General features: G+C 36.0%; 1 protein-coding gene across 1 annotated transcript; it reads left to right on the top strand.

Moving 5' to 3' along the window:
* The first annotated feature begins 18,205 nt into the window (after nt 1-18,205).
* On the top strand, nt 18,206-59,928 carry DNAJC10 (DnaJ heat shock protein family (Hsp40) member C10). The gene is made up of 22 exons (XM_049773548.1): nt 18,206-18,544; nt 22,901-23,066; nt 24,405-24,455; nt 27,945-28,027; nt 28,251-28,382; nt 28,888-28,981; nt 31,298-31,375; nt 32,926-32,969; nt 33,761-33,898; nt 35,170-35,256; nt 36,063-36,176; nt 43,966-44,080; nt 46,259-46,386; nt 46,697-46,813; nt 47,783-47,884; nt 49,776-49,931; nt 51,689-51,822; nt 53,149-53,202; nt 53,424-53,571; nt 56,110-56,229; nt 58,011-58,115; nt 59,498-59,928. Exons 1-22 carry the CDS (start codon nt 18,341-18,343, stop codon nt 59,507-59,509), a joined length of 2,382 nt encoding a protein of 793 aa, XP_049629505.1. The 5' UTR covers nt 18,206-18,340; the 3' UTR covers nt 59,510-59,928.
* Nucleotides 59,929-72,089: the final 12,161 nt, after the last annotated feature.

Here is a 72,089-nt window from a genome sequence, read left to right as displayed (position 1 = left end):
ATCTCCTTCTTTGATTTTGATTTGCTACTGAAGTTTTTTCTTCTTTCTTGAAACTTCAGTGCTAAAATTTGAACAGTTTTGCAGTGATCTTTGTGTTTTTCCTACAGCTTTCTTCTTACTTTTGCTTTCCAAGTACAACAGTAACCAATTGAGAGCTGAAAATGCTGTGTTCTTCATGATTCTTATTCTTTTCTGATTTTTATGTGCTTTGTGCTTCCATTATAATCCTTTCTTAATATTTCGGTATTCTTTGTTTTTCTTCATCTCTTGCTTTGAAATCTGCTGTGTACTGAAGTTGCTACTTTGCTGATGCTTGAATTTTGCAGTGATCTTTCTTTTCTTCCTAATGTTTTTGTTTTTCTTTTGCTTTCCATGTGCAATGTTACTCATTTGAGAGCTGAAAATGCTGTGTTCTTCATGGCTCTTCTCATACGTTTTGATTTTGCTGTGCCTGTGTTTCTATTCTAATCCTTTGCGAATATTGCTCTATTATTTGTATTTCTCCTTCTTCTTTGATTTTGCTTTGTTCTTCATGTTTTTGCTTCTTGTTGATGCTTTAGCAATTTTGTATTGAACTTTGTGTTTTTTCTACTGCTTTCTTTTTCATTTTGCTTTCTGCATGCAACATTACTCAATTGAGAACTAAAAATGCTGTGTTCTTCATGGTTCTTATTCATTTCTGATTTTGCTGTGCCTGTGTTTCTATTCTAATCCTACTTGAATATTGCTTTTATTTGTATTTCTTCATCTCATTATTTGATTCACCTGTGTTCTTTAAGTTTCTTCTTCTTTCTTGAAAGTTCTGTGCTGAAGCTTGAACAATTTTGCAGTGATCTTTGTGTTTTTCCTATGGTTTTCTTTTACTTTTCCTTTCCAAGTGCAACATTACACAATAGAAAGCTGAAAATGTGGTGTTCTTCATGAAACGTCCTATTCTTTTCTGATTTTGCTGTGTTTTGTGTTTCCATTCTAATCCTTTGTTAATATGTCTGGATTCCTAGTTTATCTTCATTTCCTTCTTTGATTTTGATGTGTTACTAAAGTTGCTTCTTCTTTACTGAAGTTGAACAGTTTTCCAGTGATTGTTGTGTTTTTCCACCTGCTTTCTTTTTGCTTTTCCTTTCCGCGTGCAAAATTACCCAATTGAGAGCTGAAAATGCTTTGTTCTTCATAGTTCTTCTTATTCTTTTCTGAGTTTTCTGTGCCTGTGTTTCTATTCTAATCCTTTGTGAATATTGCTTTGTTTTTTTGTATTCCTTCATCTCATTATTTGATTTACCTGTGTTCTTTAAATTTCTTCATTCCTAAAACTTCTTTGCTGAAGTTTGAACAATTTTGGCGTAATCTCTGTGTTTTTCCTATGGCTTTCTTCATACTTTTGCTTTCCAACTGCAACATTACCCAATTGAGAGCTGAAAATGTTATGTTCTTCATCATTTTCTAATTTTTTTTCGGATTGTGCTGTGCTTTGTGTTTCCATTCTAATCCTTTGTAAATGTTTTTGTATTCTTTATTTTTCTTCATCTCCTTCTTTGATTTTGTGTGTAACTGATGTTGCTTCTTCTTTGCTGATACTTGAATAGTTTTGCAGTGATCTTTGTGTTTTTCCTACTGCTTTCTTTTTACTTTTGCATTCTGCATGAAAATGTCTCATTTGAGAGTTGAAATGTTTTGTTCTTCACGATTCTTCTTATTCATTTTTTATTTTGCTGTGCCTGTGTGTCTATTCTAATCCTTTAAGAATATTGCTTTGCCTTTTTTTGTATTCCTTCATATCATTATTTGATTCACCTGTGTTCTTTAAGTTTCTTCTTTCTTGAAACTTCTTTGCTGAAGCTTGAACAATTTTGCAGTGATCTCTGTGTTTTTCCTACGGTTTTCTTTTACATTTTCTTTCCTGTGCCTGTGTTTCTCTTCTAATCCTTTGTGAATATTGCTTTGTTTTTTGTTTTTTGTTTTTTTTTTGTATTTCTTCATCTCATTATTCGATTCATCTGTGTTTTTTAACTTTCTTCTTTCTATAAACTTCTTTGCTGAAGCTTGAACAATTTTGCTGTAATCTTTCTTTTTTACGGCTTTCTTCTTACTTTTGCTTTCCAAGTGCAACATTACCCAATTGAGAGCTGAAAATGCTGTGTTCTTCATGATTCTTCTAATTCTTTTCTGATGTTGCTGTGCTTTGTGATTCTATTTTAATCCTTTGTGAATCTTTCTGTATTCTTTGTTTTTCTTCATCTTCTTTGATTTTGATGTTACTGAAGTTGCTTCCTCTTTGCTGATTCTTGATCACCTTTGCAGTGATCTTTGTTTTTCCTACTGCTTTCTTTTTAGTTTTGCTATCTGTGTGCAAAATTATTCATTTGAGAGCTGAAAATGTTGTGTTCTTCATTATTCTTCTTATTCATTTCGGATTTTGCTGTGCATGTGTTTCTATTCTAATCTATTGCGAATATTGCTTTGTGTTTTATATTTCTTCATTTCATTATTTGATTCAGCTGTATTCTTTACATTTTTCTTCTTTCTTGAAACATCTTTGCTGGAGCTAGAAGAATTTTTAAGTTATCTTTGTGTTTTTTCTTTGGATTTCTTCTTACTTTTGCTTTTCAAGTGCAACATTACACAATTTAAAGCTGAAAATGCTGTGTGCTTCAGGATTCTTCAAATTCTTTTCTGATGTTGCTGTGCTTTGCGTTTCCATTCTAATCCTTTGTGAATATTTCTGTATTTTCTTCATCTCCTTCTTGATTTTGTTGAGTTGCTGAAGTTGCTTCTATGCTGAAACTTGAACAGTTTTGCAGTGACCTTTGTGTTTTTCCTACTGCTTTCTCTTTACTTTTGCTTTCCACTTGGAAAATTACTCATTTGAGAGCTGAAAATGTTGTGTTCTTCGTGATTCTTCTTATTAATTTCTGATTTTTCTGTGCCTGTGTTTCTATTCTAATCCTTTGTGAATATTGCATTGTTTTCCATATTACTTCATCTCATTATTTGATTTACCTGTGTTCTTTACGTTTCTTATTCTCTCTTGAAAGTTCTTTGCTGAAGCTTGAACAGTTTTGTAGTGACCTTTGTGTTTTTCCTACTGCTTTCTCTTTACTTTTGCTTTCCGTGTGCAAAATTACTCATTTCAGAGCTGAAAATGTTGTGTTCTTCATGATTCTTCTTATTCATTTTTTATTTTGCTGTGCCTATGTTTCATTCTAATCCTTTGTGAATACTGTAGGGCTTCTACCTTGCACTAGACCAATCCAGGTGATGATGATTTCACATCCTGGCATCCCACATGAGCCTCCCAGGAGCAACTTCTGAACACAGAGCCAGGAGTAACCAGAGTGCTACCGAGTGTGACCGGCCAAAAAAAACAAAAATAAATAAATAAAAATAAACAACAAAAAAGGCAGAATACTTATTTTTTTTATCACTCTCTAGAATAAATCATGTTTTGGTGTCAAGAGATTCCTAATATATTTTTTTAAATATTGAATTTCTGGACCAGAGCAGTGGCACAGGGGGTAGTGTGTTTGCCTTGCACGCCTTAAACTAGGATGGACCTCAGTTCAATTCCCTGTCACCCAATTGGTCCCCCAAGCCAGGGACAATTTCTGAGTGCATAGCCAGGAGTAACCCCTGAGCATCACTGGGTGTAGCCCCAAAACTAAAAAAATAAATACATAAATAAAAATTGAAGTCCTAGAAACCATTTTTCCCAACTTCACTCATACTAAACTAGAAAATAAGATTTCAAAGAAAATCATACAATACACAAATATGTAGATTCAGATATCATGCTTGTTACATGTACCAAAAAAGAAATAAAAAAAAAGTCAAAAAAGTATCTTAAGACACCTCATGAATTGCGGAGGAAATAAAAATGAATAGTACCAGAACCAAACAACCATATGAACATTGAGTGGAATTAAAAAAACAATCCGACTTAAATATCAAATGTAAAGTCAACAACAGAATCAATACCCTATCTACAACAAGCTATACACAGAGGGGAACAGTTTCACTAGCACTCCAGCGGACAAAGGAGAGATATGGGACACATGCTGGGAAAAGAGGTGGAGGGAGGACAAGTCTGATGGTGGGAATGGCCCTGATTTATTGTCACTAAGTACCTTAAATACTACTATAAAAGATTTGTTATTCACTCTTTGGTCAGAATAAAAGTTATTATAATCTTAAAAAGTATCTTAAGACAAATGACAGCATAAATACAATATGTCAAAATTGTAATGCACTGGGGGCCGGACGATGGCGCTAGAGATAAGGTGCCTGCCTTGCCTGCACTAGCCTTGGACGGACCGTGGTTCCATCCACACACACACACACACACACCCGCGTCCCATATGGTTCCCCAAGTCAGGAGCAACTTCTGAGCGCATAGCCAGGAGTAACCCCTGAGCATTACAGGGTGTGGCCTAAAAACCAAAAAAAAGAAAAGAAAAGAAAAGAAAATTGTAACGCACTGAATGCTAGTCTATGAGTAAAATTTATAGCAAAAAATGCCTTCAGTAAAAAGAAAAAAAAAATCTGTCAAACAAACTAATTCCAAACCTTAAGGAACAGTAACAGGAACAGCTAAGTGCAAATTTAATGAAAAGAATGCACAAACACCTAAATGAGAAAAAGAAAAGAAAAGAACCATAAAATTAACAAGTAAGGGCTAGAAAAGAAGTATATTAGGCAGGGTAATTGCCTTGCACATGGCCTATAGAGTTCATTCTCAGAAACACATATGTTCCTACAGCTCCACCAGGAGGATCTCTGAGTACAGAGCAAGAGATAAGCCCTGAGTACAGCTAGCTGTGGCACCTGCTACTCTCAAAAAAGTTCTTGCTGGTTCTTCTGCGGGACTGTGGAAGATATCCAAAACTTCCCCAAGACAATAAATAGCATTCTCAAATAAATAAATGTTCAAAGAAGGCATATTGTAACTGATGGGAAAAGCATCATATTATGATGAATATGCCAACAAATTAAACTAATAAGTATATAATCTGATTATTATAGAAAGGAAACAATACATTGAAATTTTTGTCAGACTTCACATCTTCAGGGTTATTTTATTTTGCTGTTTTATTTAATAATGCACAATCCTTGAGGAGACCATTTTATTATAGAGACCATTCTGTCCATTCATCAATCTGAATCACTTTCCTGAGAGGAGAAAGAGAGGACATGCCATAAGAAGTGCACTTTCATTTGTCATTTTCATCCTGTGCCCTCACAATATTCTATTTCATTCATACAAATGCTGTCAGAATAACATAAACCAAGTTATGTTTCAAACTGTGTTGCTCTGATTATAGGAAATAAATTAGGAAGTTTTACCCTTTTGAAATCTTTTCCTAAAATTTTTGTACATTGCACATTCTACCCACTGAAACATATTTCTAATAATTTTATCTTCAGCACCAATACATACTCTCTTCTGCTTTACTTCCATGTAACTTTTTCTAGTGCTTGAAATCATATGTGGAATATTGATAATAAGTAAGACCAGCAAATGTATCACTAAAGAAATCTGAGCTTCAAAGAATAAATTCCTGTAGCCAGTTCTTAGGTATTATCTCTAACCTTAGAACCAGTTGTACTTCCTTATTCGTCCTCTTTCTACACCCACAGTGGTCCTTTGATCCATGTTACTGTGACATGCTGGGCTACAGGCCTGCTTATTGTACCATTGTTGAGTAAGAAATGTTAAGTGTGCAGTCATTAATCATACCAGGTCTTAATAAACCGTGCAAAAGAGAGTGTGTGTGCAGATCTCTATCGCCTGTCACATCTTGGGCTAAAACTCAAGCATGTAAAAAGGTACTGAAAAACATTGTAATTTTTTTTTGCTGTGGAAAATTAGACTGAGAATATATTAGCTACTCTCTTATTATCAGGGCTCTAGATCTAAGTCCTATGATTGCAAATGCTTCATTTATCCTTTCAGAATTTAACCATCAATGAGACACATTTAAGCTTTCAGTTAGGAATGATTTCTATGGAACACAGGGCAAGGCCAAATCCCTCTGAATGAATGACCTACAAGGACTCTGCCTCAGAGAACTTTAATTTAAATATTTAATTTTATTATTCCATTTCTTTTTTTTTGTTTGTTGTACAGCCACACAGTGGTGACTGAGGATCACTACTGGAGGTACTTGGGAGACCAGATACTGTATGGGGGAGTGAGCCAAGGTTAACCGCATTCAAAGCAAACTTCACATGCCTGTATTATCTCTCTATTCCCACCTCACTGCGTTTTTATTGTTGTGTTCTTTGGCTTTTTCCCACTGCATATTTTTAACAAACACATTTAATTTTTTATTGTTGGTGGTGGTTCTTGGGCTGGCTATGCGCTCAGAATTTGCTCCTGGCAGGCTCAGGGGACCGTATGGAATGCAAGGGATCGAAAATGGGTCTGTACTGGGTCAGCCATACGCAAGGCAAAAGCCCTGCTGCTGTGCTACCACTTTGACCCCTTAAAGTCCTTTTAATATGTATTTTTAAAAGTATCATTTCATTTGGGGGCACACCCAGAGTTTTTTAGGAATTACTCCTGGCTCTGTGCTCAGGAATGAATGATTTTTGGCAGTACTCAGGGGAACATCTGGGATGCCAGGGATCAAATCTGGGATGAAAGAGTGCAAGATAAATGCCTTACTCAGTGCACTATCTCCCCAGCTCCAACAATTAATTGTATACTTTAACGAATAAAATTTGATGAGGTTTGGAATATGAACAAGGGAACCATCATCCAAGATAATGAGTAATTTCATCACATACAATAGTTTCTTCATGACAAACTTTCTTCTGTAGGCAACCACTGATTTACTTCCATTATTATAGATTGGCTTGCATCTGCTAAACTTTATAAAGGGAGACAGTATGTAAAAACTGCTCTTCCTTTTGGGAGGAAACCTAGTTTCTTCACTCAACATAAATATTTTGAGATCAATTCAAGTGTTGGATATATCATTAGTCCATCTCTAGTCTCTAGTTTAATTTTACCAAAATGTGTTTAGTTTATTGCCTGTTGACAATTGAAATTTTCAGCTACTGTAATTTGTTAGATTATATCTTGTTTTATCCAGAACAAAGATCATCCCTGGTTTCTTTGTATCTGTTTACAACTTGGTTTCACCCAAAACAAATATTATCTCTGCTTCATTTGTGTTTGTTTGTTTGTTTACAACTTGGTTTTATCCCAATACAAAGATTGTCTTATATGTAAACCAGGGTGGGACAGACTCAGGATAGCCTGAGCTATCACCTCTTACTTTGTCCTTACCCACCCCCACCCCCACACCTGGGGTAGTCTCTACTTAATAAAAACAGTTCTGGCAGGCAGCTAGTCTTGAGACTAGATAGAAGAATGCAGGCTACAGACTACACATGTTTCATCCTCAGTCTAGTTTGGATTATTTCATGTGAAACTCTACTTCAAACTCCTTCACCTGGGGTTGGAGAAACAACACCTGGGTGATTTTACAGTCATTTGCAATGCAAGGGTCAGCCATTTGCAATACATGTGCCCTGCCCATTGTGCTATCTCTCTGGATCCTGTTTACAGTTTTGACTATAAAACAAAACCTTCTTGCTCATAATTTTTTTAACTATTGAGTATATTTTGTGTCTTACATTGTATACATAAAAGTGTCTTTTTTCTGCAATGAAATAATAGAAAATTCTGTTAGATAAAAGAATTAGTAGTAGAATAATCACCTTTCTAAAGAACTGAGAAAAATCCCTATCACAAGAATCATATATTCAAATAATTACCTTCTGAAACCTTAAGTCTGTGATATCCTACTTGAGCCTTAGGAATAGAGTCTAAAATCTTCCAATGCTTTTGGCTTAGAAGACACAGAATATCACTGATCACAACTCTTGTCACTGACTTTTCTAATCAGAAAGGCATCCTGGAGAGATTTGTTTTGCTCCACTTGTGCTTTCTGACTTTTTTTTTTAAATAAATTCTCTAATTAAATCACCATGAGCTACAATTACAAAGTTGCTCATGACTGAGCTTCAGCCAGACTGTGGAACATCCTTCATCAGTGCACATGTCCCACCACAATGTCTCCAGTTTCCCTCTTGCACTCCTCTCTGCCTTCCTCCGACGCAGATATGTTTTTGTCTCTCATTCTTCCTTTTTTCTTTTAAATACTGCTTAAAATACTGTTACAATATTATTATTAAATGTCTATCATGCATATCAATTTATCTCCTTTATCTCACTTTATCACAGTTCTTACCCAGAATGAATGAAATTTCCAACTGTCATTGTCACAGTGGTTCCTTCTCTGCCATAACTGAACTCCCCTGTTCTTTGTGGCAAGCTTCCTGTTATGGATTAGTTCTCTGGCCCTCAACTCTATGGTCTGTGAATATTATTACCATTTTGTCTTTTTTTATATATATAACACAAATGAGTGCAATTTTTCTATGTCTACTTCTCTTCCTCTCATTCCTTTCTCTCAGCATAATACTCTCCATATGCATCCATATAAAAACAAATTTCATAATTTCATTTTTTTTCTGGTTTTTGGGTCACATCTGGCAGCACTCAGGGGTTACTCCTGGCTCTACACTCAGAAATCGCTCCTGGCAACTCAGGGGACCATATGGAATGCTATATCTCTGGCACCATAATTTTATTTTCTTAACAACTGCATAGTATTTCTTTGTGTAGATGTACCACAGTCTTTATCCACTCAACTGTTCTTGGGCACTTGGGTTGTTTTTAAAACCAGAAAAATTGTATAGGGATTAAAGACATTTGCCTTCCACAAGTTTGATCTCAGGTATGTTCAACTATGTGCAAGGCAAGTAATAACTTCCTCAATCACCAGCTGGAGTGATCCCTGGGCACAGAACCAGCAGTAAACCCTGAACACCGCCAGGCATGGCCCAAAACAGAAAAAATAATAACAGTAGTAAAAAGCAAAGAAAAAACAATCATGAGAGATATTTTCTGATATATACTTATTTACTAAAAATAAAGACACCTATGCAAAAACACAGGCCTAAACAGTCAGTACAGCAAGTCAGGCATTTGAAAAAAATACAAATATATGATTTCAACTTGTGTGGACTGTATACAAAAATATAAACAAAGAATGAAAAACTAACTTCCAGTTCAAAGAACGCAATAGTGATTACAAGTATAGAGAAGTGGAAGCATGAAACTGTAGAGTTAGGTTAAATGTATGGTGGTAGGTATTAACTAAACTTTTGGTATTAGCCATAATGCCACGTATATAAATATTAATATATAATGTAGTATGCCTATTACTTATATTGTGAAATCAATACGATGCCACACAAAATTTTAACTGTAGTGTCAAAATAACTGGAATGTAGGAAAATTAAAATAAAATGTCACTTATAACTAAAGATAGACTATTTATTTGGAGACAAAAATCTGAAATTATAACTATCTTAGAAATGTAAACAACTGGGGCCAGAGAGATAATACAGCAGTGTTTGCCTTGCAAGCAGCCGATCCAGGACCTAAGGTGGTTGGTTGGAATCCCGGCATCCCATATGGTCCCCTGTGCCTGCCAGGAGCTATTTTTGAGCAGATAGCCAGGAGTAACCCCTGAGCACAAGCAGGTGTGGTCCAAAAACCAATATATATATATATATATATATATATATATATATATATATATGTATATATATGTATGTATATATATGTATGTATATATATGTAAACAACTCTGCAAATTCAACTGAATTTAACATATTGAATACCTGGGGCCAGAGATAGCATAGCTATAGGGCATTTGCCTTGCATGTGGCTGACCCATTTGAATTCCTTGCATCCTATATGGTCCCCCAAGCTTGTCAGGAGCAATTTCTGAGCACAGAACCAGGAATAACCCCTGAACATTGCTGGGTGTGGCCCCAAAACCAATCAATCAATAAATCAATTGCTTCAAAACTAAGTTTAAAAAATAAACACACTGAATGCCAGCTCCATTACTACTTACTGTGGGTAAAATTAAACATTAGCTAATATTTTTAAACTAAGTTTGATCTAATAAAATTCATCATTAACTACCCCCAAAATACTTATGGTAAACTATTGTCATTTTTTAACTATTGTTATTTTGAAAATAATTGTTATTATGAAAAATGTTATGAAAATAATTATTTAACCAAATGCTTCAAAAATATTTTCGTTAACTTATTGTATGCTTCTATGAAGTCCATATCTAGAATATTCAAGTTGAAATTCAAATTATACAACTTATAACTGCAATGTTGGGCAAGTAGTTTTACCTCCTTTTGCATCAGCTTTCTCAACTGTAAAATTGCCACAAAATAATCACCCTTATCGCAAAGAGCTGTTGTGAAAATATTTTAGTGTATGAAAAATGAAATAGTGCCCAGAACATGTAAAATATATTTAAATTTTAGTTATTGTTATTACCATTACACATAGGATAAAAAAGGAATGTAAGTTATGTTAACATTACATCCATTAACATTTGTCTTTTAGCAACTTGCTCATCAGCTTTCTTGAGCCTGCTACCTGTTTCATGAGTTAAATTATGGTGTGTTTTGTTGTTGTTGTTTTGGGGTGGTTGGCTTTGGGGTCACACCCAGTGATGCTCATGGGTTACTCCTGGCTATGTGCCCAGAAATCGCTCCTGGCTCCTGACCATACGGGACGCCCAGGGATCGAATCCAGGCAAACGCCCTATCGATGAGCTATCTCTCTGGCCCCAAGTACTTGCTTTTGACATTATTTTAAATGGGATAGACTCATAGATCTCTTTCTCCACTGAGTCATTATTTGTGTAAAGGAATGCAACTATCTTTTGTGTATTAATGTTGTAGCTGGCCATTTGCTGTATGGGTTTATTGTTTCTAGGATCTTTTTATCTGTACTCTTTAGTGTCTTCATTGTATATTATCATGTCTTCTGCAAATAGTGATAGTTTGACTTGCTCTTTTTCAATTTTGGTTCCTTTTATTCCTTCTCTGGCCTGACTGCTTTGTTCAGACTTAAAATACTATATTTTTAACAGTGGAGACAATAAGTTATCTTTTAAATTTATTTATTTATTTATTTGTGGGGGGGGCCATACCCAGTGATGCTCAGGGATTACTACTGGCTATTTGCTTAGAAATTGTTCCTAGTGTGGGGACCATATGGGACACTGGGGGATCAAACCATGGTCTGTCCTAGGCTAGCACGGGCAAGGCAGATGCCTTACCTCTCCACACCACTGTAATTTATCACAATGGCTTACAATATTTAATGTTTCAATAATATAGTTTTGAGACTGAAAATCCACACAGCAGATAGGATGCTTACTTGCCTTGCATAACCTCAACATGACAAACATGACAGGAGTGATTCCTGAGCATAGAGCCAAGGGTAAGCCCTGAGTACAGTTTAGTACGACCCCAAAACTAAAATAAAAAAAATTGTGGGTTGCTACAGGACACCTGCCACAAGAGTACCCGTATCCCTCTGCTTTCTCTAGGTCCCCACCTCAGCCACCCTGCACCCAACACCCAAAACTTGCCACCACTTAGCAAAGTATAGGCAGATTCTCAGAGTACATTATTATTGGTCATTGTTTAGAAATGACATAGTTAATACTCAAGCTCTATTAAAAAATTCTTTATTTAAAATCATGCATTCAGACTGGCTTAGATGGAGGTTGTCAAGAACAACCTAGGTCCCGGAATATAGTGAGGAGAAAGAAAGAAATTGAGTTGGGTGATGAAAAAGACACATATGAAATGACAGGAGACAGGGGCTAAGGAGCCTCGGGTGCTTTGGTGGTGTTAAGAAGGGACAGAACTGGGCCCGGAGAGATAGCACAGCTGTGTTTGCCTTGCAAGCAGCAGATCCAGGACCAAAGGTGGTTGGTTCGAATCCCGGTGTCCCATATGGTCCCCCGTGCCTGCCAGGAGCTATTTCTGAGCAGACAGCCAGGAGTAACCCCTGAGCACCGCCGGGTGTGGCCCCAAAACCAAAAATAAACAAACAAATAAATAAATAAAAATAAATAAAAAAGAAGGGACAGAACTAAATACCCAAGCCAGAGTCAACAACAATGAAATCATGACCCAAACTTTAGCAACCAAACTTAAAAAGGTGCCTGTTATGATGGGCTGGCAGGAGTGGTGGCATGATATGGATTCTGGGAACATTAGTGGAGGTAAATTGACACTGGTGGTGGAACTGGCCTGAAACATTGTATGTCTAAACCCAATTATGAATAACATTGTAACTCACAATGGCTTAAATTAAAAAATTAAAATAAATATATGGTCACCTGAGCCTATTAGAAATGATCACTGAACACAGAGTCAATAGTATGCCTTGAGTACCACTAGATGTGGCCAAGAAAAAACCCAAAACTATATATACACATATATATACATAAATACATACATACAACCCCCATCATTCTTTCTTCTAATTCTACTAAAAGTTGATACATTCAACAAAGTTACTATCTTCTGACATATTGCTTATATCAGTTATTTTATTTCTACATGCAACTTTGCATACTTTTCTCCCATGTCAGACTCGAATGGTGAAAATAAAAAGCCATTCTTTCTTCCTCTTTTCACACAAGAGTTTTCATTCCACCACAATGTATGTATTGATAAGGCACCAACCTCTACTCCAGAGAGGCACTGAGGAAAGATAATAAAATCTGACGGACTTGCTCTTCAAGCCTGTGCTCTCCTTGAACACATATCTTGCCTGCTGTGTCTATGTTTCTTTGCTTGTGTGTCTTTCACTCTGAAGAACCCCATGTTCTCTTAAACTTCCTCTTTCTCTTCTCTTGCATCTTTCTAAGTGTCATTCAATAAAAACTATCTTGTACACCACAAAAAAATAACAAAACCCACTTAATTGCTCAGCTTGAAGAATTCATAATTTCAGAACCAATAAAATGGGATTATAATATGGCATAATAAATGCAGTGATGAAGGGAATGATTCAGTATATTTGAATGGCTCACAGACAACTCTTTCTGAAGAAACACAAACTAGGTCCCTTCAATATAGCAGCAATTTCTCAGCTGGAACTAAAAATGGAATGAAACAATTCCCTTGTAACACTTCATACACAAGAGCTATTCATAAAAGTTTGATTTATTATATTGAGGCTGTCAAGTCTTTTATTTCCTTGAAGTTCGTGAACATTCTTCATATCAGCTACTAATTTAGAGATGTTTTCAAACACCTTTCCCACTGTGACCAATTCAGCATCAATCTTATCTCCTACTTTTTCTTCATCTGTTCATATCTCAACAACTGCACTAATTCCATTGAGACCAAGCCATCGACTCTATGATGTATTTATTCTTGTCATTCTCAATGCAGTTTTCAAGCTATAGTTATTGAAAACTATACTTATACTCATGAAATTTTATTATACCAAATCATTTAGACCAAACGCACTTAGGTGAGGCTGACAGTGTCAGAGCCTACCTGAAGAATTCACATTGGGCAGAACTATAAGGGACTAAATTTTGAAGAGGTGAATTTCTCCAGAAGGCAGTCTGGTCTAAGTTGGATCTTGAGTGAAGTGAGAAGAGCATATGCTCAGGTGATTAAACTGGAGCGAGTTATGCGAACCCAAGTGGTATGAGGAGTTAGTATGACTCTAAAAGTGAGAAGTTAGTATCAGCAATGAGACTGACTACATATGAGGGAGTTGAACATTAGATATCTAATAGGTTAGTACTATTATAGCACTGTCACAGAAAGCTATATATATGGAAATAAAGGCAAAACCTACTATAAATAGAATAATTCCTCTGGTACAAAATGGAACTAAAAATATTAGTGTGTTAATCAATTCCCTACTTCTGTCCCTCAGGATAGAGGCCTGGGAAGGTTTCTGGGTCCCACAATAGATCACGTCTAATGTTTGGATCCTATAACTTTTTCTAAGAATTAACTAGGGATTCTTTTGGAAATAGGGATGGCAATAGACCTGAAGCAGGAAAGTAATGGATGAATCTGAATCCTGCTATCTGACAACTCAAATAAGTATACCCATAGAAAGGATTTTCAAAAGACATAGAAATCAGGTTGAAGGAATCCTATATTTAAATTTAGAATAACTTAACCATCCAAATGACAGCAGAGAATTTTATCCATCGGAATAAAATAGAAATTTATAGTAATATAAAGAAATTACAAGTTGGAGTCATATATTCAAATTTTGAAGTAGAACCGCCCCACATCCACTTAATAACAAAAAAGACTGTTATAGTGGAAGGCCTCACAGAGGCATCTTACATCAAAAGCACATAAAACTAATGCCACTAATAATGGAATTAATCAAAATTCAGGACCACAGAATGAAGGCAGCAGCATTTCTGTAATATCTTGCCAAAATAAACCTGAATATGATCTTGAGGGGAAAAAAGCACAAATAATGTCATCAGAAAAAGAAAATGCTTCACAAGTCTCAAAATTGTGAGTCAGAAAAAAATCCTTTTGAACCATTTCTGAATTGGTCTTTAAATAGCTAAGACAACCAAAGGAAGCAGATAGTGAATCCTGGGGCCGGTGAGGTGGCACTAGAGATAAGGTATCTGCCTTGCAAGCGCCAGCCAAGGAAGGACTGCGGTTCCATTTCCCAGCGTCCCATATGGTCTCCCCAAGCCAGGGGCAATTTCTGAGTTCTTAGCCAGGAGTAACCCCTGAGCATCAAACGGGTGTGGCCCCAAAAATAACAGTGAATCCTACAAATACACTCCTGGTGTTTACAAATCTGAATGGTATCTGAGACACAGGTAGTATTAGAGTTAATTGGCAGGTTTGGATTATTATTTCTTAGTTATATAAAGTTTGTATTGTAAAAAACAAATACACTTCCCAATTTGGGGGTAATATAGGAAAAGATGTAAGAACTAATCTCTAATTTAGGAAAAGTTCACTTATAGTAGTCATCTACATCTTTTTTTATTTAAGTAAAACATTTTAGTTAAGAAATTCTGAGGAAAAAAAGGGAGAGTATGGTGCTCAAGAGAAAGCAGCCAGAGCTTCTCCCAAAGCCAAAAACCCCAGTGCACTTTCCAACACAAAATTTGGAGCATGGATATAAATCTTAGGTAAAATAGTAATATTTCATTGCTTAAAACTCTTTTGATTTTGTTATATTTAAAAAAATAAAAATTCTTCAAATGGACTATGAAGCTGCAACATCACGTCCTTGTCTACCTTTCCAGTCCCAAATTATTGTCTTCTCCAGGCTCAGCACATTCGGATATTCCTTTGGCTCCTCAAACACATCTTCTTCTGAAATACAAAGCCAATGTGCTTATTTCATCCCTCAATTTCATGTGGCATAAATGCTTAAGTTGCCTAGGGTTAGGTTACCTAGGCTGTTTCCTCTTTGATGTGACTCCTTGGGGAATGAATCTATTCTATGGAGAATGTCAACAGTGAAAAGGGCATAACCAGTCAATGCCTACAGGGAACATTAAACTAATATGTGTGTGCTCACATCAGTTCCTGCTTGGCACAATGGGTTGCTTTTCAGAGCTCTACCTTTTTTCGATACTACTTCCTCTTTCCAGCACATCATTAACTGAGCTTCAGTTTCCTACAGTTGTGATTTTAATAAATTGATATTTACTACTGATGACATTGCAACCTTTTAAAACCTTTGGGGGTGGTGTGTGAAGAGAACCCACTCTCCAGACAGTGTTCAGGGGGTCCTGGAGCCACTCCCTGACTATACCCAATCCCCTGCTGTGCCCATAATTGAGCAGGGGCCCACCCCATTCCCTGCAGCAGCACTAGGTGCAGAAAAGGCAGTGCCAGGAAAACATGCACCCCCTGATATTTCCAGATCCAACTCTATTTCATCATAGGATTGATGTCAACAGCAGGCAGCTTCTCTTTCAGTTTTCTCCTTTGATTCTTGAAGTGTCGCACTTTGATTGTTCTCACAAAAGCATTTCCTACAGGCCCTAATTTAGATGCAAAAAAGGCTGAAAGAGGGAGGTGGCTCAGGCCCTAGTTTCTAACCTGACAAAGTTAGCCCTTCTAGCCTGATGGCTATTCCATGTCATTGCAATCAAGCATTAATTTCCGCATCTCCGGTCCCCCCCAAGAACCCAGCAACCAAGGCTCCTTCACCGCACCAGCACTGGGGTCAAGAACAGCCGAGACAGGAAACCTGCAGGCCCAGGCCCGCCCCCGCCGGGGTCCACGGTCACCGTGGCAACGGGGAGGGACGGGCTTCCAGATCATCATCCGATTCCCGGCCTGGGTAGCACCGTTAGTGTCTAGGGTTCCTGCTTGTCTCCGTTCTGACTCGGAGCCGGAGCCGGAGCCGGAGCCGGATTCGGCGCTAATCGCCACGTCAACCTAAACCTCCACCGCCCACTTCATCCGCCGGCGTCTCAGCATCGAACTACCTCGAGCTCGGCCGGCGCGCGGTCCTCCACGCCGTTCCCACAATGCCCCGCGCCAGGCCACGCCCCCTAAGCGCCGCCTAGACGACCGGCAGCCTCGGAGGAGTCGAGTGCGCAGCGAGCCGCGCGCTGTGGACGCCGCCGCCGCCGACCGGTCGTCCCCCCGCCCTCCCCCCAATTCGGAGCGCGGCGTCCCGGCAGTGGGAAGAACGCGAGCTTCCGTCCCGCGCGCACCGCTGACACTCGGCCAGCCGGCCGGGGTTCGCGGATGGGGCCGGCGCCGCCGCTGAACTGAGGTGGGCACCGGGCGGGAGGCCGGGATCGCGGCCCTCAGCGGGTCGGGGGCGATGACCCGAGGAGGACGGGGGTCGCCGTCCCCGCCGGCCGAGCGCGGGCTGCGGGATGGTGTGGGCGGGGCCTCTCCCTGAGGCCACGCCCTCCGGCACCGGTGGCCACGCCCACAGGACCGGCCCGCTGCCCCTGGCCGAAAGCGTGTTGCGATTTAAAGGGTCGTGAACCCTACCCGCAGAAGGACGGTGGTTCGAATCCCGGCATCCCATAGGTTCCCCCCCCCCCCCCCCCGAGCCTGCCAGGAGCGATTTCTGAGCGTATTGCCAGGAGGGATCCCTGAGCGCAATCGGGTGTGACCAAAAAAAAAAAAAATTTGTGCCTGTGCGCTAATCTCGATTGACCTACTTTAATCTGGACATGTTACAAAAGGCACAGCACAGTTGGTGGCAGTGACTAGGTGGGTTAAGAAAGGCACCATTTTTAGGCCTGGGGAAACACTTGAGAATGAGCCCAAGTCAGAAAGCCAAGAGGCCCGCCCTTGATAGGAGTAGTCTCCCCCTCCAGCCCCCCAAGTAATTTCAGAGCTTTGAAGTACCCAAGATTCGATATAAACTGATAATCTGATGGGGAGTATTTGTACTCAACACAAGTGAGCATGTCCGACCTGATATAGCCCCCTTGCTTTTTGCTTAAAAGCATAGCAAATGTAAACTGCAAACAAAGGGGGGCCGAAGCTATTTTGCACAGCCCTTTGGGTGTTTGCTGACCCGGGTTTGATCACCGACATCCCATATTGTCCCCATGAGCCTGACAGGAGTGACTTCTGAGCACAGAGCCTGGAGTAACCCCGGAGCGCTGCCTAATGTGGGCCCCAAACAAGCCCCCCAAATCACACCTGATAATTATATTCTTATACACTGATTTACTTGTATGTAAGTTCCTCTTGTAAAAACTTGGAGGGAGAAAATGGCTTACTGTGTAAGTTGTCCCTTGGAAGGGTCATCTTTAGAAGGGACACTGAGCTTTCTTCTGATTTTCTCAAAGGATATTTCCTTCAATTACATATGCAGTTTAATATGATACATCTGTATATCTAATTATAAAGAGTATGAGAGTGCTAAAGAGGCGAGAAATAGCTCAATTTTTTAAAAAATATTTTAAGTGAAGATTTAATTAAGCTAGGTAGAAAAAAGGAAGGAAGCATCATATTCCCCATCCACTTTTACTGATGTCGACCAGAGTAAATAACTCAGTACTTTTTAGTGGTATAGTCAGCTGCATAACACATAATACACTACGCTTTTGCCTTTTGTCTGCCCTTTTGAATGAAGTCACAAACCCAGGCTTAGAAATGCAGCAGAGATTCCCCCAAAGAATAGAGCCCAGGATATAGCTCTTATTTACTGCTTAAAAAGACAATGGAACTGCATGAATGTACTGTTGAGAATTTTGTTTTGTTTTTGTAGTTAAACACTTTGTTTCCTCTCTTTAGATTAACACTTGGGGAGACAGTTTCATGAGATTCACCCTTGAAGTATACAGAAAGAAATCTTCATACTGGTATATTAGATCAACTGGAACCAGCTGCAAATTTTAATGTTCACTTAAGTGAGAACTTGTCTAAGACAAGAATGAGAGTCTGGCTAAATAAAGATGACTGTGTCAGAGACTTAAAAAGGCTCATCCTCTGTTTTTTAATTTTGTATATGACTGTTTTAGTGGGCACAGAGCAAGATTTTTACAGTTTACTTGAAGTATCCAAAACTGCAAGCAGTAGAGAAATAAGACAAGCTTTCAAGAAATTGGCATTGAAACTACATCCTGATAAAAACCCGGTAAGTAAACATTTTCTTTGCATAGTATGCTTAATGTATTTTAGTTGCATCTTACAGGTCTTTAAAAATCAGATGTTTGGAACCGGAGCGGTGGCACAAGGGGTAAGGCATCTCTATCTTGCCCGCGCTAATCTAGGGTAGACCTTGGTTCGATCCCCCAGTGTCCAATATGGTCCCACAAGCCAGGAGCGATTTCTAAGCACATAGCCAGGAGTAACCCCTGAGCGTCACTGGGTGTGGCCCAAAAACCAGAAAAAAATGTCAGATGTTAAAAATAATCAGTTATAGTTTAGTGTAATATAATTTCTATAATAAAAATGCAATTCTCCATCAGTTTACAACTCCAACAGTCCTCTTGCAGATATTAATCCCAAAGTAGACAATAATGTCTGAAGTGGTTGAAGTAATATTTTAAATAAGAGATAAGATACTAGTATTTTAAAATAGTTACATGAAATTTTTTTCTTAGAATTCTAATGTTTGCTTCAGCTTTCTCTGTTTTTTTTTTTTTGTTTGTTTGTTTTCCCTCAGTGAATAACTACAAGTAATTGTAGTTAACTACAAGTTATTGTAGTCAGATGGCACTTACTGTAAATTAAAACTTGACAGAATGGGCCAGAGATAGTACTGTGGCTAAGGTCCTTGCCTTACACACAACCAACCCGGGTTCAATTCCTAGTAATGCCAGTAGCGATCCCTCATCACTAAGCCAGAGTAAACCCTTAATACAGCCTGGTATGGCCCCAAATCCAATAAAAAAATAAAACTTGATAGAAAAATTAATAAAATATTTGATTATGTCTCCAGTAATGTATTCTTTAACTTTTTTTTTTTTTTTTTTTTTTTTTTTTTTTTTTGGTTTTTGGGTCACACCCGACAGTGCTCAGGGGTTACTACTGGCTCTATGCTCAGAAATCGCTCCTGGCAGGCTCAGGGGACCATATGGGACGCCGGGATTCGAACCACTGACCTTCTGCATGAGAGGCAAACACCTTACCTCCGTGCTATATCTCCGGCCCCTTCTTTAACAATTTTAATCTTCAGTTTTTTACTTTAATTTTTCTGTTTTTTTTTTTTATTCTTTAATTTTTCTTTTTTTTTTGGTTTTTGGGCCACACCCGGCGTTGCTCAGGGGATACTCCTGGCTGTCTGCTCAGAAATAGCTCCTGGCAGGCACGGGGGACCATATGGGACACCGGGATTCGAACCAACCACCTTTCGTCCTGGATCAGCTGCTTGCAAGGCAAATGCCGCTGTGCTATCTCTCCGGGCCCTAATTTTTCTTAATGATACTTAACACTCATCAAAGAGGATCACTGTTGTGACAGTTTCTAGTTAGTATTTTCACAGTATATGTATTTAATTTTGATTGTATAAAGCTGAGTAAAAAAGTAGGTTTGGGACAATGCTAAAAAAAAAAAACTAGAAAAGAAGGGGGAGTTTTGATTAAAGGCCCCTGGTCTGGAAGATAGATTTATCTTTTCAAAACAATTTGGAACTTGTCAGAGGTATCTTTCTGGCACACAACACCTACCAAATATTGGAAAAGTTGGAATTTTTATTGAAGGTTCTAGGATTATGGAAGGAGTGTTGGTTACAGACTGCCAATAGGAAGGAAAGCATACCATAACTTGAGAGTGGAGAGAATTATGTGACCGTGGTCATTTTTTTTTTTATATCTTTATTTAAGCACCTTGATTACAGACATGATTGTAGTTGGATTTCAGTCATATAAAGAACACTTTCCTTAACCAGTCAATATTCCCATCACCAGTGCCAACCATCACCCCCATGCCTTCGCCTGTATTCAAAACAGGCATTCTACTTCTCTCACTCATTAACATTGTTGTAATAGTTATTAGTGTAGTTATTTCTCTAACTGCATTCACCATTCTTTGTGGTGAGCTTCATATCCTGAGTTGGTCCTTCCTGTTCTCATCGTTATTGTCTTTTGTTTTTCTTAAAACCCATAGATGAGTGAAACTATTCTGTGTCTATCTCTCTTACTCTGACTTACTTCACTCAGCATAATAGATTCCATGTACATACATGTATAGGAAAATTTCATGCCTTCATCTCTCCTGACTGCTGCATAATATTCCATTGTTCATATGTACCACAGTTTCTTTAGCCATTCATCTGTTAGAGGGCATCTTGATTGTTTCCAGAGTCTTTCCATTGTAAATAGTGCTTCAATGAATATAGGTATGAGTAAGGCTATTTTATTTATTTATTTTTTATGGCCACACCCAGTGATGCTCAGGTTACTCCTATCCATGCTCTCAGAAATCTCTCTTTGCTTGAGGGATCATATAGGATGCCAGGGGATAGAACCACAGTCTGTCCTAGGATAGCACATGCAAGGCATACACCTTAAGGCTCGTGCCACTGCTTCAGTCCAGGAAGGCATTTTTGTATTGTGTTTTTGTGTTCCTAGGGCATATCACTAGAAGTGGTATAGCTGGATCATATGGGAGCTCAATTTCCAGGTTTTTGAGGAATCTCCATATTGTTTTCCATACAGGCTAGACTAGAGAGCATTCCCACCAGCAGTGAATGAGAATTTCTTTTTCTCCACATCCCCGCCAGCACTGATTGTTTTTTGTTCTTTGTAACATGTGCCAGTCTCTGTGGTGTAAGGTGGTACCTCATTGTTGTTTTGATTTGCATCTCCTTGATTATTAGTGATGTGGAGCAGTTTTTCATGTGCCTTTTGGCCATTTATATTTCTTCTTTGATAAATTGTTCATTTCTTCTACCCATTTTTTGATGGGGTTAGACTTTTTTTTTTTTGGTTTTTGGGTCACACCTGGCAGTACTCAGGGGTTACTCCTGGCTCTATGCTTAGAAATCGCTTCTGGCAGGCTCATGGGACCATATGGGATGCTGGGATTCGAACACCGACCTTCTGCATGCAAGGCAAATGCCTTACCTCCATGCTATCTCTCCGGCCCAGATTATATTTCTTGTCAAGTCTGTCAGTATTTTGTATATCTTAGATATTAGTCCCTTATCTGATGATTATTGTGTGAATGGTTTCTCCCATCCTGTGGGTGGCTTTTTATTCTTGTCATTATTTCTTTTGAGGTGCAGAAGCTTCTCAACTTAATACAGTCTCATCTGTTTATCTGTGCTTCCACTTGTTTGGAGAGTGCTGTTTCCTCCTTGAATAGGCCTTTGGTCTCAATGTCATGGAGTTTTTACAACTACATGTTATTCTATATACATTATAGTTTTGGATCTGATAGCAAGGTCTTTAATCCATTTGGACTAGACCTTTGTACATGGTGTAAGATGTAGGTATGAGTTTGCTTTTTTGCAAGTGGCTGACCAGTTATCCAACACCACTTGTTGAAGAGGCTTTTCTTGCTCCATTTTGCATTTCTTGCCTCTTTATCAATACTTGATTGTATGTCTGGGGAATGGTCTCTGAATACTCAAGTCTTTTCCACTGATCTTAGGGTCTGTCTTTATTCCAATACCATGCTGTTTTAATGATGATAGTTTAAAGTTGAGGAAAGTGATGCCTCCCATATTCCTTTTCCCAAGGACTGCTCTAGCTATTCATAGCTGTGTAATGTTTCAGGAGTGTTTGATCCACTTTGAAGAATGCCGTGGGTATCCTTAGAGGGATTGCATTAAATCTATACAATGTTTTGAGGAGTATTGACATTTTAATTATGTTAATCCTCCCAATTCATCAGCAGTGTATTTGTCTCCATATACTTGTATCCTCTTTTATTTCTTGAAGCAGGTTTTGTAATTTTCTTTGTATAGGCCCTTCACCTCTTATTTAAGTTGACTCCAACATATTTGAGTTTGTGTGACACTAATGTGAATCGGATTGTATTTTTAATGTCCACTTCTCTATCATTATTGGTGTACAAGGCCATTGATATTTGCATTTTAATTTTGTAGCCTGCTACTTTGCTATATGAATCTGTTGTTTATAGAAGCATTTTGATATCTAAGTTAATTGTACTTCAGAAAAAGAGCGTACAGAGTTCTTTGTTGTTGTTTCAGGTGTGACTAACTATAATTACAAAATTAAGGGTTTTCAACTGTTAGTCAGATTTTAAATTAGTTGCCTTTTTAGAAGGAATTATTTAACTTGTCTAATCATGTCTGTCGGTTGTTTGAGGCATTATCGTTGCTATGGTTTAATGTTTTTAAGATTATAGTACTTTAATAATGTTTATTTCATCTTATAGTAACTCGTTATATATTTGCATTTTTTCTCTTTATTATATTGTCTGTTCTCCCGAAGCCTCAGGATTAAGTTAAATCTACATTTAGGTTCTGAAAAGATTTGATTGCATATCTGAAACAACTGTTATATCTAATATTTTTTAATAGAATAATCCAAATGCACATAGTGATTTTTTAAAAATAAATAGAGCATATGAAGTACTCAAAGATGAAGATCTGCGGAAAAAGTATGACAAATACGGAGAGAAGGGACTTACAGATAATCAAAGTGGAGGCCAGTATGAAAGCTGGAATTACTATCGTTATGATTTTGGTAAGACGATACATTTCTTAGGAAATTCTAGTTTTTCATTTGAGTTAAGTTTGTAAAATTTTATTTCACTACTTATCTAATTTAGCTAAGTGTTTATATAGTATTTATATAAGCTTTTATACTTAACTACTATTTATATATGTCACCCTGATTCTCTTTTTAATATGATAAGCAACTGGAACTCAAAAAGTAAGGTCAGGTTGTTTATAGATATCTGCATAGATGTGAAGGTGTAAATGCTTTAAAATGTTTCTCTTTAACTTGAAGTATGCATATTGTAAGTGGTTAGATATTGATATCTTAAACATAATTTTAGAGCATCATACTTTCAACAAATGATTCAAGTTGCGTTAAGTTCAATTACGGGCATTTCAATTTATAGACCTTTCTGCTTATATAGAATCTTTTTCCTTAATGGGTTGGTTATTGTCTGGAGTTAGAAGGAAATGCAGACCAAAGAAAGGAAAGAAGTAAAGTTAAAGAAATCAAGGAAGGAGAATATAAACACATTTATCGAGATAAATGGTAGCATTCTGATAATGTTTTTAGTAGTCATTAATTAACCTAACAAGCAAACAAAGAACTGAAATAATGCTTTTATATTCGACTAAAATAAATATTTGCATTTATAGCTGAAGCATCTGTTTCATAAAAGTAATTTTTCAAGTATATTCACTACAGCTTAATAATCTATATCAGATATTTATCTCTGCATTCCATAGTTTAAAGTTAGCCTGCTTCAATAAATCACAATACAGGTGAATTCATTCACTTGTTGTTTTTTATGGCTTCTCTTACTGTTTCATAAGCAAAATTGAGTAGTTGTGATGGAAGCTGTAATCTTACAAAACTTTGCTATTCGCTACCTAGCCTCTACAGGTTTTTGACACCCCCTCCCACTTTATATGGCACTGAAAATTTAGGTACTTATACAAAGAAACATTTTCTCAAAATAACATACTATACTTTCCTTAAAGCAAATTGGGTGAATGTACATGGAGTTTGTAATTTTTGTAATTTGTGTGTTTGTAATTTTTGAGTATTGTTTTGAAAATAAAAGTCTTCCTATAAGATATAAAAATTTTGGAGATCAAATTATGTAGACATTAGAAGTGCATACATACCTCTTACAGTTTATGTGAGGAAATTAATATCTTGATAATTCTTTAATATACCAGCAAAAGTGTTGCTTAGTTACTTATTTTTTCTTAGTTTGTTGCATATTCCTTACCATTAGGATTTCATATAGAAATTTTTCATGATTGAAAATCACATAAGTAATCTATTTGATAATTTATTTGTACAATGAATTTTAATTTCAATATTTTTTAAAACTAGGTATTTATGATGATGACCCTGAAATCATAACATTGGAAAGAAGAGAATTTGGTAAGTTTGTGGACATATAATTTTCTTTTGGTAATGGGTTCAGTGGTAGAATTCTCACCTGCCAGAATTTTCTTTTGGTAGTTTATGACCAGTGTAACTTAAACTCTTGAGTACTAATATATTTAGGGATTAGAATTTTGGGAAATTTAAGAAGGTAATGTTATACATTAAATTAAGCAGTAGTTGTAAATGTATGTACCCTATAGCATGAAAATCAATATGCATGTAGCAAATATGTATATCCTTCTAAATAGTAAAAAAATATATTACCAGATATTGGTTTAAGATGCTGTTAGATGCCAAGTGAGCCCACTGAAAACTCACAGAACACTTTCTGCTTTAGAACCTTTATATTGGGGATTTATTCTCTTTGTTGCTTCAAATGAGTGTTTTACTTCATTTAGTTCCAGTTTTATTTTACTTACTATAATATTATTTCATGTAGAAATTTAAAATTGGATCTGAATGGGACTGGAAAGATGGTACAGTGAGTAGGGCTTTTGCTTTACAAATAGCCTACCTGGTTTTGATCCCCGGCATCCTGTATGGTTCTGAGTCAGCCAGGAGTGATTCCTGAGTACAGAGCCAGGAGTAACCCCTGATTACTTCTGGGTGTGGCCCCCAAATCAAACTAAAAGGTAGCCAGAATGACTTTTATTCTTTGTTACAGCGTTTGTTTGTGAGATCAGCTTTATAAAATACCTGCTTAGTACATCTCGTCCATGATCACATGATAAAGTGAATACTTTATAGGTTGAAATTTTAAACAAGTGAATAAGCATATCTTTGCTAACAAGGAAGTAGAAAACAATGGATTTTCTATATTTAGATTGATAGCTATCAAAATGATAGCATTTTTCTATGTAGTTTTTAATGTTTATTATCTGCTACTCTACTAATGATTTAAATCTATGTCAGTGGGTCAGAAAATATAGTTAGAAATGGAATTGGAGGGACTGAAGAAAATTTTGCAAAATAGCTAATCTACTAGTTCATCAAGTGAAAGCCTTTCTTGGTGGTTCTAACAAGTGGGTCACAATGGAGAAAAAGGTTAACTGCCAGTAGTCCATCTGGAACTCCAAATAATACTACTAATAGTAGTTAAAAGTCAATAACAGGCATAGGAATAGAGTACAGAGGGCTGAAGAATGTGCTTGGCATGCACAAAGCCTGAATTTAATCAACAACAATGCTTGATTCCCTGAGTATTGCTAACAGGCACTGGCAGCCCAAGCAGCACCAGTTGTAGACCTGAGTAATGAACATGATTGAATATTACTAGGAATGACCCCCGCCACATTGGGCAACACTTGGGAACACTCAGATAATCATCGATTGAATGCTTTAATTCTATCTTTTTATCTTCTCCAACAAACTAATCCTGAAATTTCAGTTGAAGAAACAGCGAAAATTCCAAGCAATTACAGTAGTACAGATTACATTAGCGTACATTGTTGTGGAGTTTGATTACTAGTTGTTCTCTTGTTTTGGTTTACTTTGTTTTGTCTTATAGCTAATATAATTACAGAATTATTTCCTATTTCTATATGTGTACCTCAGAGAAGTGTTTTTTGAGGATAGTTAACAATCTCAAATCAGCTTTATTCCAACCAGTGATGAAACGATTCAGCAGTTGAGTTTGAGGCTTTGAGATGATGGGTCTCTTTGTAATTAATTTACTAAACCCTTTCATAGATATTTCCTGAACCTCATTTTTGTCTTTGTACTTTTATGAGACTATTAAAAGCTATGCTGTTTCTTGCCTATTGATACATTAAAAGTGTTAAACATTGACTTCATTTCAACTCTTCTTATAACTTTAGTCCCTGATTCTTCAATGTGTTGGATAACTATGACGGCTTTCACCAGAAGTTTGCTTTTGTAATGGGAGAATTATTCCAAATTAGCTTGTTTGTGGAAATAAAGTATCAATAGAGACTTTCTTAACTATAACCAGTATTTTTTCTTACATGTCACTCAAATTTGTTGACCATCTTATTTTTATTTAATGCTTAAGGTAGAATAATACTTCTTGTAATTATTGCTTTCTCTTTTATTATGTAAATAGTCACCTTATCTTTTTTTTGGTTTTTGGTTTTTGGGTCACACTCGGCAGTGCTCAGGGGTTACTCCTGGCTCTACGCTCAGGAATCACTCCTGGCAGGCTCGGGAGACCATATGGGAGGTTGGGATTTGAACCACCGTCCTTCTGCATGCACGGCAAACACCTTACCTCCATGCTATCTCTACGGCCCCCATCTTATCTTTTATAGCTAATGAGTTCTCTGGGTTTTTTTTGTTTGTTTGTTTTGGGCCACACCTGGTGATGCCCACTCCTTCTCTGCTCTCAGAAATTACTTCTGGTGGGCAACCATATGGGATGCCTGGGGTTGAACTCAAGTCGGTAGAGTGCAAGCAAATACCCTACCCACTGTACTGTCACTCCAGCTTATGAATCTCATGTCTATTAAAGTTTGCACTAAGTTTACTAAGCTCATAACAGTACGAACTGGTAGATTTAGTCAGTGTGACAGAATAGCTGGTCATATATATTCTAAATTATGTACTTTGTAACATAAGGTTAACTAATATAACTAAGCATGCTAATTTAACATCAATGTAATTTTGAAATTTTTGTTACAACTGGTTCTGATAAGGCATTTGCTGAAAACTTTCACCAAAAACCAATTTTCCTTACCTTTTTTGAATTCTTAACAGTGTTATATTCATACAGTGTTAAAATATTTAATTAAGTTTTGTATCAGGTTATCTCCTAACAGGGGTCCTCAAACTTTAAACAGAGGGGCCAGTTTACTGTCCCTCAGACCATTGGAGGGTCTAACTATAGTAAAAACAAAACTTACGAACGAATTCTTATGCACACTACATATATCTTATTTTGCAATGAAGAAACAAAACAGATACAAATACAATATGTGGCCCGCGGGCCATAGTTTGAGGACCACTGTAAGAGATGTAGACAATATTTGTGATGTTCATGTCTATTTGAGCATCTGTATTCAGGGCAAAAATTAAATTTATTTTCATAGTCTATTATGCAAATATTTCATTCTTGCAAAAGTTGAAGTACTGTCAGAATTTACCCTTAACCTGGAGATAGTAATAGAATTGAAATCCAGTCTTCTGACTGCTTCTCTTCACTTGTCTCTTCTTCACAGACTCTTACATGAGCTTTGTTGGTTTGGGTTTTGAGTTACTCTTGGCAGGGCTCAGGGAACCCTATGTGGTTCCAGGGACCTGTGAGCAAGGCAAGGATCATATTCACTGCATTTTCATTTTCTCTCCAGCTCTTAGATGACTTTGACTTTGCTTCCTGTTCCAATTCTTTGAATTGGAATTACTTTGTCTTTATAGAAAAGGGGTGAAAGCTATATGGTTAGAACATTTTCATTCTGAAATAAAATTTTTAGGTAAAATACACATAAACCTTTAGAAAATAATGATTTTTTTTTTTTTTTTAATCTTTAGATGCTGCTGTTAATTCTGGAGAACTCTGGTTTGTGAACTTTTATTCCCCAGGATGCTCACACTGTCATGATTTAGCTCCCACAGTATGTAAATTTTTAGATCATGTTTATTAAAATTATTTCTTATCTGTTTTCCCTTTTAACATGTTAGGATTTTTTTCTCTGTAATGGTAACTATAGCCATCAGAAATAATTACTGCATTCAAATATGTATAGTTTTATTTAGTAAAAAGAATTCCATTTTATATTCTGAAGAGGTTTCAAAGGAAAAAAAGAAAAACGATCGCATTTCATATTTTTCTCACAGTGGAGAGATTTTGCTAAAGAGGTAGATGGACTACTTCGAATTGGGGCTGTTAACTGTGGCGATGATAGAATGCTTTGTCGAATGAAAGGAGTCAACAGTTACCCCAGCCTCTACATTTTTAGGGCTGGAATGGTAAGTATTAAAGTTAACGTTGATTTTTTTTTTCTTTTAACATGTAAAACGTTAAAACAAGAGAAACACAGAAAATAAAGCAGATGGATTTGTGGAATATTTTAAAGTAATTTAGGTGCCATCTAGCTGGGCTCAGTCATGATAAACTTTTTATAATTTTCAATGCATTACATTCATTGTGCTCTATTTCAGAGTTAAATATTTGTGATCTGGTTTTTTTTCTTTATAAGAACATATTGTATATTAAATTTTACAAATATTTTGTAGTATTGTCTTATGACTAATTAAGATCATATATCTTTTCCAGTTTTCAAGTGTAAAAACTAGCAAAATTATTATAAATAAAAATGTCTTCCACAGACTGTACAGTTAAGATACTTAATATATTATTTAGAAATACTAGACATTTACAGTTTTTAAATATGCAATTAAATATAGAATCAAATGTACTTTCCTGCTTTTAGAATTTTTAAAAGTAAAAGATACATTTTTATTTAAAAAATAGGATGCAGTTAAATATCATGGTGACAGATCAAAGGAAAGTTTAGTGAGTTTTGCCATGCAACATGTTAGAAGCACGGTGACAGAACTGAGGAAAGGTAATTTTTATATTCTTAATTTGCTTGATTTTCAAGAATACTGAAATTAGTGGGACTTTGCAATCACATGGTTAATATTTGAGTCATACTTAATAGAGATTTCAAAAAACTAATCTGTGAATCTTGGAAGTAATTTTGTCATTTATTCCTGGCCACCATTAAACATAACAACTGAATAATACTCACAGAAACAGAAACATTTAAAATTTTGGAAACGAGGGCCACGATGATGAGAGCCTCTAGAAGGATTCCATCCATTTTTGGAGTATTAGACTCTTACCCCAGTTTATTTATCTTCTCTTTTTCAGGCAAAATTATGCAACTTGAATTAGCTAGTCCTGCCTACAGTTAGAGGGGGAGATAAGGGAGGCATTAAGACCAAACAGGGGCAAGACTACTAAGTAGTGGGTTGGATACAGAGGGGACCACATATTCTAGCCTCCCTGGGGGTGAGGGAAGAGGAAATGGGAGGTAGAACAAAAACGGAGGTGTAGGGAGGACAAATTGGTGATGGGAATCCCCCCTGATTTTATGTAAATATGTACCTAAAATGTTATTGTCAACAATATGTAAGACACTATGATCAAAATAAAAATTATATATATTATTAAAAAAAAAAAAAAAGAATAAAGATTCTTAGATTTAAAAAAAAAAAAAAAAAAGATGACTGAAGGGCTGAATGCATGCTTTGCATGTGGGAGGTCAATGCTGAATCCAGTTGACCAGAAACAAGTGGACATAATCTGGGGAAAAGCTCTTAATTCTGTTGGGTACCTCCAAACAGAACAAAAGAAAGCAAGATATTGGAAATGGATATGAAAAAGAGCTAGATAAAAAGGCAACTTCAAAAGTGCAACTTAATGTTTGGTAAAGTGAGTTTTTACTTGCTCTAGAACGGGTTTTTCAACATTTTTTGTGCAAAGGCACACTTTTTTTTATGAAAAAAAATCACAAGGAACACCACCATTATTAGAAAATGTTAACAAATTTAACTGTGGGGCTGATGAGGTGGCGCTAGAGGTAAGGTATCTGCCTTGCAAGCACTAGCCAAGGAAGGACCGCGGTTCAATCCCCCGGCACCCTATATGGTCCCCCCAAGCCAGGGGCAATTTCTGAATGCTTAGCCAAGAGTAACCCCTGAGTATCAAACGGGTGTGGCCCCCCAAAAATAACAAACTAAAAAAAAAATTTAACTGTGCCTGTATTGACTATAAAGTAATTCTCTTGAATAGGAATCAAACACAAAGGCATTATTTTTATCATTACTTTATTATAAAATAATAAAGTATTTTATAAATGTTTATATTTCTGTTTACTTACTCAGTGTGAAACCTGGGCCTGTTTGGCTGAACACAAAGCTGATATTCTGGCAGGAATCGAAGAAAGACACACACTAGCTCTTCGTCAAGAGCTCTCAGTCTCTCTGTCTTTAGTTTTTATAGTCTGTAACGTGCACTTTGGCTCACAAATAGACCTATCATGCCGAAGTCACATGTTACAGATGAAATTGGAATTTTTTTCCACGGCACACCAGACAATATCTCACAGCACACTAGTGTGCCACGGCATAGTGGTTGAAAAACGCTGCTCTAGAATATACACTATCATGCAACAAATTCTTGCCTGTTCAATTTAATTTTAAAAATTTCTGATCTTAGGCTCTATATTTTAACAAATCTGCACTATATGAAATGATAGTGTTTACATCGAAATGGATGCTCATGTCATCTTTTGAACACCAGTTGTAACTAACTGCTCTGAACAATATAAACAAGGGCTATAGATACAGATATCCTCATACTTTTTTAAGGAAGACCTTTCTAGAAACCATTAAAATGTATTGTGGTAATTAGGATAAGGGAAGCGGGAGAGGTAAAAAAAGAACTTAGTTGTGGAATAGTCAGGATTAGAAAATACTTCTAGAATCAGGTCAGATTCTATCTGTCATGAGATTGAACAGGAGGTCATCCAAGATATATTTGGGATACCAGCAAAATTGTACCATAAATCTAGAGAAAGGATGAATTAATGGGAAAAATGTGATTGAATGGACACAAAGCTCAGATCTAAAAGGATCGTACCAATTTCTAATAAAATAATATTTCATTTAATTCTAATAAAGTGGAACTGAGGTTTACGTGATTAAGAAAAAACAGCCAGTGAAGGTCATGAGGGTTTGGGGGGGAATCCTAGTAATATTCAGAGATTAGAAGGAAACATTTTAAAATTTTAAACATTTTAAAACATTTTAAATATTTAAACATTTTAAAACTTTCCATTGTCAATTGATCAGAACTTGCTTTATTTTCTTTGAAGAAAATATGAATAATGTCATACGCACTGCTTTTGCTGCTGGGATTGGCTGGCTGATCAATATTTGTTCCAAAGACAGAGGTAATTTTACTTGTTTTTGTTGTATTGGAAGACATAATTTTTAGGTGATCTTTATTTTTTTCTATATTAAACTATAACAACTTTAATAATTATATATCTATTGAGTTATAATTAACATAACTTGATGAATAATGTATTGATTTGATAGTTAATATATTACAAAATTATTGCAACCATAGCATTAGCTCCACTGCTATTCCATGACATAATTACTATTTTTGTTTTGTAAAGTGAGAATATTTACTATCCACTATAATCAGCATTATAGCTATATATTAAATCCTAGAACCTTTTGATTTAAAATTGGAAGTTTGTACTCTTTTAGGTAATCATCCATGTATAATTACCATAATTGATTATTTAATGTTTTAATCTATTAAGCATTCTAATTAAGGGACATTCATATTTTTATTACTTTAATACACAAGTATTATTTATGAACTTATGTTGATGTGACTGGATTTTTTAACTTTATTTCTGGAAATTTTATCTTCAGATAAGACTTGAATATATTGGTACAAAAATAGTGGTTGGCAAATATCTCTCTCTAAATTATTAACTTTACTTCATAGTTAAGAATATAAAAATAGGGGGCCGGAGAGATAGCATGGAGGTAAGGCGTTTGCCTTTCATGCAGGAGGTCATCGGTTCGAGTCCCGACGTCCCATATGGTCCCCCGTGCCTGCCAGGAGCAATTTTTGAGCCTGGAGCCAGGAATAATCCCTGAGCACTGCCGGGTGTGACCCAAAAACCACCAAAAAAAAAAAAAGAATATAAAAATATATAAATGTTTCTACTTTCCTGAGATTTCTACTGGAAGATTCACCACTCAATGTACCAAACTACAGTCTGTAAATTCTGTATAGCGAGATTGGTTAAAAATTGGTAAAAAATATTATAAAATAAATTTCCATGTGTTTCATCCCAAATAGTCCTTTTGCCCCACACATTACCTTTTAGCTACTATATTGAAAGGATATTTACCTTGCAGGAAAACTCATCTTTAAATTCAGTCTGTTATCAAATATGTTTTTTCTCAATTTGACCAAATGCACAGATTTCTGTCCATTTCACACATACAGAAAAAAAAAATTAAGATTTTTTTTTTGTGTCATTCTTTTACTTTTTATTTGAGATTGCTTTTACATATTTATAGATTTTGTGATGCTTCAGCTTCTTTCTAAGACTGACTGCTGTGTGTCCTATCATGTTTTTAAATTTTTCATAAGGAAGAAATTTTTAAGATTATATTTTAAGTATTCTGACATTTTTGTCAGAAAGGACCTATTTTACATGTTGTATCTCCAAATTATGAGTTTTCTTAGGTAAAGGGAATTTTTGATAGAGATTTTGAGAGTAAGATCCTCCAGATGTTTAAGAGAACTTTTCTCCTTAGGAATTCTGGGAAACAAAGGGAAAAGAATAAAAATTTGAGTGATTGTCTGTGGGTGGGGGGTAAAGAGGGTGGGGGAGAAAAAGAGCAGTGTGGAGGGTAAAGACCAAGGGAAGTATAAATAAAGCTAAAATTTCCTCATTAATTTCCCCCATAGACTGTTTGACTTCACAGACACTTCTCAGAATTAGTGGCATGTTGGTAAGCATCAATTATTTTATGAAACAATAACACTATCAAGAAACACATTTCAAATATGAATCAAGGTATTTTCTTTAATAGTTTCTTAAACACCTCACTCTTGTTTTCTGGTTAATGTATTTATATGTAAAAAGCTTTTGTATTATATAATTAGGATATACTCATATTCAAAATATTCTGTAGTTAGAATTTTGATGTGTGGTGTTTATAATGCCATTCACTTCTAAGTATTATTAACTCTTCTAATCAAAGAGTTTTATGCTTGTGTTTATTTCTATCTTTAATTTTATTATTGTTATCCTGTTGTTTTAGTACACTATGGATGGGGTTTAAAGTCTGTTTAGTTAATATTTTTGACACTATTGAAGCTCCCCTTTGTGGTCTGGGAGTATACTATAGTATTCTATATTTCTATATGTGCTTGAAAGTAATTTTTTATTAAGTATCAGGTATATTTTATATTTATTTGATCATATTTGTTATCTATGATATTCAAATTTGAATTACTTGAAATTTGAGTGGTTTTGTTCTGATTTTGTTTTGGTCTTTAAGCCACAGCTTCTGGTGCTCAGGGATTACTATTGACAGTACTCAGGACACCCTCTGGGATTTTGGGGATCCAGTCCGGGGTAGCTGCAAACCAAACACCCATTCTCTGTACTAGCTCTCTAGCCCCAAATGGTCTTTAGTTTTAGAGTTTTAATTTAAAGTAAGTTTTGGTTCCTAGCAAATTAGGCTTTATTTTCTATTTCTTATACTTTTAACCATCTACTGGTTTCTTTTTATTTTAGGAAGGTCTTGTTAATGTAGGATGGATCGATTGTACCACCCAGGAGAATATCTGTGAGAGTTTTGATAATAAAGCAAGTGTTGCTCTATATTTGCCTCCTGGAGTCATTTCAGATAACAAAGAAGACCAAAGTATTCTGGTATGAATAACTTGAATTTCTTTAGTATGTATATGTACATTTAAACTTAATACATAATTTTATAAACAGCAAGAGAATGAATCAGTTCATATCGCTAGTTCTATAACAAGCATTTCTATTATTCTGTTTAATAATATATTTCAGCTTATGAATCTGATTTAATGATTAGTAATACATTGCCATAATCCATTCTGTTCTTAAACTTTATAATTATCATTGGTAAATTTAGCTGGCAGTTGTTGGTGTCATTGTTTTTGTATCATTTTTTTAAGCACTAATTTAGTAAGTTTCACTGAACTTTATTATGGAGGAGACTGAACATCAGACTCGTTATAAAGGAGCTGAGATTTAAAAATAAAACCTAAGTCTAGATACCTAGGGAATTAAAAATATTCAAATAGAGTTCACTCATTCTTTGGTTCTATATTCATTGCCTTTTTTACAGAGATCACGTAGACATGTGTAAAGCAAAATTCATTAAAACCAGATTTTTCACAGATAAGCACCATCAAACTTTGATCAAATTCCTTTCCACATCTCTACATGTCCATATACATATATTTCTGACTCTTCAGTTTTGTTTTTTAAGCATTGTGATTTACAATACTATTCCAGTGTTTCCTGGGCCTGACATTCCAACACCACACTCCACATCAGTCATTCCAGTTCCCATTCCCTAACATCAGTTCTGTAGAACAGTACTTGTGATTCCATGATTTTTTTTTTTAGTAGTGAAAATCTGTGCTCTCTACTCCAGGTTCTACTGCCCTTCAACATCTTCCTTGGAAACCTGACCATCTATAACTGTACTATAGATATTCACTCACAAATTTTTACCCATCTCAGCTGATTAAAATTCTATTCTGAATTAATTCAAGACAAAGATTTACACTCTTATAACTAACTCACCAGGAAAATGTATAACTCTTGTCTCTTAAGATAGTTCCGTAATTAATTACCTTTTCCCAGAGCAATTTTCACCTACAACTCTATTATTTATTCTTTAATTATTTTTCTCCCACAGTAATTTTTTTTTACTTATTTATCCTAAATGTCTAGGAAAGTATCTGACACACAGCTACTCTGCTATTACTCCAGACTAGTGTCTTTTTTCAGCTTAGAAAAAGACAATGTTTAGAAAATAGTTTGAAAATGTTTAAATTCTCTTTTATTATTTCTTAAAAGTTCTTTGAAATCTGAAAAAGAAACATAAACAATAAATCAAATACCAGGTATCGATTACAATAATTACAATATGATTCTCATTATAGATTAATTCATTGGATGCTAAAGAAATATACTTGGAAGTAATGCAAAATCTTCCAGATTTTGAACTACTTTCAGCAAACACACTAGAGGTAATATTTTTTATTAATGATGTTAAATATTAGTAAATGTTGCTAACATTGCAAGTTTTACATTTTTAAATGCTATTTGTTTTGTTTAACATGAGAAAATAGCAGTTTCAAAGGATAATATATATCTGTATGTTAGTTTAGATTAAACTAATTGTTGCTGTTACAACTTTAAGGTGAATCTAATTTTGGAAAACTATTATTGAAGGTGGGTGTCAGAACCAACAGAAACGACAAGATTTTTATCACTTTGTTCACAGAGCAACTTCGGATCTGATTTAGTGTTTTACATTTGTGCTTATACAATTGTTCATTGAGAAGAAGCAGCTTTAAAAATATTCAGTCTACAAATTGATCTTTTTTCTTATTCATCATAAAGCATTCTACTTCAACATCTGTCAAACATTTTCATAAAACAAGAAAGTTGGCCCAGAACAATAGTGCAGTGGGTGAATGCTTGCTTAGCACTTGGCAAATGGAGATTCCACTCTAGACACCAATATTGTCAGTCTCCTGAGCCCTGCCAAGCTTGATTCATGAGTGTTGCTGGGTACTGGCTTAAAAAAATAAACTGAAAAGCTTATTCTTTTAGCTGTATGTTGGTACAGTGCTCTACTCCATAGAATTATCTCTTGGTCACATTATTCTGTAATGGCACTGTTTGCAAAATAGAAATAAGAATATTACTGACTGGATAGTAATTTAAAGTAATGGAGTAGGGTAACTCAAATTAGCTTTAAGCCTTGGAAATAAAGATTAAGTAGTCTTAGAGGATTTGCCTTCTGACATTTTTTTCTTTCACTTTTAAGGACCGTTTAGCTCATCATCGGTGGCTGTTATTTTTTTATTTTGGGAAAAATGAAAAGTCAAATGATCCTGAGTTGAAGAAACTAAAAACTCTACTTAAAAATGAGCATATTCAAGTAAGGAAAATGTTCTGCTGACAACTAATGTGGTTTCTTACTAATTTAATTATGTTTTAAATAACAAAAAACCCTTAAAATTCTAAGTTAAAAAAACCATATGCATCATTATGTGATGTTTTGAAGCTATTTGTAATTTTATTCTAATTTTTTCTTTATATTTGCTTTTCACGAATTTAAGTAATATTATTTAATTTTCAGGAAAGCTTTGTTAGAAGTCAGCATCTTTACATTCTACATTAAGATTATAAACTACCTTCACTTTATATATGTGTATATAAATTACATTCATTTTATATATCTACATTAAGTTCACCAATAAAAGTATCTCTTTCACCATCCAGTTACCTCTTTTATCCAATTTGCCCATTTTTTTTTTCTCTTCTGGTAATTACTGATTTGACCTTAAAAATCTATGAACATTTATTTTGTTTTAGTTCATGTGTTCTCTATGATGCGAGTTGCTCTGTGTTGTCTACCTGACTTATATCACTAAGCTTAATACTTCTATCTTATTGCAAATGGCAAATTTTTTCCCTTTATAGCTGAGTGGTATTATTTATAAATACCACACTTAAATTTTTATAAATACAGGGGCCAGAGCAGTGGCGCAAGTGGTAAGGCGTCTCTGCCTTACACTCATAGCCTAGGAAGGACTGTGGTTTTATCCCCTAGCATCCCATATGGTCCCCCAAGCCAGGAGTGATTTCTGAGTGCATAGCCAGGAGTAAGCCAGGAGTGTAATCGCGTGTGGCCAAAAAACGAAAAGAAAAAGAAATTTTATAAATACATTTTTATTTTATTAATACCACTGTTTATAAACTTCACATTTTGGGGCCAGGGCAGTGGCACAGAGCGGTAAGGCATCTGCCTTGCCAGTGCTAGTCAAGGATGGACCTCAGTTTGATCCCCGGTGTCCCATATGGTCTCCCAAGCCAGGAGCGATTTCTGAGCACATAGCCAGGAGTAACCCCTGAGTGTCACCGGGTGTGGCCCAAAAAATCAAAATAAAATTTTCCACATCTTTATTCAATCTTCTGTACTATACACCTGGTCATTTCTAATTCTTGGCTATTGTAAATAGTAGAAGAGTGCACTAACTTGGAATTAGTGTTTTCGATCTTGCTTAAGTTTTCAGGCTAAGACAGCTAGCTCTAACGTAAATTGTATTTTTAATTTTTTGAAGAATTTCCATAATGTTTCTCATATGGATGCACAAATACAGATTCCCACAGTATAAAAAGGTTTTCTTCTTTCTAATACTCATGTCTTTCCTTTTGGAAAATAGCTATTATCACAGGTAATAATGAGGTGATGCTCATTTTGAGTTGTTTTTTCTTTTTAGAGATGATGACCATAATTTCATGTACATCTTGGCTAGTTATAGGACTTTGGAGAAATGTCAGATCTTCTGCTCATTTTTATTTTTTTTCTTGGCATAAGAGTTTATCTTGGATTTTCTATCAAGTACAATTCAGTTCTTTAAGAACAAATGTGTTGCTGAGAAGAGGAAACAAGTACTAAGAATTGAATATTCTATTTAGAATTGATTCACTTCTTACCCATTTTTTTTACTCATTGTAATTAAGCATTTTTTTTATTTAAAGAAAAGACATCATATAGCTGACACAATTGATCATAATACATTTGTTTCAGGAAGAACAAAGGCAAAGTTGTTAAAAATAGAAAGAAAAATTAAAGACATGAAAGAGAAAGGAAATAAAAGATCAGTAGCAAGTATATTTTTGAAAATTATTGAATCACTGATGAACTCATTAAATCTCTACCTAAAGATTTAGTAAGCTCTTCTTATTTTTTTTAAGGATAAGAGCTAAAGAAATACAGTAAAAATGGTGTTAGAGTGGCGATTGTTGTTGTTTGCATGGGCCCAGTAAAATATGGGGGAAATAGAAAAGCCTTGGCCTAAATACAAGACTTTACCCCTGAAATTTTCTGGCCTAAGACCAGCTCTAGACTCCAGGCATAGTAGGTTGTCCAACCGGAGTCATCCTCTGTGCTCCCAGTAAAAAAATTTTTCCGCACATTCGCTGTTGTTGGTGTCAGGTTTCTGTAGTTAAAGATCCTGGATTCTGTGCATATCCTATATTGAAGTAGGATGATGTGTAGGGTCCTCTAGTTTCACCTCACAATTAGAGGGCAATATGGAGAGCCCTGCCCTGAAAGCAGGTTATTGTTGCTTTTAAATCTTATGGGTATTGAAGTAAATCAATGCCAGGGGAGTGGTAGGGTCTTCCTTGGTAGAGAATTGCTTTCGGGTCATGTTATGGACAGCTGTGGTTGTTTCATAGATGGTATCCCTGGTTCAGGGGTGAATGGACAATGGCTGTTCTTCTGAGGCCTAAGCCAGGTCTTATGACAATGTTCAGGGTGTAAGGCCCCGTTGCATTATAAGATTTCTGTGTTTGTATCTCTATATTAGATAAGAACTTGTTTGTATGTATAATATTTTCCCATTTTAATGTGCCTGTGCAAAAGAAGAACAGTGCCACAAGGTATTATTGGTGCATATGGGGGTCGAGGGAACAAGTCCAACAATCTTCATAATTGATTCTAACATAAGCTCAACCAAGGGACTCTTCTACCAGCATTCCTTATTGAACAGATCACAAAGAAAAGAACAAAACAAAACAGTGGGGCCCTTGTCATTATGTAAGAGAATATTCAGTAAGGGTTACAGCTGTTAAGGGAATACATATAAGATATTCAAAGGATATGTACATGTTCTTTTCATGTCTTTTGAATTAGTTGGGGGGATGTTAAATCTGGTGCACCACTTCGTCTGTGATTTGGCCTGTGCAATCTGATATATGGCTTGCAATAGTCCTGTATTAGGAAAAATTCTTGAGGCGAGACTTCTCAGAAACCAAGTCCAAGTCACTTAGCAAGTAAAGGTCCACAGTGAAGGAAGGAGGAGAAAAGGAGGCCTTTGAGAGTAGATTAATAGCAGCAGTATACTGGAATCTTCTCAGGCTGAGAGTCTATCTTATCACTTAAGGTGCTGTTTGGCAGCTGGCTTTGTGTGGGGATAATGATCTGCTTCTTTTTTTTTTTTTTGGTTTTTGGTTTTTGGGCCACACCCAGTGGTGCTCAGGGGTTACTCCTGGCTGTCTGCTCAGAAATAGCTCCTGGCAGGCACGGGGGACCATATGGGACATCGGGATTCAAACCAACCACCTTTGGTCCTGGATTGGCTGCTTGCAAGTCAAACGCCTCCCGTTGTGCTATCTCTCCGGGCCCTATCTGCTTTTTTTTACTGAGGGTAAAAAGGGTTAAATGTTGCGTAATGGTGGTTGGGGTTGAGGCAGTAAAGGACTAGAAATGAGATTGTAGGGCAGTGGGCCAAGCAGGGAAGGACAGAATACAACATGGACATTCTGCATATTGCAAACGTACATTAATCCCTAGGAAATCCTACTAGCTATACTTTATGCCCCCACGGAGTTTTAAAGATGGGAATAGTGAGAAAAAAATGTTGTCAGTGACTGCCCCAATCCCACCCCTCTTGTCCTGGGTGAGGGTTGGGGAAGGCCTGGAGTCCCCACTAGACTCCTCCCCAGCACCCACCTCACAGGCCCCCTGGGTTCCAGCCCTGGAGTCTGGAAGGAAGAAGAGGGAAGACGAGTGGGGTCACCTGAGCCCCCTAGCACCCCTGAGGCTTGGAAAGAGGCCTTCAGCATATGAGACCTCCCCACACCCCATGCTGGTGAAAACTGGCTTCCAGAATGGAAGAAGGCTCTGTATAGAACTGGAAGCCAGGAGTTCACCAGCCTCCGCCCCCTCCCCCAGTCTCACCCCACTCTGCTCATTTTTAAAATCAGACTTTATTTGTTAAGTTTGATGAGTTCAGTAATAAGGTGTTAATTTCTTGTGGAATGTTGGATTTATAGTTATCTTTGTCTTTATGTTTTGAAATCAGTGTACAGAACTAGTTTGATACAGTTACATTTGTTTTCATTTTGCTTTCATTTTCTCTTTATGTTGGAATCGGGTCTCTAAATATCTCTCTCCAAACAATGCCAAAAAATGATCACTCATTGTTTTTTCTATGTATTCTATGGTTTCCATTTTAACGTCCAAGTCTTTAAGCCATTTTGTGTTAACTTTCTTTTGTGGTGTTAATGGCCTATTTTGATTTTTAGCATATGGCTATTTGATTTTCTCAGCACTATTGAGGAGACTTTTTTGTACCAATATATATTCTTGACTCCTATGGCACAGAGTAAATTATCCAGTTAGATATGAATCTTTTTCTGGCCTTTCAGTTCTATTCCATGGATTTGTGTATCTTTTTCTTTCACTACCAAGCTATTTTAATGCCGTGCTATATCACTTTGTACTATGACTTGAAGTTTAAGGTTTTTCTTCAATTGATTTTCCTAAGCTATTTCATAATTCCAAATAAATTATTTTTTAATTCTATTTCTTTGGAAAATAAAGCCTTTGAAATTTTGATTGGAATTGCTTGGATTAAGCTTTATACTGCTTTAGGTAACAAGTCTTCGTTTTGTGTTTTTTTTCTTTTTTGGTTTTTGGGCCACACACAGGGGAATGGAGGGGTTACTCCTAAACTCTGTGCTTAGAAATCACTCCTGACACAGCTTGGAAACTATATGGGATCCCAGGGAGTCAACCTGGGTTTGTGGCATGCAAGGCAAATGCCCGCCCCCCACTGTACTATCAAGTAACAAGTATTTTTACAGTGTTAACTTTCTGATCATTAAGCATGTAATATATTTCCACCTCTTTGTGCCTTCTGTTTGTTAAAATAGTGTCTTCCAGTCTGCAGTATACAGATCTTTACTTCTTTGGTTAAATCTATCCCAAGGCATTTAATCTCTTTTGATAAGATGTAAATGAAATGCATTCCTGGGGGTTTGTTTTCTACTGCTAGTTATATACAGAAACCCAACAGGTTTTAAAATACATTAGTTTTGTTCTCTGAAACAAGGCTTGAGAGTTTTATGAGCACTTAAGTGTTTTGAAGTGGAATATGTGATTTAAGGTCATTTTTCTTGTAGGTTTTTTTTTTAATGATCTATCCCTTGCTGTTAGTGGAAGATTAAAGTCCTCCACTGTTACTATGCTAACATCCTTCATTTGTTTTACAAATACCAGCTTTTATTTGGTTATATCTGTGGTTTAGATAATATCCCTTTGTTTCTTGTTAATCTCTTCTCACTAAAAACCTAATTTATCTAACATTGGTCTGAGTTCAAAAAAGGGCCAGAGAGATAGCACAGCCAACCCAGAACCTAAGGTGGCTGATTCAAATCCCGGCATTCCATTTGGTCCCCTTGTCCCCCCCTGCCTGCCGGGTGCTATTTCTGAGCAGATAGCCAGGAGTAACCCCTGAGCACCTCTGGGTGTCCCCCCGCAAAAAAAATTGGGGTTGCTGATTAATCATTTTTCCATCTCTCATTTCAACCTTTGTCTTTAGAAATAACTTAATTTTCTCTAGTCAGACACAGGTAAATTATATTATTTTAGTCTACTAAAAAGGCTAGTTTGGGGCCAGTGAGGTGGCACTAGATGTAAGGTGTCTGCCTTGCAAGCGCTAGCCAAGGAACAGACTGAGGTGTGACCCCCAGTGTCCCATATGGTCCCCTGAGTGTTTAGCCAGGAGTAACCCCTGAGCATCAAACGGGTGTGGCCCAAAAAAACCAAAAAAAAAAAAAAAAAAGGCTACTTTGTGCCTTGATACATGGAGACAAGCTGCTGATAATTGTCTTTGGTTTTCTGCTTCCTGTTCTTGTTTGATGTTTAGTTTTTGTGAAGATTTCTTTGATTCAGACAAGTAGTCCTTCAGCATTTTTTTTGAGAGAAGTCTAGTAGTGGAAAATTTATTTAGCACTTGTTTATATCGAAGTTTTTTTAGATTTCTCCCTTTACCTGTCCTTGAGTGACTGACATGTGAGAAATTTATATCACAATTTTTCTGGGCTGCATACTACAGAAGGTTATCTTTGCCTTAAACTTCTTTAGTTCATGTTCATTGATTACAAATTATATTATCACAGTAAGAGAATAAAAGATCTAAAAAGTATTAAAATTTTTATCTCTGTTAATAATGTTAAGAATTTTTCTATTACGGTTCAAACTTCGGTCAGTAATATACATGAGTAAATGTACATGTTGTGATGGTCATTGTAATATACACATGTAAATATGAATGTAGACTTTTTTTAAGGTTTTTTTTTTTTTTTTTTGGTTTTTCGGGCCACACCTGTTTGATGCTCAGGGGTTACTCCTGGCTAAGCGCTCAGAAATCGCCCCTAGCTTGGGGGGACCACATGGGATGCCGTGGGATCGAACCAAGGTCCTTCCTTGGCTAGTGCTTGCAAGGCAGACACCTTACCTCTAGCGCCACCTCGCTGGCTCCTTTTTATGTTTTTTTTTTTTAAGTTTTATTTTGATCATATTGGCTTACATATCTTTCACAGTATTATTTTAGGTACATATTAACATTGAATCGGGAATACCCATCACCAAATTTATCCTCCCCCATCCTTGTTCCCTTCCTGCAACCATATTCCCCCTAACCCTAACCCAACCCCCGAGCTGCTAGAGTAGGTGGCCCCCTCTTTGTCTAGCTTACTATTAGTGATCATATATCTGTTTGGTCCTGGTACCCTCCCTTGTTTCCCCCTCTGTTTGAGAGGTGGAGCTTGATAATTCGAGTTATGTGGTTTTGTTTGAAGGAAAGAAAAGCAATAGTCGGGGCCGGTGAAGCGGCGCTAGAGGTAAGGTGTCTGCTTTGCAAGCACTAGCCAAGGAAGGACTGCGGTTAGATCCCCTGGCGTCCCATATGGTCCCCCCAAGTCAGGGGCAATCTCTGAGTGGAATGTAGACTTTTTAATTAAAATTTTCTATTCAGGGGCCGGAGAGATAGCACAGCAGTAGGGCATTTGCCTTGCATGCAGACAACCTGGGACAGACCCACTTCAATTCCTGGCATCTCATATGGTCCTCCAAGCTTGCCAGTAGCGATTTCTGAGCACAAGAGCCAGAAATAACCCTTGAGCATTGCTGCGTTTTACTAAAAAACCATTCAATCAGTAAACTGCTTTAAAAAAATAAAAAAGTTATCTATTCACAATATTGAACTTTTTTTATTTCAGTATGAAATTATATCTAAATATTAACTAACCACTGGGTCTGGAGAGACTCATGTTGTTGGATATTGGGTTGTTTTCATATTGTGGTTATTATAGAAAATGCTACAATGACTGTAGATGTGTGTAAATCATTTCAAATTAGTTTCTGTGAGTGTGAGGTAGATTCCAAGAAAATTATTCAGTTATATAGAAATTTCTGGGTTTATGGAAACTCTATCCTTTACATTTTGAGTAATCTCCATACTCAAAAAAGCTGTATTTTCTAGGAAATTTTTCTCAGGTATTTAAGCTTTCTTAAGAGGCTTTCCCCCCTTTCAAAATGAATTTGAGTTTATATTTTACATTTAAAACCTGTTTTGTTGTGGCTGGAGCAATAGAACAGCAGGTAGGGAGTTGACCTTGCACACAGCCAACCCAGGTTTGATTCCTGGCATCCCATATGGTCTCGAGCCTGCCAGAAAGTACAGACTCAAGAATAACTCCCTGAGTATGGTCCTAAAACAAACAAGACCCCCCCCAAAAAAATCTTATTTTCATAGCCCAATAGCTTCTGCTTAGAAACTATTGTTAGAACTTTGTTCATTTTTATGGATATTTAAAATTTTAATGGTTAAAATTTGATTTTAACCAAATTGTACCTTTTTCTCCTTTAGATTGGAAGATTTGACTGTTCATCTGCACCAGACATTTGTAGTAAATTATACATTTTTCAGCCATGTTTAGCAATATTTAAGGGACAAGGAACCAAAGAATATGAAATTCATCATGGTAAGAAGAAAGGAAAATGAAAAATAATTTACTTCAAAGAGTGATTTTTGAATAGTACTTTGGTCATGTTTACTGTAACTAACTTTGTTCTCACTTACTACTTTACTCTAATTTTTTCTACTCCATATTTTGGTCAGTGTTAATTTTAGTAGGTATTCTAACATATTAGACTGCTGAGTAATTCAAGAGACTTGTTTGTTGGCAAAAGTAAGCAAAGATTAGTTGCCGTAACATTGTAGAAATGAAGCTTCTTAATTTATAGACATTCTTTTGGATTTTCCTCTAGTAAACCAGGAGACCTTTGTATTAGTTACTTGGTTATTTCCTCCAATTATAATTACATTTCTACAGGTTAGCTTGTTTGAGACTTTATATTTATGTGAGTACATTTTTAGTTCCTAGTGTTTAGATGATTTGATAGGGCCTATCCTCAAAACAGTGTTGCAAAAGAAACAAAACCTACCAACTATAGTAGAATTGAGTGACATTCAGTTCACAAATACAAATAAAATTCTTATTATGCAGCAAGCACTGTGTGGTGGATGTTAAATATACTAAGTTGTAAAGCATGCACTCTTCTCTCAATAAGTTTAAAATTAGGCCAGAAAGGGTAAGGCACTTACTTGCCTGGATGTTGGTAGCAAACACCTGGCAAATGCTCCAGCCCATTTCACTATTTCTCTAATCCCCTCAAATCATGTTTTTCATTTTTCATTAAAGGTATCTTGAAGTTTATTCTTTAAGGAAAAGTTAGGACATTTATTAAAAGCAGAAAATTATTTAACTAGTTTAACCTTTTATGAAGGTAATGCTTAAAATGGATGAAAGCAAAAACAGTTAGAATGCAATTACTTGTGTATGAAAAGATGATTCTATTAGTTATGTAATGTAGATGAAGAGGAGTGGAGACATTTAAAATACAAAAAAATAGAGGCCAGAGAAGAATGCCGTATATTAGGTAAGGAGCTTGCTTTGCATGCATGCACCTGACCTGGATTTATTTCCTGGCACCACCTACAGTTCCTGAGTATAGATTCAGGAGAAAGCTATGCTATGTGTGACCCTAAAACCAAAGAAATAAATGGCAATAACAAAAGTTCTGCATTGCAAATATTCTTGTTTAAGATATAGGATACTAAGGACAGCTCAAGTTTATCATAAACTCAGAGAATCAACACTTGCATTATTAATAATTGTATTATTGGGGAAGAGAAGATGAAGAAATTAATATTGGAGATATAGCACCAGTTTACAGATGAATATATTTTTGAGTCTCATAAGAATGGTTTTTGTTTTTTGGGGGTTTTGTTTGTTGGTTTTTATTTTTGGGCCATACCTGGTCATGCTCAGGGGTTACTCCTGGCTATGCTCTCAGAAATCGCTCCTGGCTTGGGGAACCATATGGGACCCTAGGGATCGAAATGAGGTCTGTCCTGGGTCAGCAATGGACAAGGCAAATGTTCTACCTACCACTGTGCTATCACTTTGACCCGTCTCATGAGAATTGTATATAAAATGTACATATAATTAATTATATAGCAATGATAAGTGACACATTGGTTAAGAATTAGCTTCTCTAAGAGTCAGTATAAGGAAAAATAGAAAGCTAGAAAATAGATTATGGAGAATCAGGCCCAGTTTCTAAACTGACACAGCCTATTCATAAAACACACATTGGATCCCACTGTCCCCTTAATTAAAAGTCTCTGGTGATCTGTTACTCCCTAAATAATTCTCAACAGGGGAGTAACAGATCACCATAGACTTTTAAATAAGGGGACAGTGGGATCCAATTTGTGTCAGTTTAGAAGCTGGATTCACTATTTAGTTAAGGAAAATAGGGCAGAAAGACCAGTTGGTCAATTATTATAGTACATTTAAATAGTAAGACTAATGGTAAAATCGCTTTATGGTACTATCATAGATAGAAGGCAAGAATCACTCTGGGAAATCCTACTTAAGCACCTTAAAGAAAATAGAGCATTTTAAAGAGGTCTTGATATTTTCTTCATTTAACAAACAGAAGAGCCAGGAAATGAGAAGGCAGAGACGATCCATGTGTATGTAGCAAATAGAACATTAAAACCTCACTAAATCAGTTTTATTTATAAGCTTATTGTATTTTAATATTTTAAGTATAATGTGAATTTTAATTTTTTGTCTTATTTAATTTCAAAGGAAAGAAAATTCTGTATGATATACTTGCCTTTGCCAAAGAAAGCGTTAATTCCCATGTTACTACACTCGGACCTCAAAATTTTCCTGCCAGTGAAAAAGAACCATGGCTTGTTGATTTTTTTGCCCCTGTAAGTTATTTATCTGTCAGATTTCACTGCAATTAGTTTTTCTTCTGTTCGAGCTATAAGACATTGTCTAGGTAACTTTGAGGCATGAGTTATTAGAGTTTTGTTATTCAGTTTTGGCTACTATCCTGTTGCTTCTAAGGAAGTGCTAATGTAATATAGTCTTCCTTCCAAGGAGTAGGTTTATGATTTGCAGCTTAGTATGGCTATTTTACTTAGTCTGTTCCTTGCTACAAAATGTTGTGGTTTTTTTTTTTTTTTTTTTTTTTTTTTTAATTTGGGTCCATGTTTACACATGTTTTCTCTTTGATAGTGGTGTCCACCATGTCGAGCTTTATTACCTGAGTTACGAAAAGCGTCAAAACATCTTTATGGTCAACTTAAGTTTGGTACCCTGGATTGTACAGTTCATGAAGGACTCTGTAATAGGGTAAGACAAAGTGTAAAATATTTTATTCTAATTTAATGCATTTGTAAAATAGATCTTGTTTAGCAGTCTAATATTAAAATAACTTTTCCTGTATGCATCTATACTTAAGGGTAACAAAATATATATATATATATATTTTGGTTTTGGGGCCACACCCTGTGGCGCTCAGGGGTTATTCCTGGCTCTGTGCTCAGAAATCGTACCTGGCAAGCACAAGGGACCATATGGGATGCTGGGGGATTCCAACCACCATCCTTCAGCATGCAAGGCAAATGCCCTATTTCCATGCTATCCCTCTGGCCCCAACAAAATATATTAAATAATTTTATCATCATGATCTGCAATTACAATTGGTCTAAAACATGAATAGGTCATATTTGTGATTGTATATAGATGTGCCTCAGGAAATAAGATAATAAAATACATGATTCATGAGGCCTGCCCCATTTTTGTCCCTCATACCACATGCTCCTGTTCTTCCCACCTCCCAGTATTAACCAGGTACATTCCTGGAATCTCCCCTCATCCCAGCACTACCAGATATGACCCCAGACTGTGCTCTAGTTGAGTAGCATGTAAGGGAGGAAAAGATTTAAGAGTTAAAGACATTTCATCATAGTAGAATGGAATTTTTATAGCATGTTAACTAAATGCTGTTTAGAGAGAGGCACTAAAAGGCATTAAACACAACTATTTGTAATACCTATAATTGATAGCTTCATAGCCACAATAATAGCAACAAATCTTTTTTTTTCTTTTTTTAATTTTTTGGGCCATACCCAGCAGTACTCACTACAGTTGCGAATCTATTTTCTTTACTAAATTTAGCCTGCCTAAAATTTTCCTGTCATCAATAATTTTAACCGTTTTAAAATAGTTTAAATAAAGGCAAAGCTGGTTAAAAGTTGAAACAAAGAAATGAGAAATGCATTAAATGCTTGATTAATTTGTATTCTTAATTCCTAACAGTATAACATTCAGGCATATCCAACAACAGTGGTTTTCAACCAGTCCAGCATTCATGAATATGAGGGACATCATTCTGCTGAACAGATCTTAGAGTTCATAGAGGTATTTTGAAATAAAACTATGACCATAAATCTTTATATATGTGTATATTTTGTATAGTTAATATTATCTAGTAAATGTATTTATGCCATAATGTTATGTTCTGACTTTTTAGAAAATTAAATTTTTAAATACTTTATTTTATTACCTTCTATTTAAACACCACAGCTACAAAGTTGTTCATTATTGTGTTTCAGTCTTACAGTGTATACTATCCTTTATCTGTGAATATTTCCCAGAATATTTCTCTCTCAAATCCTTTTATTTTTCCTTTTATACATAATGGTTTCCACTATTGTTAATGAAGGGGTACCATACATATCACTTTTTTCTCCATTCAACACCCAATTTTCTGGAGTGATCAGTTCCAACTATCATTGTGATAGTGGTCCATTCTGTAACCCTATCTGCACTGGTCCACTAATTGTGGCAAGCTTTCTACCATGGACTTGGTAATACAGAAGTACTTATATTTAACATCCCTTTCTAATTTTTATCAAATTTTTATTGAAGTACCATCATTTTTAGTACTGTCATAGTACAGTTTCAGTCAACTCATATGGAAAAGAGTATAGAGATTTCTCAAAAAAGAAAAGAGTTTTCATATGGCCCAGCAATTCCACTTCTTGGTATCTACCCGAAAACAAAAAACATTCATTCAGAAGGACATAGGTGCATCATTATACAACAGCTTGCAATCAATCCAATGTCCAGTTACAGGTGGTGGTATATAGACAGTTGAATATTATACAGCTACAGGATTTGATAAAATTATGTCATATGCTGCAACTTGGTTGGAACTAGAGGGTGTCATGTTATACATGAAGTCAGAACAAATACCAAATGATGTCACTTACCTATGGTATATGTAGTAACAAGATAAGGAAACAAACAAGACTAGGAAAAATAAGATGACACTAGTTATGGGATTGGTGTTAGACCATTGTATGTCTGAAACTCTTTCATGAACACCTTTGTAAAATGACAGTTCCTAAATTAAAAAATTGTTTAAACTTAAAGTTTTTTAAGTGTCAAACATGTAATGTTCTAGTTCACACTGAGCACGCAGCATCTCTTTGCCAATGCCCCAATCCCACCCCGTTGATAGATTCTGTTCTCTAGATCGTTCTCAGGGCCTTTCACCATTCTGCAGTGTGTCCAGTATGCTGTACTATATTCCATATCATGAGAGAGACTTATGTTTGTCCTCCCTCTGATTCCTTTAGTTCTGCTCATATTGCAGTAGATAATAGCATCTCCTTTTTTCCCTAACAGTCTAGATTGACTAACAGAGGACTTCTGGAAGAAGTGGAAAAATCTAGTTTATCCATGTAAAGGCCATTTTCTCTGTCCTAATAATTTATTTTTACTCTGTAATAAAAGGGGGTTTTTTTTTTTTTTTTTGATGTTTCAGACTGCTTTTTGTTGTTTCCCCAGTGAATTGGACATTTTTATTAGTATTATTCCTGATAGACTGAAATTTTGCCAAGGGTATTTGAGGCTACTGATCTGTGGAAAGTCAGGAAAAATAGTTTATTTCAATCCAACTATTCTAGGTTCAAGAAAGGATTATATTACCTATGTTGGTAATTGGGTAGTGCATAGTACTTATCGATTTATACTTTTGTCTATTTATATAAGGAAAATCGCCTCTTTTTCTTGCCTAAGTTGATTTTAATAATACATAAAAATAGAATATATGCTAGTTTAAGGAAATTGATAGGTAAATCTAAACTGAAAAGTAAACTAGGAATTACATGTCTTAAAAATAATTTTATTCTAAAATTTAGGTTATTAACAGGAATTTTTCTAAATGATACATACCGACAATTTGTAAAGAATTAAGTATTTTAAGTTTTTCAGTGTTTCATAATGGATGTTATATTCTCTTTAGGATCTTAAGAATCCTTCAGTTATCTCCTTCACACCAACCACTTTTAATGAACTAGTTAAAGAAAGAAAACGTGACGAAGTCTGGATGGTTGATTTTTATTCTCCATGGTGTCAGCCATGTCAACTCTTAATGCCAGAATGGAAAAGAATGGCCCGGGTATAACTATTTCAAATTTTAATATTAAGAATATTTAACCATTTTTGGAAACTGAGTTGATCACACCACTTTGATTGTAACTTAATAATAATTTAGATCATACAAATTAGCCTCCAATTTTGTTTACCTCTGATATGTAAATAATTTAGGATCATCATTTTTCTGATGTCACATTGTACATGTTAGTGGTTTGGTTTTTGTTGTTGTTTTAATCAATTACTTTTTTAAAGACTGGGGCTGATACAGTGGTGCAAGAGATAAGGCATCTGCCTTGCCCGAACTAGCCTAGGATGGACTGCGGTTTGGCATCCCATATGGTCCCCCAAGCCAGGAGCGATTTCTGAGCACATAGCCAGGAGTCACCGGGTGTGCCCCCCCCCCAAAAAAAAAGACTATTATATACTTGTTCACAACACTTTCAGTTCTAGAAAAGTAGAAATAAAATCATTTTTAAAAAGAAAGGAAAAAATGAGCATAGCAACAAGTAAATTTGTAAAATTTATTGTGTCTCACAATGAGATTATTAAATTTCGTCAGAAGGATTACTAAGCCTTTGTTGTTACTTGATCTTTCTGTTACTTTTTTCATTTCTGAACATCAAGTGACTTTGATCTTAAATCGCTGTATTCCTACTGGGATGAGACTATTCAAAAAATTGGAATGTGAGGCCAAAGCTATAGCAATAGCTGGTAGAGACTTTGCCTTGCACATGGCCCACCTAGGTTCAGTCCCCAGCATCACATGGTCCCCTGAGACTGTATGAGTGATTTCTGAGTGCAGAACCAGGGGTAACCCCTGAGCACCGCAGATGTGGCCAAAATCCAATGAAAATCTAAATAAATAAAATTTGTAGTTGTTGCATGGCCACATATGCTGTACCACGCTCCAAGAATTCCATGTGGCTTAGACTGCAGCTCTTGTGGGGAGTGGTTTCAGCTGGTAGGCCTTTCAGAAGTACCAGAAGATGGGGGGAGGGTACCCACACTCACTTCAAAAATGTTAATGTCAGCCCAAATACCAGCCAGCATTCCTGAAGTTTTGTTGACTTGACACCTCTGCAAAGATCTGTGGTTGAATGGTAAATTTGAGCCATTGGCAAATCAAGTTCTTGGCTATAAAATTTTTTTTTTGAATATTTTTTCCAGAGCTTAAAAGTTTAATTTCTTAAAAGTATTGTGGTCCTTAAAAGAAAAATTAATTTAGCATTAGTAAGATTTATAAAGTTGCAAATAGACACGGTAAGCAAAACAAAATTTAGAAAGAATTCAGATACTATTACTATTTTATCTCTATTTCTTTTTTTAATTTTATTTTGTCTCTGTTTCTAAGATAACTAAATTAAATATAAAAGTAATTTCTAGTATTTTAACATGTGCAATAATTATTTTTGGGTTTAGACATAGATCAATTTACTAGCAATCTTTGTCTCCATTTGAAATATCTCATTGCTATATTTTCTGGTTTCTACTATTAAGAATTTTTTAAATAAATTATTTCCCATAGCAATTTTGATACTACTGCTTAGACTGCAATAGATGGAGTCAGTTACTTGCAAACTTAATTTTATTAAGTTCTGGCTTTAAAATTAAATTTCTGGTTCATTAAAATTAACTGTAATTTATCCTAGTGTTTGATGAAAATTGTGGATAGATAATATAAGCTGCTCAAAGTTTCAGCTCTACTGAAAAATTTGTGTAAATAAAGCCTGAAGGTAAATTTATTCCAACCACTTCTTATTTGTCTTATTTTTTTTGTAGACATTAACTGGACTGATTAATGTGGGCAGTATAGACTGCCAACAGTATCATTCTTTTTGTTCCCAAGAAGATGTTCGGAGATATCCTGAGATAAGATTTTATCCCAAAAAATCAAATAAGAAGGATCAATATCAGTAAGTATTCTCTGTAGTTTAAGGGTATTTATGGTATTTATTTGTAGTTATTTTTTTAAATAAATATTAGCCCAATTTTTTATTCTATATGTGCAAGAGAGCATGTAAATGAATATTCAGAATATTCAAAGAAAATTGATACTGTTGATGTTCACGAAATTAATAGTTTAAAATAGAGGAGAGATCATACTGCAAGTGGTGTGTTTGCTTTGCAGAATTTAAGATGAGAATTGGTAACATTAAGCCCTGATTTGATTTCAGGTACTGTACTAGTTTTGTTTTATTTTTTTATTTTTTTTATTTTTTTGCTCATATTATCTCATGTAGGATTCATTTCATGCCCAAGAAGTTAAAGTTTTTACCTTTTCTTCCTATTATAAATTCTTACATAATTTTTTTAGATCCCTCAAGTGTGCAAGCTTAAAGTTAAGATTTTAACCCATGTGTTTCTCCATTTCCTTGCTATCCCACAGCAACACAAGCAAAAAACTCAAGTGCAAGACTTAAAAATGGAAAATACAAACTTTGGGTATAAGGATGCTGGACTGAACACAGTAGTAGTGATGAGGGGCTATTTCTGACTCTGCTTAGGAGTGACCCTTGGCACTGCTTAGGGGACCATATGCAATACCAAGTACCTAAACAGGATCTTTCACTTGGAATGAAAGTATATGTCTTGAGGCCAGAGAAGATAGCACAGCGGTAGGGCATTTGCCTTGCATGCAGCCCATCCAGGACAGATGGCGATTTGAATCCCAGCATCCCATATGTTCCCCCATGCTGCCATAGGAGATTACTGAGTGCAGAGCCAGGAGTAATCCCTGAGTGCCTCCGGGTATGACCCAAATACAACCAAAAAAAAAAAAAAAAAAAAAGAAAGAAAGAAAATGTCTGTCTTCTCTCCTGTACTGTAAGGGAATGAATGGCTAAAGTCAATAGATCCTGCATACAGAACTGAGCATACTAAGGAAAGGGGAGTGCTGAAAGGGAACCTTGAGACATTGGTGGAGGGAAATTTACTCTTTGGTGGTAACTGTGATGTTAGAACTGTGTTTGTATAAAATTTATTAACAGTTTTGTAAATCATAGTCTTGGTAAAAGTTGGAAATGAAAATAAGATCATGAAAAAGATAAATCAATAAAAATAACCAGTCAAAATCTGTAAGGGAATATATTATAGTGGTTCCGAGTAGTATATGACTTACAGATAATGTTATTTGAAGCATATTAAAATACAGAAAAGTTAAAACTGCTACAGTTAATTCTTGTGCATACCCATGTTAGAAAACGCAGTTATCAATTTCTGTTTTTTTTTTTTTCTTTTAGTAGCTACAGTGGTTGGAATAGGGATGCTTATTCCTTAAGAATCTGGGGTCTTGGGTGAGTAATCATCATTTGCTCCACTGTATATAGGAAGTCTAATGCATTCACCTTCATTTTATGTCTGTAATTAAATTTATTGTGAATTAAAGGTCAAGGATCTGAATATAATAGACTATCATTCGTTGAAGTCATTTTTCACTCAGAGATCATTGCATTATTATATTTTAGTGTTTAATATGATTTTTTATAGTAAAAACAAATTTGTCCTCTTGCTACAGATTTTTACCACAAGCATCAATAGATTTAACACCTTCAACTTTCAATGAAAAGGTTTTACAAGGGCAAAAACATTGGGTGATTGATTTTTATGCTCCTTGGTGTGGACCTTGCCAAAATTTTGCTCCAGAATTTGAGCTTTTGGCTAGGGTAAGTATTGTTACTTAAATTGTGGTCACATGCATATTTTAATAATTAGATAACTCATTATAATGCTAAAGTCTTCTGAATTTTAAAAAGATAACTCCATTGCTGTAACTATAATCTCCTTTATTAGCATTTTTTAGCTAACATATTCTCTAACTTGGTAACATCATCTGCTTAGCCATAGAGATAGAAACTTTATGTTTCCTACTTAGCTCTTCTTTCATTCCCCAATTACTATTATTCTGATGCCACAGACAGTCACCAAATAGGTCCTAATATTTAAAGCTTTTAAATCTTTAAATTTGAGGCCGGAGCAGTGGTGCAAGCAGTAGGGTGCCTGCCTTCCACGGTTCAATCCCCTGCCGTCCCATATGGTCCCCTAAGCCAGGAGCGATTTCTGAGCGCATAGCCAGGGGTACTGCTGAGCATCACTGGGTATGGCCCCCCCCCCCAAAAAAAAACAACAAAAATATTAGATCTTTAAATTTAAGTATAAATTTAGTTTTTATATTTAAAATGTAGTATTTAAAGCTTTAAATCTCGTATTTAAGTCTCTGTCTTCTTTGCTGGTTCATTTCTTTAACATTTAATCAACTGATTAAGTAGAATGCAAATAAATACATATCACAAAAGTACAAATCACTATGTTAGTGAAATGAGAATTAAGCATGTCAGTCATATTAGGAGGAAATAAGAGACTCACCAAAGTTTATATTGATAGAATTATAGTATGGCTAGCAGTCAAAAAAGGTTGGCTAAAGATCACAATTAAACAGAGAAGATGATATTTGTGAAGATACAAGGACCTGAGTGTGGGATGTGTTCAAGGATTACAACCCGAACTCTAGTAATAACAGTATAAAGACAAAAAGGCACTGGCAAAAATGGAGTCTCAATAAGGAGAGTTTCATTCCCCAAACCATTGCTTTGGTATGGTAGAAGGGTTGATCCTTTCCCCCCAAGCTATTTACATTGTAGACTTTTCCTTAGTAATTTCATTATACTCAAAATATGCACTAAGCACTAGACATGAATGGTTGGATGTGTCAGGAATCTTTTCATATTTTATAAAGAGTACATTGGATCATCAGGCCCCAGAGCCAATTTGGAGACTCTTTTAAGTATAAATCAACTATTTTAGTCACATTTCTAGCTTTTTCTGACATTCAGTACTTATGTGTACCAGTGATACACATACAAAGAATTTTACTGTAGCCCTACATTAGAGGCAACAGTGATCCTTTAATTATTTTAAAAGAAATGAGGGAAAAGAACTTAGCTATAAGGAAAGATGAAATCTTGTAGTTGGCCACTGCATGAAGAGAACTAGAGAGTATCATGCTGAGTGAAGTCAGTCAGAAGGAAAGGGCAGATATAGAAGGGTTTTTCTGATACGTAGTGTGTCAAGAATCATGGTAAGGGAAAGGCCAGGGCCAGTAGAACTAGAAAGTTGGTCAACAGAACCAAGTGTGGGGAGAGAGTGAGTAAAAGGATCAAGGGACTTTTTGGACTCTATTGGAGGGAAGTGGATGTGGTGTTAGAATACTTTGTATAACACCAATAGTGATGTAAATCATGATGCATCCCCAAAAATGGGAAAAATAAATGAGGAAAACATTCAAAGGAGATGTAAACAAGGACTAGAAGGAAAAGTGACAAATGTTAGCAATGTCAGGTAAACGGAAGAAAATGAAAATCACCTTTCCATTTTGGAAAAATATGTTATTATTAAATGTATAGATAGAAGTTATACTAAAGGAGCAGTAGAAATAAAACTAGACTATCATATGAGTATTAACTGCCAAGTGAACAATGAAGGTGAAGGTTTTAAAAGAATACCTTTTTATCAAAAAATAAATTCAGAAAGATGGTCCAGAGTAGAAGGCACTTTGCCTTGCATTTGTATTTGGGGTGTATTTGCATCCCATTTTTGATCCCCAGCACCCCCCTCACCTTGCCAGAACTAATCCCTAAACAGGGATTTGTTTTTTATTTTTCTTTTTGGGCCACACCCGTTTGATGCTCAGTGGTTACTCCTGGCTAAGCGCTCAGAAATTGCCCTGGCTTGGGGGACTAAATGGGACACCGGGGGATCGAACCGCGGTCTTTCCTTTGCTATCTCTTGCAAGGCAGACACCTTACCTCTAGCGCCACCTCGCCGGCCCCTCTCAATTTTTTTTAATAAGGCATTGAAAAGGGTACTGCTAAGTAAAAGGAGTTTAAGAAGAACTTGGAAGTACGTTTGGAAAGGAGTTTATACATTGTAAAGTGAGGCATGTGAGGTCCCGAGTTTGATTCTTAAATTCCACATCCCTCCCCTAAAGCACTGCTGGAACTTCAGTCGCCAAACCACAGGACCATCAAGAATTCAACACCTCCACATTAACCATGGCCACTGTAAAAAAGTTAACTGTATAAAATTTACATTAGGAAAAAAAGAATTTGGAAGCAGTCTTCTGTGAATGTTTTAAAAAATTTTAAAGTAACCAGACTGAACTCAGACCATGTTTTTTCTGTTGTGTTTTGTTTTGTTCTTTTCAGATGATTAAAGGAAAAGTCAAAGCTGGAAAAGTAGACTGTCAGGCTCATGTTCAGACGTGCCAGAAAGCTGGCATCAGAGCCTACCCATCTGTTAGATTTTACCCCTATGAAGGCAGAAAGGTATGTCCAGGCTGTCCTTGGGCTCTTCCTTTAACCAAGCCAATTTTTATTTTAAATCTGTAAAGTGTCTGGTTTCTAGTTTCTTCTCCATTTGTCTTGAATATTTTTAACTGCACATCAAAATACTCTTAAAGGGATTCTATTTGATGTTGAATTGCCATACTAATTTTGTTTCTTGGGGGTGCTACACTCATCAGTGCACAGGGGTTACTCCTGCCTCTGTTCAAGAATTACTCCTGGCAGAGCCCATGGAACCATGTGGTGTGCCAGGGATGGAACCCAGGGTCATCTGCAGGCAGGACAAACACCCTACCCGCTCTAATTAATCCTTAAAATATTTTATACATGTAAATAGAGAAACTAGAGACATGAACCAAAGTGGTACTAATAGTAATCTCTAGATTAATAGAATTCAAGGTGATCATTTTCTATGAAGTTGTATGTTCCTACTTTATATAATCAGCATGTGTTTTACCTTTCTAATTCTTTTTTCCAGGAAAGGGAAATATAAAAATTATAAGGCTTTTAAAAGTCTTTGTGCCTTAGTATATATTTTGAATATTTATTAGAATAAATATTGTTTAGACTAATAATCTTTAGTCCATTTGACACATGAGGGCAGATACTTCTCTGAGCATTAGTCTTCAGTCAGCAGTTAATATTCACATGGTAAGGACCAGAGGGATAGTACAGCTGGTAGGGAGATTTCCTTGCACGCAGCTAACCCAGTTTGATCCTCAGCATACTGTATGGTCACCCATGCACTGCCAGAAGTAACCCTTTCTCAAAAATGACAATTACAATAATAATCACTGATGATGACAGAATTCAGTATTTTTACAGAGTGGTGCTGGCTTTCAAGCAGACCAGTGATCTATGTGATAAAAATTACTGTTCTTTGATTCCATCATTGAAATATTATTTCTTCTAAGCCAGTAGTTGGGGCCTTTTGATGGAAGGGAGTTTGAGCATCACCTGATGATGCTCCAGGATTACTCCTGGTTCTGCACTCTGAAATCACTTTTGATGGTTCTCAGAGGATCAAATTCAGGTCAGCCACATGCAAACACCATACCCACTGGACTATCTCTCTGGCCTCACCAGTGATTATTTTTAATTAGAACAATTTGAAGTCATCTGGAAACATTTTGTCTTTTACAGTTTAGATGCGTTGAACGAGTTGAAGTTAGTCCTGCATTTCTTCCAAGGGATTATTTTATGTGTTCCTATATTAGTATTGCCAGTATTTATTCTGGGTAAATTAAAGGATAACTGTCACTTCCTTGAAGATATCTGAGTTTCAAATACTTTACACTTGAGCTCAAGTGATACTATTGTAGATAGGATTTTTTGGATGGCATGTGACTAACCCCAGGTTAACCCTGGCACCCTGTATTGTACCCTGACAATACAAGGGTGATCCCTAAACACACAGCCAGGAGTAAGCTCTGAGCAATATCGGCTATGGCCCCCAAACAAACTTTAAAAAAAAAAAAAGCTTAAGACTTTAAAGAGTTATTTAATTAAATTTCTTAGATGAAAATGCCCAATATGGGGCCGGGCGGTGGCGCTGGAGGTAAGGTGCCTGCCTTGCCTGCGCTAGCCTAGGACGGACCACGGTTCGATCCCCCGGTGTCCCATATGGTCCCCCAAGAAGCCAGGAGCAACTTCTGAGCGCATAGCCAGGAGTAACCCCTGAGCGTCACAGGGTGTGGCCCAAAAACCAAAAAAAAAAAAAAAAGAAAATGCCCAATAGATAATAAGAGTGTTTTTTATTTTAGAAAAATATTTGGGGAGAGCATATTGATAGCAGGGATGCAAAAGAGATTGCTGCCTTAATATATGAAAAACTGGAGAATCTTCAAGATCATGAAAAGAGAAATAAGGTAAGTACTAAGCTTAGAGCTGATACTGGTAAATACCTGAATTTTTTTCTAACTATACATTACTTATGTCAATAAACATAAAGTATCAAAAACAGTAAAAGTGGTTGGAAATTTTCACTGTGGTAAAAGGTGGCAGTGAGTATATACAATAGACAGCAAAATCCAGACAGGTGAAACATTGAACAGAAGAAAATGATCGTGGGCGTGAGATCTTGCAGAAGTCATGGCACTGGCTTGCATGCAGTTGTGGCTGCAACAATAGTTCAAATCCAAGCACCACATGTGTGCCCCAAGCACATGTAGTTGTAGCACAGAGCCAAGTGTGGACCAAACCAAAGAAATTTATAAGTGGCCATGGCCATAAAACACTTGAATTCTGTTCAGTTGTATTTTTTTAAAAAAAAAAAAAAGTACCAACTCATTAAAAATAAATACACTGGAATATCACACCACCTCTTTTGGATAGCCAACTTATTTCTATTCATAATAGAGTTGTTAGGACCCACATTCATCCTGGCTCTTTGTGTTGTCTCTCAAGAAGTATGTATATCCTTTTTCCTGATCTGCTTCACGAGACCAGTACAGTGCTCTCCATTTTCTAAATCAGTATTGTAGGTTATCCTTACAAATGGCTTTTAAATACTGGAGTGTTTCTTGAATAGGATAGTAATATACATTTAAAGTGTCATGGATTCTTTTTCCTAAAACTCAAAATACAGATGAACAGCATAGCATCTTAGAGGTCTGAAGATCTATTTTATAGAGCCATAGTAGAACTTTCAGCTCTGGTATAGAATAGAAAGAAAGAATGATGAATCTTGGTTTCAATGAACATAATGCTCTCCTGTTATTTGACTGTATTAGTAACTAGCCAAAATGTTTCCTTCAAAAATTGTAACTTATCTCTGAAATTATTAATCATAAAAATATCAAGTAAGGGGCCGGGAAGGTGGCGCTAGAGGTAAGGTGTCTGCCTTACAAGCGCTAGCCAAGGAACGGACCGCGGTTCGATCCCCCGGCGTCCCATATGGTCCCCCCAAGCCAGGGGCGATTTCTGAGCACATAGCCAGGAGTAACCCCTGAGCGTCAAACGGGTGTGGCCCAAAAACCAAAAAAAAAAAAAAAAAAAATATCAAGTAAAATTGTTTTACTGAAGACAGACTTGGAAATTTTGTGAAACTGGTCTCTGCCATGTATGGATATATAAGAAACATACAATATTCCTTTCCAGTTATGGTAGTTAGGTAAAACACATTTCATTTTGTGATCTATTACAAAATATTGGGAAATTATATATCAAAGATAGTAAGATTTTGGGTCTATTATTTTACTTTGCTTTTAATATAAACTCATGTTTCTTTCAATAATTTACATTATTATAGGATGAACTTTAATGAAGTTAAAGTTGAAGAAAAATTGGAAAGAAATCCTCACAAATTACATCAGAAGATAATCTTTAGAATGTTTCTACATCTTGATGAAAATAAGTGAACATTATCTTGGACTTCACTTGCACTGTTTGAATTCTGTACTACAGTACTATAAATGAAGGGTCTGTGTATACCTTTTTGTAAAAGATGAGATCATAAAAATTTTTATTTTATTTCTGGCATTTTCTTAACTTTGTCTTGTTTACACCCTTCTGCACTCAGGGCTACACACAGAAAGGCTATAAGCTAAACTCTGTGGGCCATAGGATGCTGACCCCTGGAAATGATGATTAGGTTTGCTAGCATGCATGTCTTAAGATGTACGAAAAGAACTTTTTTTTTCTGGGTCATACTGGCGGCACTCGGATTACTCCTGGCTCTGCTCTCAGAAATTGTTCCTGGCAGGTTCAGGGGACCATATGGAATGCCAGGAATCAGACACACAGCCGCATGCCCTACCACTGTGCTATAGCTTCAGCTCCCACAAACAGAACTTTAATGTTTTTTAAGTTTTGTAGCTAGCTTGATAAAATCTAACATAGTTTGCAGTCACTTGTTCCCAAAAAGAAATTTCTGTGATTCTATAGCCATATATTTCATTTTAAAAACATACAATGTGGGAGAATTAAAAGATACCTTATTTTCATAGTAATCATAGAAAAGAGATTCTTTTTTATCTTTTCAAAGTTTGAGCATTTATTTTTAATTTCTTTTTACAATTAAGAAACATTTGTGCACAGTAAATAAAATATATAGATTTCTACAGCTTCTAGAAATAGCTAAGGAAAAAGGGTATTTATACCAACTAACTGGGCATTGTATACCAAATACATAAAAAATTTAGCATCTGTATTTTAAAAATTTATTCGTTCCTATGTTTTCTGGATTGTTTTTATAAAAAGCTTTTCCTGGTATAGTAATTGATTTCTGTCTAACAATCATGTTTTTGTCCACTAGACCTTCTATTTTAATCTGTATCCTTTTCCTTTATTTTTCATAATTGGGTTTTTTTCACTTATAAGTGAATAATTAATTGCTGAATAACTCATTTAGAAAAATAGCTGATTTGTTTCACTATAGTTGAAAATAATTTTTGTTTCAATTATTAGTTTACTCAGAAGCCACCTTTTTATTGTATATACAGCCATGAAGCTATTTTTATAAGAAAATCAAATATATGTCAAAAATTGGCCCTTTGCATTTTCAGTTATTTTGACTCAATCCAATTTTTTTTTTCTCAAATTCTAATAAAACAGGCTGAAGATAGAACTTAGTGGTAGAGCACATGTGGGAACCTGGGTTTGATCCCTATCACATTAAAAAAAAAAGTAACTTCTAGATTCTATTTAATTAAAAGATATAATTTAATTTTTCCTTGAAAACACTTCAATTTCCAAATAAATTACTAGGGCAGGGATGGCAAACACGGAGCTCTCGAGCTGCATGCGGCTCCTGGACAAAAAGAATGCGGCTCTTTGCCTCTTATCATGATTTTGTATACTGTGGCTCTTTGCCAAGTTTGGATTTTGTTCTGCTGCTTCTGAGGAGGGACCTCTGAGGAGAGATCTCCCAGCGCGGAGTCCCACCATACCCCAGGCTGCGGCATCCCGTCTCCCATCCCTCGGAAACAATTGCACAGGCCAGCAAGCGGGGGACCCGTGTGTCACATGTTGGGTCACATCTGGCCATTAGTCCTTAGTGTGGAGAACGCAGCATCACTGCAGGATTTTTACCCTCACTCAAAATGGCAAAATGCAATATGTGTTTAATATATTACTGTTAAAATTATATGCTTTTGTGTGAGTGTTTGTTTTGGCAGGTCACTGCGTGGTGTGGCTCTGTGACTCTCACAGTTTAAAATTTTGGCTCTTTGTGTCGAAATTGTTCGCCACCCCAGTACTAGGGTTATGTTATTTAATAGGAAAGGATTTTTGTTTGTTTGGGTTTTTTTTGGGTCACATGCAGCAGCGCTCAGGGATTACTCCTGGTCTGTGCTCAGTAATCGCTCCTGGCAGACTCAGGGGTGCCATATGGGATTCCACGAATTGAACCCCGGTTCGCTTTGGGTCAGCCACATGCAAGGATAAAGCCCTACCACTATGCTATCTCTCTGGCCCCAGAAAGGCTACTAAGAATAATTTTACTTTAATATTTCCTTTTAAGTGTATTTCATAGGTATAATTTATATAATAGGTTTCTTTTCTGTTTTCAACTCTGTATAGTGCATAGTCTTTTCAACTGTTTCTGGAGTATTCTTTAACTCCTTAACCTAGGTTTTTTAATTGAGGGACAGTTACCACTCTAAGCACTAGGAATTTTTTTGAATTAATGACTGGCAATACAAGTGCCTTTCATTATTTCTCTATCTCCCCATATCTATAACAGTATAACAGAAAGACTCTAAGCTGAGGCATGATCTCTATTCCCCAAATATCTGTAATTCACAGTTCTGACACTGAACACAAACATGTTTACAGGTGCCTGTATTATTACTACCTTATAAATATAATGTTGAATGTATTGAGGAATAACTTACCAAATAAAATAATTATAATGTATCTTAACAATTGGCTTTAATAAGTGCCTATTACCTAATACATGGAAACAGCAGAATCAAACAAAATTAGACCCCAGAAAATGATCTTAATGAAACTGATAAGTGATTTATCTGATACGGTTTAAAAGACAGGAAGCTGCTCATCAAGTGGGAATAAAAATGGATGCATCCTCTATGGAAAATAGTGTGGGAGATAGTTTCCTTGAAAATAGGTTTTTTTTTTTTTTTGAAAATAGCTTTTTTGAAAAAATTAGAATGGAGTGGGTGAGAGATAATGCAGTGTAAAGGGTTTGCCTTGCGCATGACCAACAGGGGTTTGATCCTTAGTACAGTCGAGTATGACAACTCCTCCTTCAAAAAAAAGGGAAAATATTTAGAATGGTAATTCCATAGAATCCAGCAGTATTAGTCTTTTTTTTTTTTTTTTTTTGGTTTTTGGTTTTGGGGTCACCCCTGGTGACGCTCAGGGGTTACTCCTGGCTATGTGCTCAGAGAACGCTCCTGGCTTGGACCATATTGGGACTCCGGGGATTGAAGCCTGGTCCGTCCTCAATCAGCCGTGTGCAAGGCAAATGTCCTAACACTGCGCTATCACGCCGGCCCCAATCCTCTGTATTTTGTTGAAAAAATAATAAACATCCAAAAGGAAATTTATGCTCCTAGTTGATAACAGCTCTATCAATAGTAGCCCTGACTTGAAATCAGCCTAAATGTCCCTCAGAGACAGCTGAATAAAGAGAAATACTACTCTGCCATTTAAGAGAGGTTGTATGGTGCCTTTTGGGATTAAAAAGTGGGTGGATTTTGAGATCTTTGTGCTAAATGAAGTAAGAAGGTAATGAAAGAAGTATTGACTCATGTGGAATATGAATTACTAAAGCAAGTGAACAAAATACACATACAGAATATTTCTAGCAGCAGTGAAAATGCTGGTGGGGACCAGAGGAGGTGGAATAAGGTCATGAGGAGAGGGATCTTTTGGTGATGGGATGACACTGGAACATGGGGGTGTTGTAATGAGAAGTACATTTAGAGCTGTGAGCATGATTTTATTTATATAAAGCTGAAGTGTAAACTGAAGTTCACCAAGACCAGGAAAGTAATAGGTGAATAAAGCCAGTATTTTAAAGAAGATGTGGCGTGTATAGATAGTAGAATATTAATACTCAGCTTTTAAAAAAGAAAAAGGATGAAACTGCAACAATATAGATAAATTTAGTAGAGAGCTTAATGAATTAAGTCATATGAAGAAAGAAAACCTATTGCATTTCCCTCATGTGGTATAAAGTAAAACCCAGTAAAATGAACTTTTAGATTAAAAGGCCAATAAGTGGTTTCTTACTGGAGAATGGGTGGGAGTGCATGGGGTAAGCAGTATCAGTTGTATGATAAAAGACTAAATTTAGATGTTCAATATTAATGTATGTGCATATGTTGACTTTACTGATAGAAATACTAACTCCAAAAAGATAACTGCACCTTCATAGCCATAGCAAAATTATTTACTACAGCCAAGGCATGGAAAGAGCCTAAGTCCTATCAATAGATGAGTGCAAAAACGTAAGTTGTCAGCCATAAAGATCAAATCCTGTGATTCCTTTTGCTGGGATGAGTTTTTTGTGGACATTTAACTAAGCTAAGTAAATCACTGGAAAACAATACCATATAAAGCAATTTAAAAAAACCATATAAATATAAAATAAAATATATAAAATATTTATAAAATAAAACCATATAAAACAATACCATATGATCTTCAGATGTCTTAAAAGATCTGCTTTAGCTATAGAAAACAGATTGGCAGTTGCCTAATTTGACTTGGGTGAAATAGGTGCAGGTTTTCAAAACATAAAAACATCAGATCTGTAAGTGTGACATGCAGAATGGTTTTTTCATTAGCAATTCTATATTGTGACTTGAAAGGTGTTACCAGAGTAAATACTGTTGGATTCTCATCACAAGTAAAAAAAAAGTTATAGCTGTGGTATTGCCAGCTATAAATCCTGAGCACTATAGGTTGTGGCCCCCAAACAAAAACAAAAACAGTTGAGTTATAATTGACACACATAACATTTTAAGACAATATATATCAACATATACTACAAAAATATTGCCATGGTAAGTTTATCATAGTTAACAGGCATCTTTCAAATTGCACATTTAAAGTATTTGTGTCTTATAAATATATATAATTCAGGTATATAGTATGTAAGTATATGATTTTCAGACTTGAAATAGAAATATATGGTTTACTATTTCAATAACAATTTGGGGAAAGAGGCTAAGAATATTACTAGATCAACTACTGAACGATTTTTGATGGGGTTTAGATATGTTTGGACTTCACCTCAGGCCTTACTCCTGACTGTAGTTGGGCATCACTCCTAGCGAGACTCAAGGACCAGATATAGTGGGGGATCTATCTTGGATTGGGATTGAACCTGGTTCACCACATGCAAGGAAAGCATCCTAACAGCTGTACTTATCTGGTCCCTATTCACAATTTTGTTCAGTATATCAGCAAATTCTTCTCTTTTTAAAAATCATTTAAAAAAAAAACCCACAAGATTCAACATGCTATGTTAAATTTTGTTGGACCTAAGACTAAACCACCATATCTTTGTTTTGAAACATTTTTTTTGATCTACGTGAACTACAATGATAAATTTAAAATATAAAACACTTATTTTTACTAGAGAGAAAGTAGTTTTAGAACTAGTTTGTTTTTGTGAACTTAGAAAAGACCCAAATATATATTTCTTCCACCTCATTCCCCCAGTCTGTATAACAAGAGTTGCCACAATTTGGGACCAGAGAGATAACATGGAAATAGGATGATATGCGTTAGATGCAGAAGGATAGTGGTTCAAATCCCAGCATCCCATATGGTTCCCCCGAGCCTGCCAGGAGCGATTTCTGAACGGAGCCAGGAGTAACCCCTGAGTGCTGCCGGGTGTGACCCTTGTCCCCCCCAAAAAGTTGCCACAACTTATATTCTGCTCAAATGTCAAGACTTAGCACATTGGCATTTTAATTAACAGCTTAAAGTATACTATCATATTATCAAATAGGTTTTAAATTAATTTATCAGCAACTCATTTGAGGAAGAATTGTTAGCTAGACCAGCAACTACAGAGCCGAATAGCAAAGCATACGTCTCCCATGGGTTTGAACCCTAGTACCAAAAATTTTTCAGCTAAAAATTAGTTATATTCCTAAAAGCTATGGCTAGTTTTTTAAAGTTTAATTAGCTACATGGGATTTACTTCTAAATTCGTGATCAAGATATGAGAAAAAGCAGAATACTTACAAATATAGTCAATATTAAGGAAACGTTTAAGAAATTAATGGTACTCTTAGTGCAATTGTACCTATTAAGGGAACCAACCTAGGTGTTCCAAAACAGATGAGTAGGTCATGAAGATATGTTACTTATATGTACAGCTGTAAAGAATGATGAAGTCATGCAATTCACTGTAACAAATGGAAATGGAAGAAAACATGCTAAATGAAAGCCAGAAGGATAAATACTAATAATACACTTATCTAAGTCTTTAGAATAACTGCATGAGGATGGATTTACTAATGAATGTTTTCAAACTTTTCAAGAGGAACTACTACCAATCTTGTCAAGACTCTTTCATGAAATCGAAAAAACAGGAAAACTTCCAAATAGCTTTTATGAAGCCAACATCACCTTGAGACCTAAACCAGATAGAGATGCTACCAAAAAAGAAAATTACAGACCAATATTGCTGATGAATACAGATGCAAAGATCCTCAACAAAATCCTGGCAAATAGGATTCAATGCCTCATTAAGAAGATTATCCACTATGATCAAGTAGGTTTCATCCCAGGAATGCAAGGGCGGTTTAACATCCGTAAATCTATCAATATAATACACAACATCAACAACAAGAAAAATAAAAATCACATGATCATATCAATAGACACAGAGAAAGCATTTGATAAGGTCCAACATCCATTCTTGATCAAAACTCTCAGCAAGATGGGAATGGAAGGAACCTTTCTCAATATAGTTAACACCATCTACCACAAGCCAGAGGCAAATATTGTCCTCAATGGAGAAAAACCTTTCCTTTAAATTTTGGCACAAGACAAGGCTGTCCTTTCTCACAACTCCTATTCAACATAGCACTGGAAGTACTTGCTATAGCTATTAGGCAAGAAAAAGATATCAAGGGAATCCATATAGGAAAGGAAGAAGTCAAGCTCTTGCTGTTTGCAGATGACATGATGCTCTACCTAGAAAACCCTAAGTCTCTACGAAAAAGCTTCTAGAAACAATAGACTCATATAGCAAGGTGGCAGGCTACAAAATTAACACAAAATCAATGGCCTTTCTATACACCAAAAGTAATAAGGAAGAAATGGACATTAAGAAAACAACACCATTCACAATAGTGCCACACAAACTCAAATATCTTGGAATCAACTTGACTATACAAAGAAAACTATAAAACTCTGCTCCAAGAAATAAGAGAGGACACACGGAAATGGAAGTACATACCCTGCTCATGGATTGGCAGGATTAACATCATTATAATGGCAATACTCCCCAAAGCATTGTACAGATTTAATGAGACCCCTCTAAAGACACCCATGACATTCTTCAAAGAAGTGGATCAGGCACTTTTGAAATTCATTTGGAACAATAAACACCCTAGAATAGCTAAAGCAATCATTGGGAAAAAGAATATGGGAGGAATTACTTTCCCCAACTTTAAACTGTACTACAAAGCAATAGGTATCTAAACAGCATGGTATTGAAATAAAGACAGGTTTTCAAATCAGTGGAATAGGCTTGAATACTCAGAGAATGTTCCCCAGACATACAATCACCTAATATTTGATAAAGGAGCAAGAAATCCTAAATGGAGCAAAGAAAGCCTCTTCAGCAAGTGGTGTTGGCACAACTGCCTAGCCACTTGCAAAAAATTGGACTTAGACCCCCAGCTAACATCATGTATGAAGGTTAAGACAAAATGGATGAAAGATCTCGAAATCAGACCCGAAACCATAAGATATATAAAACAACACATAGGTAAAACACTCCAGGACATTGAGACTAAAGGCATCTTCAAAGAGGAAACTGCACTCTCCAAGCAAGTGAAAGCAGAAATTAACAAACGGGAATATATTAAACTGAGAAGCTCTGCACCTCAAAAGAAATAGTGCCCAGGATACAAGAGCCCCCCACTGAGTGGGAGAAACTATTCACCCAATACCCATCAGATAAGGGGCTAATCTCCAAAATATACAAGGCACTGACAGAACTTTACAAGAAAAAAACATCTAATCCCATCAAAAAATTGGGGAGAAGAAATGGCAGACACTTTGACAAAGAAGAAATACAAATGACCAAAAGACACATGAAAAAATGCTCCACATCACTATTCATCAGGGAGATGCAAATCAAAACAACTATGAGATACCACCTCACACCCCAGAGATTGGCACACATCCCAAAGAATGAGAACAAGCAGTGTTGGCGGGGATGTGGAGAGAAAGGAACTCTTATCCGCTGCTGGTGGGAATGCCATCTAGTTCAAACTTTATGGAAAGCAATATGGAGATTCCTCCAAAAACTGGAAATCGAGCTCCCATATGACCCAGCTATACCACTCCTAGGAATATACCCTAGGAACACAAAAATACAATACAAAAATCTCTTCCTGACACCTATATTCATTGCAGCACTATTTATCATAGCAAGACTCTGGAAACAGCCAAGATACCCTTCAACAGACGAATGGCTAAAGAAACTGTGGTACATATACACAATGGAATATTATGCAGCTGTCAGGAGAGATGAAGTCATAAAATTTTCCTATACATGGATGTACATGGGATTTATTATGCTGAGTGAAATAAATCAGAGAGAGAGAGAGAAAGACGCAGAATGGTCTCACTCATCTATGGGTTTTAAGAAAAATGAAAGACATTCTTGCAATAATAACTTTCAGACACAAAAAAGAAAATAGCTGGAAGTTACAGCTCACCTCATGAAGCTCACCACAAACAGGGGTGAATTTAGTTAGAGAAATAACTGTGTTTTGAACTATTTAAATATTCAAACTACGGAGTTGATCATTAACCCAAACCTTAACAACTAGACTTTTAAAGGTGCCTACTACTATGGCAGGCTGGGGAAGGGCTTGTATGGAATGGACTCTGGGAACATTGCTGAAGGGATGTTGACACTAGTGGTGGGATTGATGCTTAAACATTTAACTTAACTAAATAATTTTGTAAATCAGTGCTTAATTTTTTTAAAGAAAGCACTATGATTTTCAAAGTTGTTCATAACAGTTTTAGGCTTAGTGTCCCAGTATCAGTCCACCATCACTCTCTGCTTCCTCCTTAGTTGCCCCCAAGAGCTCACCTATCTCCTAGCCTCCCTTACACTTTTAACCCTATGATACAATTCTGAAATTTTAACAGAAACCAGTAGATGGCAGTAAAAAATAAGCGGAGACAGAAGATACTTTACTACTTTTAGAAAATGCTGTTTCGGCCCTAAGGATAGCATGGAGGTAAGGCACTTACTTGCCTTTCATGCAGAAGGACAGTGGTTCAAATCCCGGCATCCGATATGGTTCCCAGTACCTGCCATGGGCGATTTCTGAGCATAGAGCCAGGAGTAACCCCTGAGCACTGCCAGGTGTGACCCAAAAACAAAACAAACAAACAAACAAAAAGTTCGGTGCTGGAGAGAGCACAGCGGCGTTTGCCTTGCAAGCTGCTGATCCAGGACCTAAGGTGGTTGGTTCGAATCCCAGCATCCCATGTGGTCCCCCGTGCCTGCCAGGAGCTATTTCTGAGCAAATAGCAAGGAACCCCTGAGCACCACTGTGTGTGGCCCAAAAACCAAAAAAAAAAAAAAAAAAAAAAAAAAGGAAAAGAAAGAAAAGAAAAGAAAGAAAAAGGAAGGAAGGAAGGAAGGAAGGAAGGAAGGAAGGAAGGAAGGAAGGAAGGAAGGAAGGAAGGAAGGAAGGAAGGAAGGAAGGAAAAGAAAATGCTGTTTTGCCTCAATTCTTTATTTAAAAAATTTGTTGAGACCATTGTGAATTACTAGTCCTTAGTAGTTGTGTTTCAGGCATATAGTAAAGTAGGACCATTCCCACCACCAGTGCTGACCTCCCTCAACCAGAGTTCCCAGCATGCATCCCGTACCCCCACCATTAGTTCCCTGGTCTACCATTGTAACAGGTCCATTTTTATTTAGTTTCTTACAGTTTGTCATTTGTCATTTGTTATATTGTCATTTGCTTTGGGTTGGGTATTTAGTTCTAAGCTTTTTTTTTTTTTTTCCACCAGTTGCACCTGAGTCCACTTGACTCCTGGGCCCCATCCACTTTTTATTTTTCTTCTCTCAATTCTCTTCAATTTTTTTTTTTTGGTTGTTGTTGTTTGTTTTTGGTTTTTGGATCACACCCTGCAGCTCTCAGGGGTTACTCCTGGCTCTACACTCAGAAATCGTTCCTGGCAGGCTCAGGGGACCATATAAGATGCCAGGATTTGAACCACCCACCCCCTTCTGCATGTAAAGCAAACGCCCTACCTCCATGCTCTCTCTCTCTCCAGCCCCCTTCTCTTTAAATCTTAATAAAAATTCAGTCTAGTTTAACTTTGTTTTCCATTAAGAATATTAGTCACCTACATTTAACTATAAGAAATTTTAGAGAACTGTTTTCTACTATTAGTATAGCAAAATTTTCAATTGTCTAAGTTTTATAAAAGGATATATGTGTAAGAGTGGTGCCATACTGCTGTGAACATATGTATACCTGCATAAATTTCAACTGATTACCTTTGTGAAAAATTATCTGTGTGACATCTAAGAAGGCAGTTGCCTTGCATGCAGGCAATCTAGGTTGATCCCAGGCACCTCATATACAAATACATAATTATGTAGATGCATGTATTTAAGGTGATGCTCTTCTACATCATCTCAAACCTCAGTGGTAACTGAGTACAGAGATAGTTGTAAGCACTGGACATAGCCAGATATTACTAAAAATAAAGCATTCACAAAATTGTATTATTGATGATTCTTTATTTCTTAGTTTTGGGGCCATGCCAAGTGACACTTTCAGCCTTCTGCCAGCTTTGTGCTCAGGAAACCATGTATTACTAGGGATCGAAGTTATGTAAAGCATATACAGTGCCCTAATTTTATTTTATTTATTATTCAACAGACTTCTTAGGCTTTTGGTAGTTTTAGTACTTTTTTCATGAAACAAGATTATTTTAGACAGAGAGCATTCTTGTTAAAATATGGATTTCCTGGATTTTAGTCTTGGTTCAACTAACCAAAGTTTGAACAAACTATTTCATCGTGATTAACTTTCTAAATGGTAAAAAGATTTATATGAAGATAAAGTCAAGAATGTGTGCAAGGTTATAGAACAAGTAAATCACCTGGCTTTGTAAAAAAAAAAAAAGAAGGGAAAAATGAAACTATTACTAAAGAAATTAAAGGGGCTTTGAACCATATCAATAAAGCAATGTATGAACAATAAATTTGTATTTTTATACTGACTACAGTAAAATTGGGTGACATTATTCATATTATTCAGAACACCAGACATCTGACATTGTAGGAGAGAGGAAATCATTTTCAAGTGCACTAATATGTTAAATAATGTCTGGGATTTACTTTTAAATTAGTAAAGATGAGAGGGAAAGCAAAATAAAAAAAAAACTGTAATAACCTATGGGCTGCTGGATTATAGAAATGAGGTGTTCTTTACATGAATGAAACCCAACTACTATCATATTTGTAATCCAGGTGTTAAAATAAAAATATTAATATAAAAAAGAATATTTCCAAGAAAGAAATTGGAACGAGGAATGAAGAAACCTACTGTCATAATAACATAAGGGCCTTGCTCAAGGGTCTTTAACAGTTCATTGGCTTAGAGGTGAAGTGACATATTCATTAGAACTATGAGTCAGTGCTAATGTAAGCATGTAACCACAATTACTGTAAATTTTAAAAGTCTGCTAAAGAGATGGGGAGGGGCAAAGAAGGGAACTTTGACCAATGATGGAGAGACACTGACACGGGGTAGATCTGGAGTTGGAATATAATGGAATGCCTTAAACTTTTATCAATGGTTTTCTAAGTCCATGAATAAATAATAATTATAGATAAATAAGAGAGGGGCTAAAAGTGATTGTAAATGAAAGAAAAAGAAAATTGGCCATATTCTACTCATTCTATTCATATCCATTGGAGATGGATAATAAGTTACTAAGGATATGTTAGAGTATTTAATTTTTCTGCTTAAAAATTTTCAGAATAGTTTTTATTTTTTAAATAACTTGTTTTATAATTAAAATAGTAATGAAAGTATGCAACGCTCTAGATGATAATTTAATCATTTTATCAGTTTAATTAGAAGTAAAAAAAACTACCAGATATAGGTGAAATTGTTTGGTATTTGGAGGATTACTTTGAAAGAGAATACATTTAAGTTTTCCTTTTATTACCACTTCCAAGTTTGGAATTTAAAGCTCTTTTTATCTCATTCATTGTCTCAGATTCTCGTTATACTGGGAAATTTTCTGCTTTCTCATTCAGGCCCCAAGACTGCATTCTCAATAAACTGACTTAGAAATGCTCTACTCAAATCAGACTTCCAAGGGGCTGAAGCAGGTAGGGCATTTGCCTTGCATGAGACCAAACCCAGGTCTGATCCCCAGCACCTTGTAAGGTCCACTGAACTTTGCCAGAACATAAACAGGAGTAAGCCAGAGCACTGGTAGGTATGGTCCCAAACCCCAAAACAATCAGACTAACAAAACTATAAAAACATAAATACAGAGGAGTTTTTCTCCCTCTAACTTAGTGATGTTATTTTAATATGCTTCTATAAAATAACTTGAATTTATATAGAACACAACTTTTTCTTCATAAACAGACCTTTAAAGAGGTTTGTCTACTCTGTAATATACAT

This window comes from Suncus etruscus, chromosome 5 (assembly GCF_024139225.1).
Source record: "Suncus etruscus isolate mSunEtr1 chromosome 5, mSunEtr1.pri.cur, whole genome shotgun sequence".
NCBI lineage: Eukaryota > Metazoa > Chordata > Mammalia > Eulipotyphla > Soricidae > Suncus > Suncus etruscus.
The sequence above is the reverse complement of the archived record's forward strand: the minus strand, read 5'-3'. Positions and strand labels throughout refer to the sequence as shown.

Coding starts and splice junctions, on each gene's coding strand:
- DNAJC10 (XM_049773548.1), top strand. CDS start 18,341: ATGAGAGTCTGGCTAAATAAAGATGACTGTGTCAGAGACTTAAAAAGG. Junction 31,376..32,925: donor TATTTGTTCCAAAGACAGAG/GTAATTTTACTT, acceptor TTTCCCCCATAG/ACTGTTTGACTTCACAGACA. Junction 44,081..46,258: donor AGAATATGAAATTCATCATG/GTAAGAAGAAAG, acceptor TTAATTTCAAAG/GAAAGAAAATTCTGTATGAT.